Source organism: the organism of the source record quoted next, unplaced genomic scaffold (genome assembly GCF_019419815.1).
Source record: "Pyrus x bretschneideri cultivar Hongxiangsu unplaced genomic scaffold, Pyrus_bretschneideri_v1 Contig46, whole genome shotgun sequence".
NCBI lineage: Eukaryota > Viridiplantae > Streptophyta > Magnoliopsida > Rosales > Rosaceae > Pyrus > Pyrus x bretschneideri.
The window spans coordinates 3,044,502-3,116,590 of NW_025999783.1; the positions used below are offsets into that span (position 1 = coordinate 3,044,502).

General features: G+C 36.0%; 1 pseudogene; it reads right to left on the reverse strand.

Annotated features, from left to right (window-relative positions):
• Positions 1–7,853: 7,853 nt before the first annotated feature.
• Positions 7,854–46,614, reverse strand: LOC125469842 (annotated as a pseudogene).
• Positions 46,615–72,089: the final 25,475 nt, after the last annotated feature.

Consider the following 72,089-nt stretch of genomic DNA (forward strand, 5'->3'; position numbering starts at 1 on the left):
TCGCCATTCGGATTCGAAAAGCTTAGAAGAAATGCGTCTCCTTAAGCAGTGGAAGTGTGGTAAACTCCGGGCGCGAGATTTGAGTTGTGAAATGTTAAATCCGTGGACAAATGTGGTGAAAATGCCCTTGGTTCAATCGTAGGCCTAGAAATTTGAAGTCGGGACGGTTGAACTAATTTTAGACTGATTTAGGCTGCTTAGAAAGCCACGGGAGCAGGCTGGGCCACGGGAGTGGGCTGCTCAGCTTGTGGTTCACGTGGGTGCAAGGCTAGGGCTTGGCTTGGCAACGCGTTGGGCTCACGTCAAGCTTGAGTGGCTTGGGCCGTCATACCTTAGGCTTGGGCCTGTGTGGGCTTTAAATGGCACGGCTTGGGCCATGGTTGTGATGTCGTTGACCTTGCCAATATTGGCTGCCGTGGTGATTGCCATAGTGGTACCTTGTGGGGGTCGTGCCAGTCCATTCATCGTTGTGTTGAGCCATGTAGATCGCCCCGATCCTAATCCTTGAACGTTGGAATTTCCGTTCGTCGAGGTTTCCAAATCCCTTACAAGTGTACTTTTGTTTTACATTTTATCGAAGAATTTTAGAAATAAAAATTCCAAGAATAAGAATGTACGAAAAATCTACAAATGAACAAGAAAACGAAAAACCTTGGATGCAAGAGTCTTCTACGAGTGTGTGACTTAACTCTCAATGAAAGCACCAAAATTTTTTTTTTGGGGGGAGGGGGTGGCTTACGTCCAATGTCAAAGTTAGAATTTTGAGGGAAAAGTGTTTAGAGAATTTTGCAAAAGAGTTGGAATTGGGTTTTGGAGAAAATGAGGTGGTATTTATAAGGGTTTGGTCGGCCCCCTTTAGAGAAGTGGGAACTAGCCACCTTTAGGGTTTAGGGTTTAGGTGTTAATCACCATCAATTAGCTAATTAATAAATTAATTGGTGTTAATCACCATCAATTAGCTAATTAATAAATTAATTGAGTAATAAATCAATTAATTAGCTAATTATTATAATTTGAAAGAAATAATTTGGGAGTTACCTTGTAGAGAAGATTTGATGAGGGTTGATAAAATAGGTTTTGAATTAATACCTATTTTGATCACTTTTGACCTTGATGGTAATCTTGTCTTTTTTACCCAAGAATCCACGTGTCGTCTCCATATGTTTCTTAATTTTCCGCTATAACCAACCAGAAATATGGATCGTTCAAATACGCAGTGAAATGAGGATTTGTTGTTTTGATGTTTGTGCCTCTAAAGATTGGACTAAAATGTTTATTAGTAAAACCTAATTTTATATGCACAGGCTCTAGGACTCACCTTATTGGTACGCTATGTAATTCAAATTTGTGTACAAATTATCATTTTAATATTTTATTTAATTTTTGTTTAGATATGTATCAAGCTATTGATACGTTTATATTGACACACCCCGATCGAGATCAGGGCATGCTGGCCGTCACGTGGGAGTGACGTAACAATGTGCACAATGCGGAAGCTAATAAAATAATAATATAAATAGTACGAATAAATAAAAACTAGCCTTACATAAAGTAATAACAAACAAGTGCAAGCGTAAATGCGACACTAAGTTCAGAGCATGAAAGCCTAATGCAGTCCAGGAGAAAACGACGCAACAAAAGTACACCTGAAGGTGGTCCTACACTGGTGGTGGTCTGTCAGATATGCCGGGGAAATCCTCAGGGAAGCCACCAAACGTGTTAGCCAACTAGATTCTGGAGGGGCGCAAAACAAAAGCGTGAGTGGGCAAAAACAAAGCTTTTCGAAAACCATTTAATAAATAAGTTCTAACCCCTCGCCGTAAAACCTGTATACTTCCCAAAAAAATAGAATATATATATATATAAATCATGCTCAAGAATATGCTATGCCAAAACCTCAAAATAAAATGCAAGTGCTCAGGTAATATCGCATCAATATTATATAATCTGTCAGCTGGAATCACCTAACGTGACCTGTACGGCTGAATCTAGAGCTCAAATCTCCATCTCACTAACTAGACTTGCACACGAGTCAGAACCACCTAAAGTGGTCTGTACGACAGGCCTGGGTGTAACATATATATACGCTCAAGTGCTACGATCACGTGAAGGCTGTGCGAATAATCGCCGGTCACCTACGAGTCGGAACCACCTAGAGTGGTCTGTACGACAGGACTGTGCACCTAACTTGGATCCAAGCTGAGCGTGTGGTGCGGGAGGTGAACATCACATGAAGGACTGTGCCCAACTCTGGGCGGGAGCACTAACACCGAGGGTGAAGGTTATGAGCTCTCTATGCATCTCAAATCACTACTGAAAGTAAACATAAATCACAACTCACCTGGCACTTACCTATGCATCCGCAGCACCAAACATACATATATATAAACAATTAACAATGCATAAACATCGGCAAAACTATAGGCATGGCATATAACGAATAAACGTTCTAAATCAATTTCTGGGAAAAGTATAAGTACATAGGTATATACGGAAAACCAAAAGCCCACTCACTGGTAAGTGGAAGGGTCGTAACCCCCCTGCCTCGAGTGACCACGCTCGTCCTCGGGATAGGATTCACATATACGCGAAACAACTATAAAAACGTTAATTTTAAAGCACATAACCAAACTTAAGAAATAACTTCTCATACAATGCTCAAATGGGGTGTATGAATACACCAACGTGATCTACTCAACCTCAGGAACATCCTCATATTTTTAATATAATTTTTCACCATCGCACGTGCCCCCACGCGCAGGCACGTGCCTGGCATGCTGACGGCGTCAGTTAACGCCGTCAGGAATATTCCATTAACATTAACGGGTTCCGTTAACGGCGTTAGGAATATTCCGTCCAAACTGACAGAATATTCCGTCGTCTTCTCCGGCGAGGGTCCGGCACCGTCGCCGGTGCCGGAAAATCGGGAAAATTTCAAATCGTGATATCTTCTTCGTTTTTCAACCAAATTTCACAAAATTGGTACCAAATTGAAGCTTACAACGAGAGGAACAAGATCATACCACTTTTAAGTGCTAAAATCCACAAAATCTCGCCGGGAAAATACCCCCAACTCCGGCCAACCTTGAAACTCGTGATCCCGACGTCCAAAACCTTCAAACGAACCACCCCGAGCCTCCTAAGGACCTCACCAAGCTTCCTACAAGCTTGAAATTCCCAAAAACATAAGAATTTACGTGTGCATAAACAGTACCAAAAATCGGGTATCCCGAGTTCGACGTGAAAACGAAGGTATTCTTACCTGGAATGGGTATGGTTAGACTCAAATGGACCTCACGAGCGTGGATATGTACTTTGTTTCTTCGATCTATGAAGATTTGGGTGGTTTTGGAGTGTGTCCGTACACATGGGTATGAAAATGGGAAGGGAAATGGCACGGGATGGGTGCAGGGCTAGGGGAAAAATTGAAGGGAAGGTGTGGGGGAAAATGTGTGGTGCAAAACCAGCCACACCAGCTCAAACAATCACACAACGAAAAAAAATAACACTAGGGGCAAAATCGTCTTTTCATGCGTACGTTTTAAAATTTTCAGAATGGACTGTCATAACCTACCCACCTTATTAGAATTTTGTCCCGAAATTCAAAACAACCATACAACAAACCCTTAGTGATCAAAGAACAACCGAGGATACAAATCCCTCATCCGATCTTCTGTTTCCCACGTAGCTTCCTCCACAGAATGATTTCTCCACAAAACTTTCACTAAGTTCACTGTCTTGTTCCTCAGAACCTTTTCCTTCCAATCTAGTATCGTCACTGGTTCCTCATCATAAGTCAAATCTGGATTAATTTCCAAGGGTTGAGGAGGTATCACATGAGACGGATCAGCAACATAATGTCGAAGCATGGACACGTGAAAAACGTTATGTACTCTAGCTAACTCTGGAGGCAACTCTAGCCTGTAAGCTACCTCACCAACTCGCTCAGTAACCATGTAAGGTCCAAGGTACCTGGGACTCAACTTACCTTTCTTTCCAAACCGTACAGCACCTCTCCATGGTGAAAGCTACAGAAATACCCAATCGCCAACCTTATACACTCTGCCAGTAGCATGCCGATCTGCTAAACTCTTCTGCCTGTCCTGGGCTGCCTTCAGGTTAGACTTAATTACCTGAATATTTTGAGTAGTCTCCTCAACAATCTCCGGACCCACTAAGACTCTTTCCCCGACCTCTGACCAACACAACGGTGTGCGACAAGATCTGCCATACAATGCCTCAAATGGTGCCATGCCGATACTCGAATGAAAGCTGTTGTTGTAGGAAAATTCCATTAAATCCAACCGCTTGTGCCAAGTATCACCAAACTGTAGCACCAAAGCTCGCAACATATCCTCCAAAGTCTGAATGGTTCTCTCTGACTGTCCGTCCGTCTGAGGATGATACGCCGTACTATAAAGTAGTCTCGTACCCAAAGTTTCCTGAAACGCCACCCAAAACTTAGATGTAAATCGTGGATCACGATCTGAGACAATACTCACAGGGACACCATGGTATTTCACAATCTTCGAAATAAACAACTCTGTTAATCGGCCCAAAGAATACTTCTCCCTCACTGGAATAAAATGTGCTGACTTAGTAAGCCAATCAACAATCAACCAAATGCCGTCAAAACCATTATGTGTACGCGGAAGCTTGTACACAAAATCCATAGTAATATTTTCCCATTTCCACTCTGGAACGGGAAGCGGCTGCAACAACCCAAACGGCTTCTTCCTTTCCGCCTTAACTTGCTGACAAACAACACACCTACTCACATACTCAGCTATTTCCCTCTTCATACCCGGCCAATAATAAAACGGTCGAATGGTATGATACATTTTAGTAGCTCCTGGATGCATGGCATAAGCCGAGATATGTGCTTCATCAAGAATTGTTTTCTTTAAATCCAAACTATTAAGCACGAACATCCTACCTTTCTGCATCAACATGCCATCCGAATCACGAACTCTGAGGTCTCTCCTCCTTCCCCGATCTCGAGCTTGGATCAATTCTTGAGTTCCCCTATCAGCTACCTGAGCTTCAAGCACCCGATCAACTAAAATTGGCCTAACTTGAAAATTAGCAAGTAAAGCCACATCTCGATCTTCTGCCTCCAACCTCACTTCCGTAGAACGTAAGTCTGCTAGAAGAGGAATATGACTAGCGTACAACGCATTGATACGGCCCTGAGACTTCCTGCTAAGTGCGTCAGCCACTACATTTGCACGGCCAGGGTGATAATCAATCGTGCAGTCATAATCACTGAGCAACTCCATACACCTCCGCTGACGAAGATTAAGATCTTTTTGCGTAAAGAGATACTGAAGACTCTTATGATCTGTAAAGATCTTACATTTCTCTCCATAAAGGTAGTGTCTCCATAACTTCAACGCAAAAATGATAGCTGCTAACTCCAAATCATGGGTAGGGTAATTCAACTCATGAGGTTTCAACTGTCGCGAAGCGTAAGCAATCACCCTACCATGCTGCATCAACACACATCCCAGACTATTCAAGGAAGCATCATTATAAACCTCGAAATCACCACTATCGTCCGGGAGTGCCAAAACAGGTGCGTGAGTGAGACAATACTTCAACTGCTGAAAACTCTGCTCACACTTATCATCCCACTCAAATTTAACGTCTTTCCTCGTTAACCTCTTCAGTGGTAAAGCAATCACAGAAAAATCCTTAACAAACCGTTGATAATACCCTGCTAAACCGAGGAAACTCCTCACCTCAGTGACGGTTCGCGGTTGCTCCCATTTCTCCACAGCTGCGACCTTCTGAGGATCCACCAAAATACCCTGAGCTGAAATGATGTGCCCCAAAAACGCGACTTGGTCTAACCAAAACTGGCACTTGCTAAACTTAACATATAATTGGTGTTCCCTTAACCTTTTCAACACCAAGGTAAGATGTCGATCATGCTCCGCTTTCGTTTTAGAATACACCAGAATGTCGTCGATGAAAACGATAACAAACCTATCCAAATATGGCTGGAACACTCGGTTCATCAAATCCATAAAAGCAGCTGGTGCATTCGTCAACCCAAACGGCATAACCAGAAACTGGTAATGACCATAACGAGTCCTGAACGCCGTCTTAGGAACGTCATCCCTACTAATCTTCAGCTGATAATATCCATACCTCAAGTCAATCTTGGAGAATACACAAGCACCTCGAAGCTGATCAAACAAATCATCAATACGCGGCAACGGATAACGGTTTTTAATCGTCACCTGATTCAATTGCCTGTAGTCAATACATAGCCTCAAAGTTCCGTCTTTCTTCCTCACAAACAAAACTGGAGCTCCCCAAGGTGAAGTACTAGGCTGAATAAATCCCTTATCCACTAATTCCTGCAACTGAACTTTCAATTCCCTTAACTCAGCGGGAGCCATACGATAAGGAGTCAAGGAAATAGGATTAGTACCTGGAAGCAACTCAATAGTGAACTCCATGTCTCAGTCTGGTGGTAAACCAGGTAAATCCTCAGGGAAAACATCGAGAAAATGTCTGACTACCCTCACATTCTCTACTGTACTAAGAGCAACCTCATCCAACACCACATGAGCTAAGTACCCTTGGCAATCTTTAGACAACAACCATTTCGCTCGCAAGGCCGAAATAACGCCACGTCTCACCCCACTCTGCTCGCCCACAAAAGTAACCATAGGTAGTCCAGGATGATGGAACGTAACTATTTTCCCGTAACAATCAATATTGGCACGATTGAAATGCAACCAATCTGTGCCCAGAATCACATCAAAGTCAACAATATCTAACGGGATAAGATCAGCTGGCATAACAACAACCTCCACTAACATTGGACATCCTGGGTACACACGATCTACAATACATTTCTCCCCTCTAAGCATAGCAAACTCTAAATCATACCCTAGAGGTGTGGGGCGAGGTTGCGTCACTTGAGCAAATGTATGAGAAATCACAGAATGTGTAGCACCACAATCAATTAATACTCTAGCAAAATAACCAAGGATATTTAACGTACCCATGATCAAATCTGGGTTGTTCTGAGCATCCTGCAGAGAAATATTATGAATACGCCCCTGGGTCTACTGTCGTCCACCTCGACCTCTACTCGTCTGGCCACCACAACTCTGAGTGCCACGCCCCTGACTGGGCTGACCAGACTGCCTCGAAGACCCCGCACTACTCGTAGCAATCTCCCCCTGCTGAATCTGTCCTCCTTGAAACCACTGAGGCCCACCTGCTGGAACGGGAGGATACGACGTATAGCCGCCAGAATACGGAGGATAACCGCTCTGGGAATATGGGTCCTGGGGATACTGATATTGTCCCGAGGCTTAAGGAACAGCATCGCCCGATAGTAGTAGACACCACCTCGACCTGTCTGCCCATAACTACCCGGACCCTGAATCTGCTGAATCGGTACAGGTGGTGGCAAGAAAGTCTGCTGCGGCTTCTGCTGCTGACTCTGGGGACAATTTGCAGCCTGATGTCTGATCTGCTCACAAGTAAAGCAACCACTGCTACCACGCCTACACTCACCAAAATGCTGATTATTGCACCTGCGGCAAACTAGGGCCCTACCTCTACCAGCATCACCCTGTCTCTGGCCTCTAGCACCACCAGCAAACCTACCTCCACGTCCCTGACCAGTGGAGCTAAAACCCCCGCTAGAAGAGCTAGAACTAGTGCCACCCCTCTTGAAGTTCTGTGTCCTACGAGGTCCGAGCGACGCCTGACCTTTACCCTTATCATCTTTCCTCTGATTACCATCTTTCTCTTCTTTCTCACTCTCACTCGGCATATTTTCTGAATCCTTAATTCTCAGCAGAATCTCATAAAACTCCTGCTAGGTATCACAGTGGGTAGTGGTCGCCATCGAACGCCACTTCTTCTCGGTGCCTAAATGGAAACGACGAAGCATCTCCGCTGGATTACCAGCAACATCTGGATGATAGCGAGACAAATCAGTGAACCTCCAGTAGTACTCATTCGCTGTCAACTTCCCCTGTCTCAACTCAGTGAATTCTTGCTTCTTTCGATCAATATACTCAGGAGGTACAAACCTTCTCCTGAACAACTCTCGGAAAACATCCCAATTAGTCTTCTCAGCTGGAGTCAAACGACGAAGTTCCTGCTCCCACCAGGACGCAAACTCCTTACCCAAAAATCACGAGGTCGTCTCAACCTACTTTTCGATAAGGAGATTCCCCTGACTGTGCAAAACACGAAAAGTCTTCTCAATATGCTCTAACCATCGCTCCGCACCCTCATGGCCCTCTTTGCCTTCAAACTTATCCAACTTCAAATTATACATAGTCTCCAGAGGGGTCCTCTGGGGAGGGCGGATCGCCGACTGAATAGTTGTAGCAATAGCTTCCCCCAGCTGAGCAATATCAGGGATACTAGGCTTAGCAGAGCGACGTGGTTCCCGACGAGGCAGCATAATTCTGACAGAAGACACCAAAACCATTAGAATACTCACAAAAGCACAGGACTGCCAAACCTAGGCTCTGATACCAAACTGACACACCCCGATCGAGATCAGGGCATGTTGGCCGTCACGTGGGAGTGACGTAACCATGTGCACAGTGCGGAAGCTAATAAAATAATAATATAAATAGTACGAATAAATAAAAACTAGCCTTACATAAAGTAATAACAAACAAGTGCAAGCGTAAGTGCGACACTAAGTTCAGAGCATGAAAGCCTAATGCAGTCCAGGAGAAAACGACGCAACAAAAGTACACCTGAAGGTGGTCCTACACTGGTGGTGGTCTGTCAGATATGCCGGGGAAATCCTCAGGGAAGCCACCAAACGTGTTAGCCAACTAGATTCTGGAGGGGCGCAAAACAAAAGCGTGAGTGGGCAAAAACAAAGCTTTTCGAAAACCATTTAATAAATAAGTTCTAACCCCTCGCCGTAAAACCTGTATACTTCCCAAAAAAATAGAATATATATATATATATATATATATATATATAAATCATGCTCAAGAATATGCTATGCCAAAACCTCAAAATAAAATGCAAGTGCTCAGGTAATATCGCATCAATATCATATAATCTGTCAGCTGGAATCACCTAACGTGACCTGTACGGCTGAATCTAGAGCTCAAATCTCCATCTCACTAACTAGACTTGCACACGAGTCAGAACCACCTAAAGTGGTCTGTACGACAGGCCTGGGTGTAACATATATACGCTCAAGTGCTACGATCACGTGAAGGCTGTGCGAATAATCGCCGGTCACCTACGAGTCGGAACCACCTAGAGTGGTCTGTACGACAGGACTGTGCACCTAACTTGGATCCAAGCTGAGCGTGTGGTGCGGGAGGTGAACATCACATGAAGGACTGTGCCCAACTCTGGGCGGGAGCACTAACACCGAGGGTGAAGGTTATGAGCTCTCTATGCATCTCAAATCACTACTGAAAGTAAACATAAATCACAACTCACCTGGCACTTACCTATGCATCCGCAGCACCAAACATACATATATATAAACAATTAACAATGCATAAACATCGGCAAAACTATAGGCATGGCATATAACGAATAAACGTTCTAAATCAATTTCTGGGAAAAGTATAAGTATATAGGTATATACGGAAAACTAAAAGCCCACTCACTGGTAAGTGGAAGGGTCGTAACCCCCCTGCCTCGAGTGACCACGCTCGTCTTCGGGATAGGATTCACCTATATGCGAAACAACTATAAAAACATTAATTTTAAAGCACATAACCAAACTTAAGAAATAACTTCTCATACAATGCTCAAATGGGGTGTATCAATACACCAACGTGATCTACTCAACCTCAGGAACATCCCCATATTTCTAAAATAATTTTTCACCGTCGCACGCGCCCCTACGCGCCAGCACGTGCTTGGCACGCTGACGGCGTCAGTTAACGCCGTCAGGAATATTCCGTTAACTTTAACGGGTTCCGTCAACGGCGTTAGGAATATTCTGTCCAAACTGACGAAATATTCCGTCGTCTTCTCCGGCGAGGCTCCGGTGCCGGAAAATCGGGACAAATTCAAATCGTGATATCTTCTTCGTTTTTCAATCAAATTTCACAAAATTGGTACCAAATTGAAGCTTACAACGAGAGGAACAAGATCATACCACTTTTAAGTGCTAAAATCCACGAAATCTCGCCGGGAAAATACCCCCAACTCCGGCCAACCTCGAAACTCGTGATCCCGACGTCCAAAACCTTCAAACGAACCACCCCGAGCCTCCCAAGGACCTCACCAAGCTTCCTACAAGCTTGAAATTCCCAAAAACATAAGAATTTACGTGTGCATGAACAGTACCAAAAATCGGGTATCCCGAGTTCGACGGGAAAACGAAGGTATTCTTACCTGAAATGGGTATGGTTAGACTCCAATGGACCTCACGAGCATGGATATGCATTTTGTTTCTTCGATCTGTGAAGATTTGGGTGATTTTGGAGTGTGTCCGTACACATGGGTATGAAAATGGGAAGGGAAATGGCACGGGATGGGTGCAGGGCTAGGGGAAAAAGTGAAGGGAAAGTGTGGGGGAAAATGTGTGGTGCAAAACCAGCCACACCAACTCAAACAATCACACAACGAAAAAAAAAATAACACTAGGGGCAAAATCGTCTTTTCACACGTACGTTTTAAAATTTTCGGAGCGGACTGTCACATATATTATCATGATTTTAGTATGCATTAAACATAACAGCAAGTTATGTGTAATCCTAAAACCTATCAATACGTTTCAAGCCAATATAGATGTATTTCAATTCGGAATAGGTACATTTCGAATTAGTAAGCATACATTTTAATTTCAATTCAAGAAGAAATTGTGTTGGTACATCTCAATGTTTAATTTCAAAGAACAATGGTACATTTCAATTCGATCATACTTGAATTTTTGGAGACGAAAAAAAAAATGAGAAATAACCATTAATGACAATAGTAGCAGTAATTAAGAAAAAGTTACATACATTTTTGTATAAAGTTAGAAATAATTCAGATATTTTAATATTCTTAAATATTAATATATTTATTATTATATTTCCATCAAATTAATCTTGACCCTCCCTAGATATAATTGAATCGTTAAATTAAGAAAAGGGATGAGATTCCATGAAAATTAGCAAAAAAATTAATCAATATTATTGAGTGTATTTTTGACATAGAAATTAATTAAAATAAATTTAAAATATACTTAAATAAAAAATATACTTTATGAACAAATTAATTAAAAATATATTTTTTTAGTACAACAATATGTTTTACACTAAAGAGATGGAGGATTTCGGCTAGACCACAGAATGTGTAACCTAGTTTGGTATTGAATTCTCAATTCATAATATTCGAACCTAAAACCTCTTATTTAAAAATGAAGAAAAATATCACCAGACCATGATATTGAATGGTAATTAAAAATATACTTAGATTATAGAAATCTTATTTTGATTTTCTCTTCTATATAATGATTACTAATCATTATAAATAATCTGACAACATAATAACGTTTAAAAATATTTAGCATCGCTCATTTTTTTTATTATCTTCAGCTTAGAGTCGCACTCTTCTAGACAAAAATATTGACAATGCGCAATAATAGTCTCCCAGAATATTCAAATAATTAACTGACCACCTACTTCTCCAGGTTCCATACACACTTCCCGCTTTCAGCTTCCTCCGCAACATTGCGTGAGAATTGAGCATGCACCCGATACTTTTAGAATTTTTATATTCAACCACTTATATTATGATATTTAATATACTAGATTGTATTTTCGACATATTAAAAAATCTCTTCACATCTAGATTTTACTAATTAGAACAAAATCTATATATTTTAGGCATGAAGAGTCATTTGAATGACATCAACTAGGCTTATGACAAAAAAATTATATTAATATCTGATGAAGTCACACCACAATCATAGATTTTAAATATTATAAATCCAGCTACATCTATACGGAATTCAAAGGGTAATTAGTAATATTTTCACTCATGAGTGTGCTGCATGACGAGGGGTAACACACACACACCCATTATACAAGGAGGTAAGGAAGCAAATATCTTACCAACATTAGTTATGTTGTAAGGGCGGCCAGAAAAATAAGCAATAATTTATACCCTAATGCGCCATTGGTGTAATGGTGTCACTAATAGAAGCACTTTTATGTGGGGAAAACCCAATATTGATAGGAATAAATTGGTTATGGACTCGCTATTTATAAGATTTGAACTTAATGTTGGAGTTTGAGACCCTATTGTCCCACATTGGTCAACAGTATTTTTTCACTAGCCTTTATATAGGCTTATTCTTTTTTCTTAGTAATTAGAACTTGGACCATTTGGAAATGGATTGAAGGCTTGGGCCTTATGGTTGTGTGGATTAGGCTTGATGATTATACTATAATATTAATATTAATTAATATTAATTAATCAAGACAAGGAATTAAAATTAAGTTGATCAATTAGTTTTAATTTCGAATTAAGTTTTTAATTAAATTAAGTAAAAACGTTTTGATTAATAGACACAACTCTTTGGAAAGAGTTGTATCTTTTTGGAAAGAGCTGTATAGCTTCAGATACATCCAAAAGGTGTTTGAAGAGGTATGAAAGAGCCTATATAACTGGAGTCCTCATTTCCATCAATGATTATCTTTTCTTCTTCCTCCTTATCTTCCGTACAAACTTTCCACAGAGTAAACTCACAAAGCAATTCGCTAGAGTTCTATAATCCAGTGCGGGTTGTAGAATTAGGTAGTTGTATCCTGGTCGAGCAGACGTTGTAGAACCACAAGCACACGAGTGGGACGGAAATACTGTTCGAAAGACATATCGTTTGCGCTAGCCTCTACCTTCAATTCATTCAAGTTAGTATCATATTAATTTTTGTAATTATTGTGCTATTGTATTCTGTATTGCAAGTATTTGTGAATAATAAAGTATAAGTATTTTAGTTTTGTACATCTGTTATTTTATTGTTTCTAAATTGTTCTCCAACACTTAAACATCTTACTTATATATCAGTGAAGAGGAATATCATAAAACTGCAATACTAAGTAGCTGCTGTCTTTTTAATTCTCTCTTCCTATAAACTCTCTCCCAAAGAGTTTCAAGAACAACTATCCGATATCTAGTCTTAGGCCTTATTTCTATTTAGTCAATTAACATCTATAATCTATCGTAACAGAGATTATACTCATAAAACGGATGTAGGAACGAATTTCTCATTTTCCCGACAATTGGCATATTCCACTTTTCCTAAATCTTGATTTTTCCACCTTTTGATATTTATATAAGAGCACTCTGTTTTTTATAGAAGCGATTTACTTTTTAGGGGAGGATATCGAATCTAGGACCTTAATGGGGAGTTTGTTTGCCTTGTTAACTCTCATTGGACTAGACTAGAATAAAGGTCTAACCTTGTTTGTTACCTACTGGGATTTACTTTAATGGCACTAACATTTACTCGTCTCGACTAACCATGGGATTAGCCAGTCTTAGCGAATCCCCTAAAAACCATAGGATTGCTAGTCCTATTTCCAAAACTGCGTACAATGTCTGCATTGCAAGTCTACAAGCATGCTTCTGGGCAACTCTGTTTGCCCCACCCATGCCTGGATCTGAAACCCAACCCCACCCACAACCTAAATCTCAAAAACCAGCCACCAAAATTCAAGGAAAAAAAAAAAAAAAAAAGAAAAAAAAAAGCAAGACAATAACAATAACAATCTTAATAGAAAAATTATTCCTTATTCTCGAAACTTCCTAGACAATTTTTTCTTTTTCCCAGAAAATTCCGGAGAAAAATGGATAGAGAAGGGGAGAGAGTAGCTTTGGGAACAAAAAGAGATGGAGAGATGGAGAGGGAGGAGAGATTAGCTTTGGGGATGATTTTGCAGAAAAAATGGTTTTGAAGTGTTTTGTAGAAAAAATGGATTTGAACTTTGATGCGTTTTGTGGGAAAGAAAGATGGGAGGAAGGGAAATAATGGCGATAGAACCAAAGAGGAAGAAAGTACCCTCTAGAGAGAGGTAGAAGAGTGTTCAGAATTTTAAGAAAAAAAATAAAAAAAGGATGAATTCATAATAAAATATCATTAGATATATATTAAATATTATAATATTATAATAATTTATTAATTATTCTGTTTTTTTAATCGGACACTGCACCAAACGATTTACTAAGTTAGTATGCTTTAGTCTAATCTAAGTTAGTCTAACTTAATCCTTGAAGCTAGTCCAGTATGCGATAATCCGATGCAACAAACGCACAATGTAGAGATAATTAATTACTCTTAAACATTTTAACAATAATTTTTTTACATAAAAAGACATTTTTTGTGTTAGTAGTACACTTAAGGTCGTGTATATCTTTTTGCCGACATTAAACGACTATTATCGATCAATTTTATTTTATTTTTGAAAAAGAGGGACAACTAGTGGCAAGTCATGGTTATCCACCTCTTTCGGGAGCTAGAAAGACTCACAGAGGCATTTCAACCTCCTCCTGACCAAGTATCGAACGATTTTAGAATCAACATTAACAAAGTAACATAAATATATATGGATGGAATTAATGAAGGGTATAAGATAATATTAACGAGGCCCGTAACCTTTTCCTTTTTTTCATCACTGCTAGAGTAAATCCATGGTGAAAATGATATAGGAAGAACTAGGGTGTTTTAATAGAAGGATCAGATCAGAAATAACCTTTCTAATTTTTGTCTAAAATTTTGGAACCGGATTAGGTCGGATCACAAATTTCAAATTCGGAATGGGATGTTCAGAAACATCGGAACATAATTTGGAAATTTATATATTTTATGAGTTTTTGAATATTCCCTAGCTTTTTCATACATGCAGTTTATTATTCTTTCTTAATATTGAGTATGCATATGTATAAATTCAATTAATTTTGTGCTATACTAGTATGTTTATCCTTTTTAGTATTTAAATATATATTTAATATAAGACAATGAATAAAAATTTAGACACCAACTAAATCTCAATGATAAAAGAAAACTACAAGCAACTACATCAATCAACTTCAGCTTGAGAATGGATATAATGCACCATTGATTATTTAATATAGAGTTCTTTCTCAAACCTATTTTACTTGGTACTTGATGGTACACTCGCTCTGTAGGACTTGAATTCAATCATGTTAAGATCATACTCGCGGATGAGCATGTCAACATGCCAATCGGTTCTTCCTCTTTTGTCATGCATTTTAGCTCCCGATTCATAAGAAGTTTCATACGTCTTACCAGTAAATAAGAAAAATTGATTACAAAATATATCAGAATAAGTTTAGAATAATTTGAGTAAACAACTATGAAAAAATCAGAAATTTTTGAAGTTTTTATATTAGAATAAGTTCATAACACTTCAAAAAAATTCGGATATGAAATTCAAAATTCTCGAAATCTATAACATTATGTTTGGATTAAGACATTTGCAAATTGTTAGAAATTGCCAAAAATGATGAAATTAAAATTTCCATAAATTAGAATCTTGTTAATTACAAATTTCATTGTTTGGAAATTATGTAAGTGAAATTCGAAAAAGAAAGAGCAGTCATTGATGTTTACGCTAAAAAATAATATTGGCCCTTGGTTTGGCCTGGTAAGATTTTTAAAGTAAAAATATGGAGATTTGGGTCTTTACATTACTCTAACTGAACAGTCAAGCCCCATATTACTGTTTGACTTGTCCAAGATGCCAAGTTCAAGTTTTCTCTCTCGATGGCTGGGAACTTTGCGAAGTGCTTTGATGTTTTTAGAGGAAAGGTAACTTGGATTTAGGAAAAACCACCATCTTGGTTTTGGAAATATGCCCTAAAACCAATCATATGATGATACTTTATGGACATTTCACATGTTAAACTAATCTAGTTTAATTTAAAGAGCAAAGATTATTGTTTAAATCCGTCTCATATAAATGTTACATGCTTAAATGATAAGTCCAAGAATATGTAATTGGGAGAATGTGATCTAAAGAAGTTAGATTCATGAGACCATTCTTTTTCGTATACATATCCTAAACATTCTTGATCATAGGCCAATTGGGCATTGACAATCTGTTAAGATCAGTACGTGTTATGTCTTCTCTAAGAGAGAGTGACTGGTCTCGAGTCATTGGTGCGACTGACACCAAGACAAGCATGTAGGTGCTCAATAGAGAATGAGTCCACTAAATGCGATCAACAAGGAGTTCTCATACTCATGTGACATGAAAACTCATGGTTGGGATAATGCAAAGTAGTCCTTTGATCTGAAGCATCATAGTTGTCTTATGGTTAGGTCATTGATCTTTGACTATGTCAAAGTCACTCCGTCAAAGGGTGTCCACGACATAGTTGGGGTTAAGCCACTTAGCCATGGAGGCAAGTGAATGCACAACAAATGATCTCTTAAACCGTTTGAGGGAGAATACTCTATGATTAAGAATCTCTGGCCAGAGTATGAATGAGATTTAGGATTTCGTTCCAAATCACATTCAAGGTAATCATATAAGTAAGAGAATCACATTGGATAGTAGACATGAATAAACTATCAAATCAAACAATGTGGTCAAAAGTATTGTATTGGAGAAAGATCGTATTGCATTGTACTCCCAAACTGAATAGGTTCTCCACCTTTTCTGATTAGCTTGGGTAGCCATGACATATTGCTAGGTGTCGCTCATGGTTTTTGGAAGCCCTAAAGGTGTATAATCACTAAAGGGAGAATTGAAAAGTAAGTTTCAATTCACATTCGATTTGAAGAGTTCTAATTGCCCACTGCCTTGCTAAAAGGAACCTAATGGATCGTACACCGTGTAAGGTAGAGATTGAAGAAACAAGAGAGATGAGTAAGGATAATTAAATGGTTTAATTATTTATGGCTAGAATTAATTAATATGTTAATTAATCAAATGAATAAGTTCGTTTTAGACCTCGGGTTAGTTTTGGGCCTCAAGGCCCAATGGGTTTCGAATATCAAGTCCAATAACTCAAGTTGTATGACAACTTGAAAACACAAAAGGCATGAAAGCCCAATGAACCCACATGGCCGGGCATAGAGAGTGTGAGGGAGAATTGGTTTTAACTTCAATTATGCCACTCAATGTAAGTGGCTATAAAAGTAAATTATAACCCATTTTCTCATAAGGGTTTTCTAGAGAGAAAAGAGAAAAACACAAAAAGCTCTCTCTTCTCTTAGGAGGCCAGTCACCCTAGGAAGAATGGACTAGCATCCATCTCTTCCTAGGTCACTCATCTCTTCCTCAATGCTCTACTTGGTGTGGAAACTTAGAGATTCCCTTTCTTGGGAACTTGGAGAATTCATTCCTTCATCCATAGCCAAGAAGTCATGGAGCCAAGAAGCAAAGTTCCTCCATCCACATCCATGGAGCCAAGGAGCAAGGAGACTAAGGAAACAAGGTCCTCATATGGGTGAATATCCTTTACTAAGCAAAGAGGTGCTTCAAAAATATAAAAGTTTCTCAACTATTTTCTTTAAGATTTGAATTGAGTATTGGTTCACCACAACTACTAGGCCTTGAATTTCATGGGTAAAGTTTTGTTTTTGAGTGCATACAAGCATGATTTTGCCTTTAATTGTTAATTGCATGAATATATGTTGCTCAAATGAACTTGTTTTCACAAATTATTCCTTCACTTGGTTATACTAATCAACAATCACTGCCCATATATTATGGATTACTTTTTTATTGGTGTATTACTTTTCGGAGAGTAATCTTAGGTCGGCTTCAAATGAAGACATAAGCAGTACTAAAGAAGAAATGCAAAGTCTATAAATACAAGTAAATGACTCAAAGCAAAACACACCTAAATCATTCAACAAGACAGACTAAGCTTTTTAGCCAAAATCTTACCACTTTACTTATTTCATTCCTTTTGTCTTACCAAAAGATCAATTGAAACCAAGACCTTATAACTTTAGGAAACTCTCTTTTAGACTCAAAGACCAATTAGAATTTGCTTTGCTGCCACTTTTGCGTAGTATCGATTTACCAGCCTTAAGACAATTAGTCTCTTTGGTGGTAACCGTTTACAAGAAAGCATCTTTAATATTAACCAGTTTATATTTACCTCATCTTAGTAGTTTTTGGTCCAATATCGACAAACAATTAAAGTTCTTAACATGTGGGGTATTTAAAAGAACCAAACTTGAGCTAAACATTGGCACAATCCTTTATAAAGAAATTTTATTCCTTATGGTGCAAGTATTCAGCATATATATAATCTATTCTAAATAAATACATATTATGTTGGCAGATTTCAACAGTGGCATGCCTGATAATCAACAAATAAAGGAATTTACTAAGCCTGTTAGTAAGCCAAAGTGTAGACTATATCAACTGGAAAACAAAACCACTCTGCGAGCCAACTGTGTTTGTTTTCACATGAATATATTTTGGCATGCCCGATGGGATCTATTTCTTGTTGTTTTATGCCAAGACACAAAGAAGAAAGATTGAGAGATTCTGAGGAAATGTTTAGGGTTACTCTTTCATATCTAAACTCGCCAAAGAAGGTGGTAGGGAAGGATAAAGGGTCCAAACTCATTGAGACACCAATGAGTTCTCGAGATACTAAATCATCTACATAATCCAACAAGGGTGATATGGCTGAAGAAGTGCAATCAACAATGGATAATGTGTTGAAATCATAGGAGATGATTACTCTTGACAATATAACTAATATCAGAAATATGTGCTTGTCCACCAACAACCATCGAACCAAGGTAAACCAAGGGCTCTCATTCATATCAAACCAGTTAAGTAGTTTCATAGGCTCATCTGAGAGACTATCCTTTATCTGGGAAAAGGAGAAACTATTATGTCTTTCATCTTACCTACATAGTCAACTATTAAAGGAAAGATGGATGAGGGGCAACAAAGATTTTTGTTACTCCTAATACGATGTGAAGAATATCTCTTTAGAGGAAAAGGTGATGAAGACCAACAGTTATTTGGTGTTGGAAAGAGAATATTTCCTAATAGTGTTGACGGCCAAGCTACTTCTAGTAGCTAGTGGGAAAAGAAAGAAATGCATTAGAAGGAAGCAAGAGCCTGAAATGTTTTCTGAAGGTTTTTGCATCCAAAGTGAGACCTACCTTCAATAGAAGAGTTGGTTGGGTAGAGCTAGTCCCCAAAAGTCATTCATGACTAGGAGAGAAGGCTTTGATCCTAATTCATGAAGGCATGATGATCATGAACAGAGTTATGAGGAAAAAACATTCCACCTCGTAATTCTCTATAGACCCCAATCTGATACTACCACCAGATGATGGTAAGAAAAAGGGATTGAGGAATGAGGTAGTAAGGCCAGTAAGGCTACTGAAATTAACTCTAAGGCCTGATGAACAACTAAATACAAGACACGTACATCAGAAACCTTATCCAGCCTATATTGATAAATAGAATCCCTTTTCGATGAAATTCAAATGGCCAATTTTCCTTACTTTAAGTGGAAAGGATTCATCTGTGTCATCTTTGGAGAACATCTAGAAGTATTCCAACCAGCGTGTGGCTTTTGAAGATAAAACAGTTTTGGCATGATTATTTTTACATAATAGAACTTGAAGTCAGTACTAACGTTCTCCTTAAAGTAAAGAAGTTTGAGTATGAGTCAATTGAAGATTTCATGATGGGGTTCAACAAGACCGAAATAAAGTGCAAATTCCCCTTGGATAATAGGCAGGCAGTGGTCATCGCACAAAGAGAATTGAAGATCTTTCTAAGAAAGAAATTTACGATGTAAGATTTTGTGATCTAAAAGAAATTACGGTTGTAGCCACTAAATATGAGAAGGTGCTATGTGAAGAGCAACAACATCAACACTCTTCCAAGGTTTCTTACTTCCAAATCAACAAACCAGTCCATCATTTGAAGTTTGAATACATGGAGCAAGCTGAATGAATAGAGGACATATTTGAAAACCTTGAGATCTTTGCAGCAGAGATGGTTCCACCAACTAATCTTGTGATAGTTAAAGGATTAGTGAAACCAATAAGGGATCAAAATGCAGCCATGGAAGCATGCATGTATGTTTCAAATAGAAAGTTCCAAATCTATACCTTTGATTTGACAAAGGCATCTGAGATCTATGATGAGATGTTAAAAGTTAGGATTATCGAATAGGATCTTACTAAGAAGGCACTAAAGACTGAGGAAATGAAAGGCAAAAAGTGGTGCAAACCTCTTATTCTTGGAAAACTATCCTCCCTCAAGTGAAACAACGGTTTCAAATACATTGTTAGGGCCAATTATGGGACTATGATTTTCCAAGGCCATAGTAAGATAGATTAAAATATGAATACCTCAAAAGTCTAGGCATAAACTCAACAACTCTTATCAGAATTAGATGCACAAATAGACCAGTGATGCCATCATCATCTTGTGTCTCGAAAAGGTAGGCAAAGTCCAAACAACGAAATTGACCATTCTTGTTCCACAAGACACATAAACCTGATCTAATTGGGGATTAAATAAGTTTCCAATTTTCTTGAATAGTCCTCCAATTTAATGATTGCAATGTGCTGCAAGTAATCACACTCCTAAGAGGATGCAATATCTACTCCTAGATATTCTTTGAGATTCTCCAGTTTAATACAAACTTTATATCTTAAAAGGACTCTCTCTCAACTAGTATAAATGCACCCTTCTAGGGTTCATTTGGTAATGCAATCACAGCATACTCTATTCTTTTGCTTACTACTTGAGTCTCATATATTGCATACTAACTTGACTGTCGAAGAGCTTTGGTTGGTACCCCACTGATGGCTAGGTAATTTTACGATCATTTGCTCCTTTGCAAGTAGTCGAGTTTGTGCATCTCCTCCACACATGGTGGTGTGCGAATTTGGTTCCAACAAAAAAATAAAACAAGAACTAGAATATAGGCTTATAAAAGAAAAAAAATTAAAAAATTTTGGCTAAGTTACTAGTCTTGGGTACTATTCACCCTTTTCACTAAAAGAAATCTGCAAAACTAAAATTTTTCGGATTTGTACCAAAACAAAAGTTAGTTTCTGATATAAATACAACTTCAGATCTGAAATATTTTTTCAAATGAATTCATTTTTGGTAAAATTTAAAAATAAAAATAAAAAAAATAAAAAAAAAAGTTTGTCGGAGATAAAAACCCTAATTTGGTTTCCCCAACTAAAAACAAATGACGGTTATTTCAGGTCTGAAAGTTATTAAAGTCTGAAGTTGAAAATGAATTTCTTTTTCTCTTTTTTGTTTTTGTTTGAATAAAGGACTACTCATTGAACTATTGAGTACTTTTGAAGTTGTATTATGATGTAAAAAATGCTGGAATAGAGTTTCTGTGTTTGCTTATTTGCCCATGTGAATTATTAGCTTTCTTGTTTATATTTTTCTTCACATTTTAACGATTATAGATTAGCTATTATAGTTAGAGTATGAATCACGTCCAAATACAGGGTGTAAACTTAATCTCAAAATGGGGCATGACAAGTTATATGGTATTCAGTAGTAAGTCTCAGATTGGGCAGGTGATGATAAGGAATAGACATAAAGGTGCTACAACATTTATATGATCAAGTTCACTGAACATTGACCAACCCTTAAAGTGTATGAATAGAAGATTACCTACTTATGAATGAACTAGTTCTTTGATTTGATTTGAACCATCACTACTTATCTCATATTAATTGATATAATCTTTAACTTCACCACGAAGCTCTCAAACTCAGGGGAGACATATAGTGTGAGGTATGGAATTATGTACATTACTATGAGGATACATGAATGCAGGATAAGTGATCGGTCACTCTTTAGGTAATCTTGAAGGCAGATATTCCCCCATGATGATTTGTCTTAAAAAGTATTTGGCCAAAACAATATACAAGAGATACACCAGGATGATCATGTTTATGTATAGATTTCGATAGGAAGTTTCACATGATTGAACTATGGAAGACAAGGGAACTGAATTACACTGTAACTATAACTAAAGTTCAAATTATGTGTTAATGAATTCAAACATATTCTAACTAATCTAGGCAACTGATATTCATTACCAGATGTCACTATTCAATTTGTGGATACCATGATAATGAATTAAAATGTAGTTGAAATTATGTAAAAAAATATTAATTTGATTAATCATTCATCTACTGGCAGTTTTAGGTGAAACCTACAGGGTTACACATAAGAAAATGATTTTAGGAGATAAAATTTGTGAAGAGTTAATGTGATATAATTTCTATTTTATTTATTTTATTTGATTGTTCATGGTCGGAATTCTAAACCTAGCTTTAAATTTATAGCCTGTGTTCTTATTTTATTATCCACGAAAACAATTTTCTATTAACCATGCACTTTAATATGATTATATATTCTTACGTTATCCATTACACTTCTGCACACGTGAGTTAAAGTAATATGCAATCTAACAAATGGGCGTTTTTACCAAGTTACCATAGTGCATCATCTGTAGGCCCTTGTCAATTCTCTATTGGTTATCATTAAGTATCGAATCCTCCTTTATCACATGATGTGGTTTAGTTCAACAATGTGACGTAACAATTTTTTTTCATCAAGCATTGCTCATTAAGGGCATATTGCTTACTTGGAATGTGTAAAGTTGTCAACGGAAGAAGTCGTAGGGGACCAACTCATAATAGTAAGAAGAAAATAGAAGACACAAGATCTTGAATCTTATATACTCTTCTAACAACGTGTAGCTATTAAGTAGTTCACCAACTTACTAACAAACACATGTCTAAAATAATGCTGACATGTATATGGCAAATACCAAATACCCATAATTAATTTGATTCTTGAGTTTTCAGGTATGACACTACAAATTATAATTCAGGATTCACATACTTTTTTATTTTGTATGTGTTAGTTAACACAGGAGAAATCATAATCATATTAATTTCAATGACTATTGATATACAAGATTCAGTGCATCATTTTTAGGTTTTATCCATCTCCATCATACATAGAAACAAAATATAAACTATAAACTACAAACTATATATTGTGAATAGCTAGTCAATCTCGTCGTGCATGATACATTATGCTATGTAGTTTTGTTTTCTTTTGTTTAAAATATTATGAATTGAATGCATAGTTTTAGTAACGTTATTTTCGCTTGTAACGGATAGAAACTAAGAAGAGAGAGAGGACAAAAAACAAAAAACCAAACAAAATAACAATACTCACTTCTGATTTGTAGAAGTCAATGCATCCGATGTCTTGAATAAATGAGAGAAATCTCTCATTGTTAATTTGGTAATGTTCACTAAGAAGTGAGAGGTCTTATATTCGAATATTATGGATGGCGAATTTGATACCATATTAGGCTGTCTATTATGTGGTTTAACTGAACTTTTCTAACCTTTCATGTAAAAATATTGATGTAATAAAAAAAAATTGGCCATATTTGACAGACATAATAACGATGTGTAATAGGATATTTTGACCGCGTGGCTCTCTATCTCTCTTATATAATACTACTATATGATCAACGGCAAACTATGCTATGATTGAAGGAAAGGAATTATTTCCACACACGCTACCACGTGAAGAAAAAAAGGTTAGATACTCTGTAAAAAGACTCCCCAAAAAATGAATTAGTTGGTAAGGTAGACGTGGTACTTAAATAATTGAACTACTTGGGTACTAATTAAATTTGAATTTCAGTAGTTTTTTTTTTTTATGATTCAAACGGTTTAGTATTCTTTGGATCTTCATTCACAAATCATACTTCTAAAAATTTGTCTGAATTGAAAATAATTTAGTCATTTGATTGTTCTCGCGAACATTTTATTGTATTTTCAACAACGTTTTGTCCGTCATTTTTTTTCTTTATGACAATTAGATTTTGAAACACATTCCAATTTGGACGAATTTTCGTAAGAATGATTTATTAATGAAGATCTAAAAAATGAACAATTTGAACCATGAGAAAAATATTGTAAAAGTTGGCCCAAACATGTGATTAACATCTTATTAAGTAACTAATTGAGAAAAAGTACAGATTTCAAAGAGAACACTCTGTATTAATTCATTCCATTTTCGCGGGTATGAATTCTTATGAGGAGAGAAAAAAACCATGCTTTAGTATCTGAACATTAGGTTTTGTATCTGTGCGCGTGCGTACTGGGGAAAGAGACCTCTAAGGACCAAGAAGTTTTTATTATTTTTTCCCTTCCAAGGGTCAACTATACATGCATACAAGAAATATCTACTTTTGTAAATTTGGATATTATATTAGGAGTTGAAATGCATAAGAGTCTAGGTTTATGGTCTGCCCCTCTAGCTAATCCATATTCTAATATAGTGATACTAGCTCGACTCCTTCATAAGTAAGCTTAGAAGAATTGAAAGACAATAACGATGTTTCATTTAAAGGTCTACAGCACGCCTGATGTGTATGCATATATATATATATATGCATTATTTGGGAGTCAAATTACGAATCAAATTTGACAACCAAGCTGCGTGACGATACTCTCATTGGCATGATAGGATAGCATGTATTGACAACGTTTATGTTCTGTTAAACTACTATTTCTATATATTGACCTTTTGTTTAACCTTATCTCTTGTGAAATTAATTATTGAGAGCTATATTTATTATATAAAAAGTAACTCTTCTCATCGATCATCACCAACTCATCCAGTTTTTTTTTTTTTTTTTTGACCTAAAAACGCAGGGATGCTCCATCAGAAAGAGAAAAAAAAACGTGCGCATGCGGCATGCAAATGCCATCTATTTTGTATTTAGCAAGATCTCCGATCCTTACTTTTTATTTTGAGTACTTTGTTTCACAAAATTATGATGGAAATTTGACACAAGAACTTCGTGACTGATTCACTGGACTTCATATTTTATGATCCTGTTATGATTATCTTTACAAAAATTCAATTGAAACTATGATCATTTTGTAAATTAACAGTAGTAAATAGATAGATAGTTTGCAATAGTTTTACCAACTTTGATCATTTGGTTTTATACAATTTGATGACTCCAACAAACTCCAAAATGTTACTTTTCGCTAAATTTGGAGTGATACGTAGGATTTTTTTCCCCTTTTGCTCCGACAGAGTTTATAAACTCACTCCATAAATTTAAAACTTTTGCCAACTCTCGAGATTTTGAGACTTTCCCACTCCACGAACATTTTATCCAATCATTAAAAAATGTCCTTGTTAACTTGTTCTTAAAAAAATATCTTTGTCAACTTGTTTTTTATTATTGAATGTTAGAAAATAATAAAATATTATAGATTTGTAGAGTCTATTGTAGTGGTAAATTAACAAAATTCAGTCTTCAAATTGCCACGTAGGTTTACAAATTTGTATTTGAAGAGTCACATTTGCGACTTCATTGGAGATGCTATCACGTTTATCTATATTTTGCAAATATAATCTCTACATAGTTAATTACATATGAATTGTTCTAATTATAATTAGAAAGACGAACTATTTTTGTGTAGAAACTCTTCCACAATTTTGTTGAGCCAAATATCTCCATTTTTTTAATCGAAAGATAAACATTATTCACTGATGGAGATATTTGAAAACCGTAAGGCCTAGTGTCTGCACACGCGACGTTGGCTATGTTAAACACAGTTCGCCAGCCGCTAGTAATAATATGTATAGCCGGTTAACGTGGGGAGGTCGGTGCTAATCAAAGGTGTGTTTCTATAAACCAGGCACATCGCTAAATAATTAGGGCACTTAATTTGTGATTAGCCATAGACAATGACAGACATATTTCATGTGACCCTTTGATTAGCAAGGGGGTATATACCATAAATTTAATGACAAATTAGTCATAGCCAATGATAGACATTCTCATGTGACCCTTCTGTTAGCAAAGGTCTCTCTCTCAACTTCTTGTATTAAAATACCAGAACAGGTTTGACAAACTAATATAACATGCCAACATGTGAGATATACCGAAACAATTACTAGACTAGATCTTATGCGATGAGAGGACGATTTGTTATGACACTTCTTGGAAATATACATCACGGATTACAACTATGCAACACGGTAATTATATAGTGGCATTCCCTTGTGTTAGAGCAGGGTCCTTTTCGGTCCTCAAAATAGTACAGGTCAGGAGAGATCATGAAAGGGCCCAATAAAAGCTAAATCCCAAAGAAGAATAAGATGTTTGATGAGTACATATTATATCATATATTTTACTCTAATTTTAGTTATAATTTATTAGTTATTTTAGTAGAATTTTGATACTTTGTTATATATTTTCAATGTAGGACATTCGACTTCCTCTGGAGTAAAAAGTGATCAAACGGATGAATTATGGAGTGATTCCAATTGGAAGATGTCCGTGAGTCTTTCAAGATGATTGTATCAAAATTCTAGATTTTTCTACCAAGTCGTTTGACCATGGCGATCAAATTAAGGCCCAGCGCGCAGGTTTCCCAGATTGACATTTCTGGACGTTTTGGGTATTTTGAAGGTCAAGATGGCTTATTTTGAGGAAGATTCCTTCTGAGGATTTGTAGGGGACGTCTTCAGCTTTCAAAAAAGGCATTTTGGGACCAAATCGGAGTTGATTTGGTCGGTCACAAGTGTGATTTTCTGAGAACTCCGAATTCTAGTTCAAATAGGAAACCTTTTATTTTCTGTTTTATCATTTAATTATGTTTCCTAGTTTTATTCTAAGACCTTTTCAAGGTAGGGTTTTATTTTCTAGTAGTATAAATAAGGCTTGTTAGTCATTAGGGTTTTCTACGCAACATTGCGGGGAGAACGTACGTGGAGAATTTAGCTAGGCTTTGACACTTTGTATTTTGAAGGTGTTTTCTATCCTTTTTCTATCTTAATAATATTTTGTTTTATGGTTGTTAGTAACTAGTTTCGTTTGCTAGGGCGATCCCTTGAGTCTTAGCATGAATATGTACTTTTTATTTAATTATGTATGAATTTATGCGTGCAAGTTTTGGATTGTTAACCACTGTGCTTTAAACTATCTATTTGTTTTAGTGATTTGCGACCATTAGGATATTTAGAAAAGTAATTTGATGCAATTTTGGCAGAGGGCTGTCCCTAAAATTGACTAAGGCTTCTTGTGGTTAACATGTGTAACTACTTAGGATGGACGACACGTCGTAGGAGTTCCATGGTTTTTCAAAAGGTTTTCACAAAACTTAATGAGTCTTGTATGTTCACATTCAATCTGGACGTCACGGACGGATTGCATGTTAGATATACGTTCTATGTTGGGGGTTCCAAGTAGGGCATACCTTAGGAAAACCTAACCTTCAAAATATGCATGTGTAATTCATAAGGAATTAGAAGAACTACGTAGGATTGTTAAGGGACGGCGGAACCCTAGGCTTGTATAATTTGGTTTTCAAAACGTTTTCTTTTGTTTTCTTTACTTTGTCGATTTATTTAATTGTTTAATTTAAAATTCGTTTATAATATTATAGGTCATAAAATCAACCTCTTCCAAACTTTGTTTTCAAATAATTAATTAAGAATTAGTTTAAATACAAATTATTCATTCAATCCCTGTGGAAAACGACCTTGCTTGAGCCCTTTATACTACAACTACCTTGTTCTCTTGCAAGTATTTTTAAGTGTTTTATCCCTACTTTTGCAGGTGGTAGAAATCCCTATCAAGAAATTGGCACCGTTGACGGGGATTGTTTTAAATAATTTGTGTTTATCATATTCTTAAATGATTATTTGTGTATATAAATTTTAATTTTAATATTTTATTAATTTTTTCTTTTATTGCTTAAATTTGGGTTTTGACTTGTGAACAGCGATATAATGGCTTTTCTCATACATGAAGCTGCCGAACCCATAAGGGAGTCATTAGCTGCAAGGGATTGGTTTGGATTCTCACAAAAAAACACCTTGTTACAATCTGTTGATTGTGGGAGCAATTCAACGATGGGTTGGGAACCACCACTACCAGGAGGACCACCTTTTTGGGTTTCTTTCGCAAAACAAAGTTTCTATGGATTTAAACCTAAATTTGTGCCCTTTGTTGTTCAAGTATGCATGAAATTTTGCAATGCCCTGATAGGAAATATTTTCCAGACTATGTGAAGGAGCATATTAATATGAGGAACGAGTCACTTTGGCGTTGGAAGATCCCACTTTTGATTACTACGCTCCAGATTTTAAAAAGCATCCTAGTTTTAGATGGGCAGGTACTCAACAATCTTTTGAGCAGCCTGATGTGCCACAAGATTCAAAGGAATGGTGTGTAATTTAAACACCCCAATATGCAACGAGTTATGAGTACATTCAGGAAAATGCTAGAATTGAAAAGCAGTCTGCTAGTTACTCGTGCCCAATGGAGGAAAAAGTCCATGTTGATCCTGAAGTTCCCACGGAACCATTTACTGCCCAAGTTTATATGCCACACATACCACATCAAGAGGCTGCAATGCAACCCACAAAGCTGCAGGAAAGCTTTGAAACTACCAGCACACACGGAAAGCAAATCATAATTGCAGAAATAGAGTGCAGGTCCATCAAGCAAGCTAAGGCATATGAGAAGAATTTTGATGATCACGTCACTTGTTCTTGTAGAGTCAACCAATCTTTAACAACATTATTGGGCAATAGCAGGTAAGGATTGACTTGAATTGGGCATTTGAATTCATTGGTTGAATTGTGCATTTGAATCCCAAGGAAGAATAAGATGTTCAAGGCCCGGATGAATTAAAAGAGGGCAATGTCTAAGCACTATTGCCAGCCTCTCATCAACCTAGTCCGACTAAGCAACATAAAGTACTTTCTAACCACCAAGGACACGTGGGAAAACTGACAACTTTATGGCACAAGGCTTTGGGAGCAGACCTACTCAAGCATCAATCGAGCCACATGTCGATCACTAATCAAAAACAGAAATCTAGGATGGGATGTAAAGGTGGCCAAGCTGCTGCTCGGAGTCACATTGTTGACTAGTCAAGGCCAAGCAGGTTGCTCGGCATATAGCGACCTAGAAAGACGTGCAATTCCAACTAAGCAGACATCACTTCACCGCAAAATATTGATTAATAGTTAAAAAGTTATATGCACACTAGTTGATGTAAGTGGCATATTAAATGCTAGAAAAGTAAGACTAAGTGATCCCAAGACTTTCTGGTTTCAAAGAGAGCCTACACAAAAGGGTAGGAACCTCTTATAACAGAGAGGTTTATATGGCCGCAAGTGCTTAATCTTAGCCGTTGGTGATTGGATGCCTGGGTGACCAGATGGTGACATGTGGCAGCTCATTTGCTTCGATTATGAGGTTGAAGAGACGTGAAGAGACGTCACAGTGCACGAGGCTACACTTGTCTGCTAAGGGAACTCTTGTATAAAGAGGTTTATATAGCCGCGAGCGCTTAATCTCAACCGTTGGTGATTGGATGCCTGGGTCCAGATTATGACATGTGGCAGCTCATTTACTTCGATTATAAGGTTGAAGAGACCTGTAGAGACATCACAGTGCACGAGGCTATCTGCTACGCCTTCAATACATGGATGCCTCGGTTGTTTCAGGTACCCATTAACAATCCAATGGATTGATTTGCCACCTTGAGTTACGCGTTGGGAATAATAAGAACAACGCAGTGACTCGAAAGTTAATAGGTCATTTGATAACTATTTTGGTATTTTGAAAAGGGAATTGTTATTAGCACTCCAAAATTCTCATTTTGCACTCCAATCTTTCTATAATTAGAAAGAAAAATAGCTTTATGAGATGTGTAAAATAAGATTTTGGAAGTGCTAATAACAGTTTCAATTAAAAATTTAAAACTGATATTTTGTTTAGTAACAATTTTTATTTTTCAGTTTTTTCTAAAAAAGAAAAAAAAATTTAAAATTGAAAAACGAAATGGTACTCAAACCGAACTAATTAATCACAAAATGGGTCTTTAGATCGATTGGTAAAAGATAAACAGTGTGGATATTACTAGTCTTTTGCTTTGTCCCTTGGACGCATGATACTTTAATTTTGCTGGTCTGCAGGTACATGAGTTGGTACAAGTTGTAGTAGCCAAGTGGTTAACTAGTTGTTTTTACAACAACACAAAAATAAAAATAAAAAGGTACCAAAACTAACAAGTTGCCCTAAAGATAACAGAACAAAAATTATCAACCTGCCGACATTTCCTAATTATGTAATTAGTCTTCTTTGTACTAAACTGAAACCTTACACGTACTGCCTGCCTCAAAGCAATGACATGATCACGGAAAATCAAAGCTAACTTACATTATGCAATTTCATTTCCTTTACATTATTAGAGATTAAATAACAAAATAAAGTTATGACTAATGTTACCGTCATGTGATAGATATTCATTTTTCACTTATAACTAAGATGTATTAGATTTGACTCACATAAATGACCGACTACTAAACTGTTATTACTAATTTTATGTGACTTAGTCTAAACCCAATCTCGATATCGTTGGTAAAAGAAGACACAACAAAGTTTGATATATATCTGTTGACCCTAAAAACTGCCAAGCCTAAGCGGCGCGTAGGTCTAGTAATTAATAAGCTAACTACGTCCTTCGGTTGTGTACGGGGCTTGCCAACTCGTCGGCTGAGCTTGGCCGGGGAGTTAAATTTGTTGATGTTGCGTTGAGCGCACTGCTGACTTCTTGATCTTGCAACTGCAGCCAAGGAAGGAACACGTCTCAGCCTTCGGGTTCTAGAGCCTGAAGATAAGGCTACTAGTCATGCGAAGTTCATGGATCATCGGCGCCGGGTTCGGTCATGGTGATTATATTCGTAAGAGTATAAGCACGCCAAACTGGCACCAAACTATATGGACACAAGTACTCAAAAGAGATGTATGTCTTGATGGTAAATGTGGTTTGGCCGTCAGAATGCTGAACTCTAAAACTTACTTGTGAATATCCAATCATAAACAACTCGACGTTCAATGTGCCGAGCCCAATAACTTGTAACACCTTACTTCGCTGAGAAGGCTAATGAGATGACCTCTACCAACAAAGACTCGAAAATCCTTGTCGGCCGAGTCTTAGATAGGTAATTAGTCGACCTTGACGCAGTGCTATTTATCCAAACTGAAGGTGCTCCACGGTCAGCTGATTCTACGACAACAGTGCTGTTTATCCAAACTGAAGATGTTCGCCAGTTGCCTTCACAGTGCTGTTTATCCAAACTAAAGATGTGTTGATGGAAAAAGAAAATAAAAATATCAAGGTTGTTGAGAGGTTTCGCATAGAGCGAGAGTTTGCGCAAGGCAGTTTAAGTGTTGAATTGGAGGCCTTTGAATGACACACTTCCTCCTCTGTTTATAGCAGTGAACCTACTCCTGGCCGAACCAGAGACGTACTCATACTAGAACTTCTTATCCCATTCTAATTATGACTTGCCTAGTCCTAGTTCCAATGGGTTTCTGAACTAAACTCTATAATGAACCAGATTCATTCCCTGACTCTCAGCGCCTTCAGCTTTAAGACCCCTTGTGGTATCAGGATTCAACCTTCGCCTTTATCCAAAACAATCCTTCTCGCAAAAGAACTCGGCCAAAATCGACTAGGCAACTCTTGATGCCTAATCGGCACATGATACCCCCGGAAAATCGTTGGACCAAGAGTCTCGCCCCAAATTGTTACCCTCGGCCCAAATTGTCATTTTGAGTCCAAACAATATCTTGTGGTAACAAAAGGTCTACAAATTAATGTGGGTCATTAGGATATTTGACCAAGAAACAAACCCTAGTATCATCACCTTTCCTAGTACTTGAAGGAAATATAATGATGAACTTGCTGAATGATCAGGATCTAAAGGTGATGACAATGACGACAGATTTACTTGGGAAGTCCACTTTTTTGGTTGCCAAGATGGAAAACATGACAAACGATTGTACCCGTTCTGTTATTTGTGCTTTTCCCAGAAGCATATAAAATCAAGATCAATCTTCGAGTTTTCAAACTTTGGTTCTTTTGAATGCTTCTTGCACTGTACAACACACATTTATTTAGCAGTTTCATACATAGCATGTATCTCTCGCTTCATGATAAGAGAGTGCTCTCGTATTAAACATTTTGTGACCACAAATTGGTTACTTATGTTCCAACTTTAGTTTTTTTTTATTTTTTTTATTTTTTTTTATTTTATCCACAATGTAAAGATGCTACGTAGTCAATATATGGTCACGAAACCAATCATTACGATGATACTATTTACCCCGGCGTGTGATCAGTGGAGCGGAATGCACTTGAGGAGGTGGTATATATAAATATATGAGAGTTCGTATTAAAGGCTATAGATACATTATATAAAGATGAGAGGACAAGCAAATGAGAATCAAACATGCATGCGAAGACTCAGCAAATGGTATGTTGTCTAATTCCAACCCTATGCCAACTTGGATCATCGTCACATATACTTACACCCACCCACGTCTAATGACGAACTTTTGAGGACAAATTGCAAGTCCTTTTGGCCCACAAGTGCTTTTTTGGCAGTCAAGTTCTTTTTATCGATCATTCCTCATTATTCAGGTTCTTGAATAAATGGTTTGTTTGAAAATAATGAGGTGTGACAAGCGGAAAAAAGAAAAGGCAATATTCTCCGTTGATCTTTCAGTGCGCAGTAAAAAGGCGTCTTTTAGGGCAACTGTCTGGGTAGGATACTTGGAATTAGGTCGTGTATTTGTAAATACAACGTGTGGAAAGTACATTCCACTCACCAAATTGGCTTTGGCGTTTAGGCTTTTGCTGCCTGTCCATTTTCTTAGACTCAATTAGCTACGCATATTTAGGAAGTTAGGGATTTTGTTCTACGTTGTTCTAGAGTATAGGATATTTCGGACTTTTTAACGGTTAGATCTTGGTTTTTGAATTTTTAACCAAACATGATTAACAAACTACTTCAGAGCACCATATAAAATGGCTCTACAAGATTTTGCACTTTCTTCCCGCTTTAATTTTTTTATTCTTTTTATTTTTCAAATGAGCATATTGGAGAGAGAAAATTGAACTTTAAACTTCAGATGCAAGAGTAAGTAGTATTAACTTTAAAAGGTCAAATAATTAGTTTTTGTTCTTTCAAACTACGGTTTCAAGTTTGTTTCTTACTTTCTGTGGCAGATGAACGACAACTAGCCAACTAGGATGATTGGATTCACCATAGATGTCTCCATCATCTAAGTGAAGGGGTGCTTTAATTTGCGACGACATAATTTGCAATTTAAAAAAAAAAACAATATTATTTATACTAAAGCGGAGCTGTAGACTAAATCTCACAATTAATTAGTAATAATGTGATTTAAATACGTATTTGACGAAAAACGAACTTAAAACCTCGAAATAGTTTGCAATTTGATACCCATCAAAATGAGAAGAAAAAAAAAATCATGATTAAATGGGCTCATGTCCTTTATAAGGTAACATAAGTCTTCAATTTGAAGACATCCAATTTGGATTGGAGGCAGAGACGGACGCAAAGGTGGCGGTGGGCAATGGGAAAGGTAGTGACAGGGAAAATTATCAAGAAGTCGGCGAAAGAAATCATCTGACATTGGTGTGCGTGAGTGTATTTTTTTTTTTTGGTTTTTTTTTTTTTTGATTTTTGTAGAACAATATATCAGGGAAAATTATCAAGAAGTCGGCGAAAGAAACCATCTGACATTGGTGTGCGTGGGTTTTTTTTTTTTTTTTTTTTTTTTTTTGTTTGTAGAACGATATATTTTACACTAAGATCATCCTCAATCCGTAGGTTAAAACCTAAAGTTTTTAACCCAAAAATGTTTTTCTGCTCCAACCCTTATAAATTAAATTTTTAGCCCAATATTATTAAAAAAATAAATTTAGGATATTTTTTTTTCTCTTAAAGTAACTAAAAAAAAATTATGTAGACTATTTTAATTTAATTTTATGAACATTTTAACCCAAAAAAAAATTAGATTCCAATAAATATTGAATAAACACTAAACCAATACCATGAAACTCGTGAAACACTACAAAAGAATATGAAACACATAAAATAGTGTTTTTAATTACTTTAGTAGTTGGATTTGAATTTGGACCGCTAGATTTTTTTTTTACTGTTGGATTTGATCAAATTAAATCTTAACCATTGGATTTAATCAATTTATAAATATAAAACTAAAAAATATATACATATATGGTAAGCCTGTGACAACCCGTCCCTAATTTTACAATTTTATTAATTTTAAATGAGTGAGTTGACGAAAATACCCCTAAAGGCGAGGTGTTGACTTTCGTTGACCAGCATATTGTGAGACGTATGAAAAATTCTTTTAGAGTATTCTCATAGTGCTCGTCGCTACGAATGTGTGGGCGCAAGCAGAATAGAAATCAGAGCTACGAGTAAAAAAATTTCGGAACTACGAATGTGAAGGGCATTTTAGTAATTTCACATCGCAAGGATATTTGTCTGTTTTGTTCTTTGGTGACATTATTTTGTGAACTGGTGGGCCCACAACCCATTCTCTCCCCATTCACCCGTGTTCCCTATCTCCCGGACCTCACTCTCTTATTTTTATTCAAATCTCCCTCACCTCACTTCACCACTCTTTGGCTGCCACCTCATCTTTTTCCCTTGAACCCTTTCAGTTCTCTCCCTTTCACCTCTCATCTCTCTCTTCTCTTTGTAAAAACGATGAAGCCGAGCAGCATAACCACCACCTCGCCACCTCTCCGGCGAACTACACCTGAACCACCACATACATCTCACTGCCTGGACAAACTCCACGAAATCCAGAAGCGAGGGAAAGACCCCCCAGGCTTTCTCGTCCCTCTATCCTTTGCAAACCGTGACCATGTTCACCATTCTCATGACTGGAAAACCACACAATCACCACCATTCTGCTACAATGGACCACCATTTCTCTCTTGCCGTTTTACTCAGGACACCTTGGCTTGAGGGGTTTTTCCCATTTAGTGAGAACCACCACTGCTCAACGTTTTCTCCGACGATCTCCGGCACGGATCTCACCGATCTTAGTGATGGTGAGCTTAAAAACACATTAAACGAACTCCTCTCATTTTTTAGAATCACTTCTAGGCATGATATATGACTTGTAGGCTTGTTTGTAACAGGAAACACCTCGAGGAGAATCCCCAGATTTTTGAAAAAAAAAATAGAACCGTGATCACTTTCAGGCCATTTTTCCGACCAACACAGACCCTAACTCGGCCCTACTATGATATGGTTTTCTTCCTTACATTTCTAAATTCAAAATGGCTCTTGAATCATTGATTTTGGTGGAGAATCAAGCTCGATAGGAGCAATGGAAGCCAAGACCAAAAACTTGCAAAATGCAGGCCTTTGAGAGGAATGCGAGTACGATGGAACTCACAGGCGCGTGGGCACGCGTGAGCTCACGTTAGTCGTCGGTGCATGCTGTGCATGGCTGCCAGTGCAGCCACTTGTGGCGGGAACCCGAGGTCTTTTCTTAGGTTTCTCGATGTGCCGAATCCGAATCTACCCCCCCCCCCCGTTTTACGAAATTTGACTGTTTTAAAATAATTATTTTATTAGCCGTACTTTAAATTTGACTGTTTTAAAATAGTTATTTTATTAGCCGTACTTTGAACAAAAACACGTAATTATGTTAGTACGCTATATTTACATAAATGGTCTCGTTTCTAGATGAAACGCATCGCAAGAATCTTCGATGCCCGTGAGGCGGGTTCGACTCAACGATATGATTTGTAAGTGGGTCCTTTCTTTGATATATATATATATATATATATGTTTAGTTTTCATATATACATCTAATAATGAATTTTCTATATGAAAGTCGTAGTTAAATTAATATTTATAGGAAATGACGTAACGAAGAGAATTAGGAAATCATTATGAATCTTACGGGATGCCTTAGCCAAATTTACGGCTATGAATAAATTATGTTGACTAGAATTAGGAAATCATTATGTTGACTAGAATTAGGGAATCATTATGGCATGACTACATTTATGTTATTTGCTCATCGTTTGCTACATCGATGTTAGTACTCGCCCGGGTCAGGGTCAGTTTTTCACGTATATGTGCACATCGCACCATACCCTCACTTTGGATCCATTGTAGGTGCTAGTCATTTCCTCAATTGCTATAGGCAATTAGGACTTGTATATGTTGCGCATAGCGCCAGTCTTCACATGATTGTAGTACTAGAGTGTATATCATTGTTACACCCAGTCATGTTCATGTCAGAATACCTTTGCATGAACCTGCGTGTCAGCATGTGTCGATGAGCACTCGATATGAGATGTTTGCTTATGTGAGATTATGTTGATTACAAAAGTCATGTGTTTACTTACGAAATATTGTGCCGTATTGTATTCTTGAGATATTCCAGGCTACGGTAAGTACTTTCTTACTATACGTAGTATGTATATTTTGGAAATTATACTTGTTTTATGGCGAGGGGTTATTATGTTTTCAAAACGGTTTTTACAAATCTTTATTTTTAGGCCCACTCACCCTTGTTTTTTGCCCCTCTAGGTTGTAGAGACATTGTCTGTGCCGACGAGGATTTCTAGCAAACGCTGATATCGGAGATTACTTTCGATAGTATAATTCTCAACCTACCCTATTGTACTTTATTTATGCTCTGATATCACGTGTGAAATGAGTTTCATTCCCGCTCACCAACGCATTCTTGTATTTAGGCATTTCTAGGTTTAAATTTACTACACTTTATGGCTTCATCACCCTCTAAGTGTCGACCGGCACAACTCAATTCGGAGTTAAGGTGGACATGCTGGATTGGGGTGTGTCAAAGCCAACCCCACTAACCGAGGGGGAATTTTGGGATAAAAATGCCCCGTAAATGAGTTTTCAGTTTTAACTCATATTTGCCTCAAGGGTTGGAGCAAGTTGGGGTAAGTTTAGAACCTAAAATTTGAGTTTTACTTGGAGTAGGTCTAAGAGGAAGGGGAGTTCGGCTAAGTCACATAATGGGAAACCTAATTTGGTATCGAATTTGTCATTCACGAGATTCGAACTTAAAACCTCTCACTTACAACTGAAGAGAAATTTTTGTACCAAATACTTGATGAAGTAACCAGTCATTCAGACATATACAAATGCATGGCCGACAAATTTAGAGAGGACCATGACTTATACTATCTTTGAACAATCTAGCAAGACGATCTACAATTATATTTTAACAAGTATTTAAGAGTGAAGGATCATGCACTTTTGATACCTCACGATTCATGTCATTTCTATATAATAACCATATCCTATTCTTAAACCCTACGTTGGTGTAAGAATTTGGAGGTAAAATGCAATGCATGCTCCATCCAATAAACTTATTGTACACTAACACTAATTATATTCAAAAATAAAAATACGGAGTCTGATTACAATTTTACATACAACTCAGTGATGAGGGTTTTTTTGCAAAGCACTTCCAAATACTTTTCTAACACTTGAAGATTTACCCCATTACAAAACACTTAAAGTGCTTTATAAAAGAAACTCTTAGAAATTCCAGGTGCTTTTCTAAATTAGAATATTTTATTTTTTATATCAAACGTCGTAAGAAACATTTTTGCCTATCTAAAACTATTTCTAGTTATTGTAAAAGCATTTATAAATATTACACATCCACTGTATATATCAATTGTTCCAAGTCACTAATCCTAAATAAAACACCAACACCTCAATGTAATTACTTTTCAATTTTATTTTTTTGAAAATCAAAGCATTTATGTGAACTTAATGAAGAGAAGGAATCAACCAAATCGACTCAACTTCAATCCAACTAATGAAAACCCGAATTAACAAAAGCAAAACAAGCTAAAGAATGGAGCACTCCATTAGGTAAAGAGAAATGATAAGCACACACATTTTTTAGACGTTCACACTCTTGCTTAATCTTGTTTGTTGTTTACGTTTAATTTTATTTAATCTAACGGTTGATAATAAAGATGGGGTGTGAAAAGCTAAACAATGGTGTGTGAAATTTACCTTCCTTTAGAACGTTTCCACCCATTTTGGTGGATTTTGATCTAGGACTGGACTTATGTCAGTTACTATTCACTTAAATAGTAAAATGCCATGGCAGTTACTATTACCAATGATTTATTTTATTTTTATTGTGTACTTTAATAATTATTAAGCGGATAAGATTATAGAGAGTCAACATGATTTAGTATTTACAAAAAAAAAAAAAGAAAAAAAAAGAAAAGAAATCAAAATAGCCGTTGGATTTATCTTAATTTTTTTACTTTTTAAAAACTTATTATCTATATCTGTATTATCTCTATTAATTAATGAAATCTTCTTTGTCAACCAAAACAGGGTAAAAAAACTACTTAGTCTTCTATCACACAAAAAAAAAAATGATGAACAATAATGTGATTTCACAGGTTTAAATTTTACTGTTTTTTATTGAAGTCTCACGTGTAATGTTAAAATACCTCCAATATTAAATAATACAAAAAACAAAAACAAAAGACTCCCATTCCCCTCACATTCTCTCTCTCTCTCTCTCACACATATTTTCTAAAAAACTTTTGTGTTCATACATACAAAGTATGTAGGCAAATACAAGTATTATTATTAAGAAAACCCTCATTGTCAACTTTTTTTTCCTATTTTGCCCTCATTTTTTATACACAATACTTACATAAGAAGAGAAAAATAGTAATTTTGTATCTTTTGCCCCTTTTTTCCTATTTTACCCTCATTTTTGATATACAATACTTACATAAGGAGGGCAAAATAGTAATTATCATATCCCTATTTTTTCTATTTTATCCTCACTTTTGAAACACAATATTTACATAAGGAGGACAAAACAATAATTATGTAATATTAAGATAAAATATGCACTTATTAAGAGAAATTGTCCCACCATCATTTTTGCATACTCTTTTTAAAATTTTAAAAACTAATCACACTTCTTAATAAAAAAAAAATAAAATGAAATTGTTCACATACACAACATGTTTGCTCGTTGGCTAGTTACAAATAATAATAAAAAACGTAGGATTAAAATAAGAATTTGAAATGAAAGACTAATTATGCCACGTGGCAAGTTACCGTTGAAGTATTTGTTGGAAGCCTAGCCGACTGTTGTGGTGGAACCCTTGCGCTAGATTTAGTCGTTCCACTCTCCAAATTAAACACATGTGGCACATGCCCCTACAGTTAAAAATAAAAAATAAAAAAAAACCTTTAAAGCCTCGTTGACCCTAGCGCCGAGGATCTGAGCTTGGATTAGCCATGGCTGGTGGAGCTTGGTAGGCCGAAGTTGGTGGAATTGTGTTTTAGGATGGATTCAATTTAGCATGAGAGGAAATAAACATGTCCACCATGTCCACCAAATAACCAACAAAATAAACATCACAGCACACATGGAATGCAAAAATATTAATCTGAGCTCAGGCCCGGCCCAATTTACCCATTTTTATTTGCCTATATAAGGGCATTTCTCCCTCTCTTATTTCTTTAGGTTCTCAGCTTCTCATGCATATTGTAACACTTGTGGGAGTAAAAGTTCATGCCAAAATATTTATTTTCAAAGAGAATTGTTATTAGATCTCCACAAAAAGTGACCGTCCGCTTCTTGTCGCAAAAACATTATGGAGAGAAATGATAATCACCAGTAAAATGAACTAATATTTATAAACCAGAACGATCAATGAATTCTAGTCCTAAAGCTAAGGCAAGATTATCACCACGACTAAGCATGAATTCTCCACTTAAGCAAAGTGTGAGACATCTAAGGCTAAATTAAATATTAAACTCCCATTCAAGCATTGTTCTTAAAATCCCTACTTAACTATGTCTAAGCCCCGTCTAGGTGCTAGTCAATTAGCTAAAATCCCGATTAATTCCTAAGCGTTTGAAAATTAAGAAATAGCACATAGACCTGCCCATATGCCTGCCTAGCCCGCTTAGGTTATAACTCTCACTTAAGCAGAAAATATAGAACTTCAATTTTACATTTTATTTTTTCAATAGATTGGATGAACACTTACTAAATTGCTCGTTCTCTCATGTTTCCAATATGTTGTAATACTTTATAACGATATGTCGTTCTATTTTGAAATTTATGTATCACAATACAATTATACATATTTTTTAAATATAAATAAACATTTGTTTATACATTATATCGTGTTCTTGCCAAACAGAAAAGCAAAAAAATAGTTCTAATTCTAGTTCAAAGATTTTCACATAATTTCATTATCCTTAACAGAATTTGGCTATGCAATTAGGACAACAAATGAACCAACAAACAGAAGGTAACAGAAAAAACATACGGGGAAAATGTGATGGATGAGATGACAGATTATTGTACATGACTAGACAAGAGAGCAACTTTTTCTTTTCAGACGTAAGAAGTCCATTCAGAAGAAACTAACACAACGCAGTTAGGGATAACAGTGTGGCAATTTGGATAAATACTAGTCGCGTTCACTAATACAAGTGCATTAATAGTTAGACAATTATAGATCTACCTAAAATACTTAGATATATAACAGTAAAAAATCAAATCAAGAAGTTACATATGGCCACCAATAAGACCACCGCTTGTCCGATGAATGCTACAAAAAACGATTGCTGAGTCCTGATAATCTCAAGCACCTAAACTGGCTGAACAATGCCAAAAGAACAATGGTTAGAGCTCCATATGTAAGTATACAAAGGAAACATAACATTCTTCAACATAGCATAAAACAGAAGCAGAATTCAGGTCCACAAGGTTTTTTAAATTTGTTCCAGGAAAGTTACTCCAAAGGAAGAGTTAGTACCCTTAGCAGAAGTCTCATCATGTGGATTCATAGGCGGAAAGAGTAGAACGTCCTGTCCAACCACAAACAAAACACTGCTGTGAACAGTGTTTTTTGGAATCACAAGCTTCACAAAAAAATTGTGGATGGAAATGTCCTCCAAACAAAAAGGTTGAAAAGCAAATCAAAATAATGCACCAAATAATCCAGAGGTATTTTCATCATTTAAACAGTGTTTTTTTAATAATTAATTCTTTTGGTATAGTTTTTTTTTTTTGGTACAATTTTTTTAATTATTACTATTTTTTTTATAATTAGTATCTCACAATAGACTAACAATAATGTGATTTAATAAGTTGTTTATTAAATATTATTTTCTCTATTTTTAAACACGATCAAAACATTTTAAGAGCTACATAGTACTGATTATAAAAAAGGTCTTTCACACGCGCATAATAATGTGATTCAATTAGTTGTCAAATGAAATTTTATTTTCTGAAGAAACTATATTATATACACTAAGGAGGGGTGAGCTTAGCCTCACAATAGGCTTGCAATATTGTTATTCAATAAGTTGTTTATTAAATATTATTTTCTCTATTTTTAAACACGATCAAAACATTTTAAGAGCTACATAGTACTGATTATAAAAAAGGTCTTTCACACGCGCATAATAATGTGATTCAATTAGTTGTCAAATGAAATTTTATTTTCTGAAGAAACTATATTATATACACTAAGGAGGGGTGAGCTTAGCCTCACAATAGGCTTGCAATATTGTTATTCAATAAGTTTTTTATTAAATATTATTTTCTCTATTTTTAAAACGTTCAAAACATCTTAAGAGACATGTAGTGTCAGTTATTAAAAAAATTAAAAAATAAAAAAAAGGTCTTTTACACGCGCATAATAATGTAATTTAATTAGTTGTCAAATGATCGTTTATTTATTTATTTATTTATTTTCGAACAAGCGATGTTTTCTACACTAAGGGGCTGGGGTGGGCTTAGTCTCACAATATGCTATCAATAATGTAATTAAATCAGTTGTTTATTAAATATTATTTTCTCTATTCTTAATGTAAATTCAATAAAATGTGAATGGAAATTGAAAGACCTATTTTATTATGTGGATTTAGCTGTTTTGATTGGTTTATAAGGGGTTTCTTCTAGCATGTTCAAATATTATTCATTTACTTCAAATGTTTGACTTTATTTTGTCATAAAAAAAATTGTGAAGCAATTAACACATATAAATACATTTAAAATGTGTAAGTCGAGTGTAGCACGCCGTGGTTCAAAAAATGTCTTCATAATGTGATTTGATTAGTTGGCAAATGATTGTTTTTTTTTCTTTTTTCGAACAAACGATATTATCTACACTAAGGAGGAGAGGGTGGGGCTTAGCCTCATATTGGGTTAGCAATAATGTGATTCAATCCGTTGTTTATTAAATATTATTTTCTCTATTTTAAACACGTTCAAAACATCTTAAGAGCCGCATACCACCGGTGATAACAACGTTTTTCACATGCGCACAATTATGTGATCCAATTATAAAAAAGGTTTTTTGACACACCTCGACCCGAAATGTCCACTAGGACTCCAAATTGAGTTGTGTTGGCCGACACCTGGAACGTGACAAAGCCATAAAGTATGGTGATGTGGAAAATGTGAATAAATTTAAACCTAAAAGTGCCTAAAGACAATAGTGTGTTGTGAGCGAGAATGAACCCATTTCACCCTCAAAGGTAGTCACCTATACTGAGATTCGCCACAAATCATCGTCGATACAAACCTTCAGCAGCTAAAACCTGGAGGGGCACAAAATAAGGGTGAGTGGGCCTAAAAATAAAGTTTTTAATAAAAACCTTTTGAAAACATTATAACCCCTCTCCGTAAAACCTGTATAATTTCCCAGAAAATAATAATACATATGTATATAGAAATCATGCTCGAGAGTAGTCAAAACCAAGTATATGCCATGTCAAGTATCTCAGCAATGAGATAAGTAAGCCAGGTGAAATAAATCAATGTAAACTAATATGCCAGCCGGAATTATCTAACGTGACCTGTACAACTCTAAACCTGCACATGAGTCGGAGCCATCTAATGTGGTCTGTACGACAGGCTGGGTGTAAATAAATACGCTCAAGTGCTACGATCACGTGAAGGCTGTGCGAAATATCGCAAGTCACCTATGAGTCGGAACCACCTAATATGGTCTGTACAACAAGCTGACACCTGCCTTGGATCCAAGGTGAGCGTACGGTGCGCGAGGTGAACGATTACATGAAGGCTGGTCCTGACCTCGGGCAGAGCACTAACACCGGGGTGCAGGATAATGAATACCAAATGCATCCAGGCATAACCATGTACATCACAACCACTAACGTCATAATGTACTCACATGTAGCTTACTTGGGCTCTGCAACATCATGCAACATTATATATGACTACACCAATGCATATACTCAAATATAACGCAAGTATGACATGGCATTTTAATCACATTTCATTTAAAACAATTTACGGGAAAAACGTAAAGTATATATACGTACATATATAGAAAACCAAAATCCCACTCACCTGGAGTCTACGTTACAACTCCCTAGCACAACATTAAGCCGTCACGAACGATTGGCACCTAGAACAATTATCAAATCATGCCTTAGAATTCTTATCAATAGAACATATAACTTACATGTCCTAATTGGGAAGATCCGTACATCAGATTCGCAATCCATAAGTTTCTAATATCCTCAAATATTACGTATTATAACGTATCAAAGTTTGGTGACGATCCAACAGTCGAATCATCGATTATTATAATAATTAAGTAATGCACCTTAATCAAACTAGATTCACAATACTCAAACCCACATCATATGGATATCAAATATGAGATCAGGATATCAATTTAGTGTAAAATAGCATCAGCGGCCCATTGGCCACGCGCCGCCACATGGGCCATAACCGGTGCCAGTCGGGCGCCCCGTCTCGCCTGAAAATTCAACTATTTCTAAAAATTCTAAAACTTCACAAAAATGAATATCTCAGTGAGTGGAGCAACTTTCATACTTGTGACTAAGGCCAATTTGGCTGGGAAATACCTTAAATTCCCTTCGATCCGTCGGAAACCCTATAAAGGATGCTTCTAGATTCGACATCTCCGGTGCTCCGCCACCTCTACAACTAATTGGGCATTGTTCTAGACCTCATGGGAAGTCTATTGATGGTGGTGGTTGACTGAGGTACCTTCGGATTTGGTGGATCACCATCCCGAAGCCATCGCACCCACCGGTGCAAAACTCCTCAATTCCAAACCCAATCCTCTCAAATTTGATATAGAAATGGTAGAGGAATGGTCAATATGAGAATTGGGAGTGGTAGATTGGCCCAATCCATCGAAAAAATGATGAATTTCACCGGACGGGTCACAACTGGGTTCGCGGATCGCACGGGTCAAGGGTGATTCTGTGCTTCTCATTTCTCTCCCTTCCCCTTCTTTCTTCTGTTTCCTATTGGTTCCCCTCACATCACTCCTCTTCTGATTTGTCTCACCTTTCCCTCCTTTCTCTCATTTATACTCCATCTGCACCGACCATCCTTTGTTCCTTTTAATCTGGGCCACACACATGGCATCCCATATTTTGCTCCAAAAATCTAGAATATTCTAGATATTAATCAATTTACTAAAATGCCCCCAACTTTAAAGATTAATATCTCCTTCGTTATAATTCCAAATCACGATCCGTTTGCGTCCACGCGTTCATGGCAACTAGTACTACGAGGATACGTCAAGAAATTGAACCTTACGTGACACAACAATCAATAAAAATCAACACTTTTCCTCGAAGGGTATTTTCGTAAATTCACATTTAAAATTTATAAAAATCGTAATAATTAGGGATGAGTCATTACATTTTTTGCACGCGTATAATAATGTGATTCAATTAGTTGTCAAATGATCATTTTTTGTTTTGTTTTGAACAAATGATGTTTTCTACATTAAGGGAGAAGATGGTGGGCTTAACATCGCAACGGGCTAGCAATAATATAATTCAATCAATTGTTTATTAAATATTATTTTATCTATTCTTAATCTAATTCAATAGAATGTAAATGGAAATTGAAAGACCGATTTTATTATATGGATTCAATTGCTTTAATTGGTTTACGAGGGGTGTCTTCTAGCATGTACGAATATTATTCATTTACTTCAAACATTTGACTTTCTTTTTGTCATAAAAAAAAATTATTGAAGCAATTAACGCATATAAATATATTTAAAATGTGTAAGTCGAGCGTAGCACGCCCTAGTTCAAAAAATGTTGTCTGCACACGTGTGAGTGCGTGCAAGAAGGCTAGTTTACACTTAATGTACACAAGATTGGAGAGAGAGAGAGAGAGAGAGAGAGAGAGAGAGAGAGAGAGAGAGAGAGAGAGAGAGAGAGATACCCACACACTCGCATGCATGAGGGCTAGTTTAGACGTAACGTACACAAGATTGGAGAGAGAGAGAGACACCCACACACACACAAACCTTAATATTTTGGGAATCAGTTAACCACATACAGAGCGATCAACGCCCAAACCCGAACCACCAGTTGGAGGTAACCCGTACTCAAGAGCTCTACAGAATGATTCGTCCAAAGCCATTGCTTCATCATCACCTGGTTGTCGGTCCTGAAACTCAAAAACATGTATCATCGTAAAAAATTTAAACAATTTTCTATAAGATACCATAACTAAACAATTAAGTGATTCCTTGAGTTGATCAGCAAATCGTTGGCGTTGTACCACAGGATCTTCAACTCTGTGTATGCATTGGCAAGCTGTAGAGCAAAGGAAAATCATTAACAATCTTAATGACAAAGAAAAAGGTAACCAATAAAGAAATCATTCAAATCTTCAAGTTGGTAGGCATACTTCATGCTTGTTGATGAACAAGTCATAACGTTCAGTAAAGCCAGGCTTCGATCGATGCCACTTAGCTAAAGGACTCATTATCTCAGGATGGTTAATGATGAATGCGAGATTTACACATGTCTGTTCCAAAATGTGCCCCACAAGCTGCATAAATAGAAAATGAACTAAAAGGTATAAACTGATGCACAAGTCATTCTCCATAACCATAACATATTGAGATTCCAATCAAGTGACTAGATTTTTTCTTCAATGGAAAGAAAATATAAAGACATCTACAAGACATTTGCTAATTCACCGACAATAACTGACAAATTCAAACAAACTCCAGAGCGGGACAAATGCAATGACGCAAAAAGAAGAGCCATGGGAATTCTTTGATGAACAAAAATTGTCATATCATAAATGATAACTAAAAATTGTCATCAACACTAGATATACGAGAAAAACATAACATTGATTGATTGCAATGTCACTCCGCCAGCACACAAAACCAGAGGTAGTATCCTGATTCATGTGCTTGATTTTAAAGAATATATGGACAACAAACGAGTTGTTGTTTCAGGAGGGGAACATTTGATACCATCCTTGCGATATTGGTTAGCTTCTGCACTGGAGAGTTCTATGTTGAGGCCTGCAATCTTATTTAATTCCTCAACCATGTCGACCATTCTGCAGCAGAAACAACTAAAACCACCAATGTTGATCATTTAAGCCATATACCACTCAACATTTCCTCAGTCAGCGTTATCAAGTCATTGTAGTCTCATAAGCCATGTAGAATTCATAGGTAGTGAATTCAGGATTATGAGTCAAATCAATACCCTCATTTCTAAATTGTTTTCCAATCTCATAAACACGATCCAGGCCACCAACAACAAACTGCTTGAGGTAGAGTTCAGGAGCAATGCGCATGAAAAGCTTCATGTCAAGTTCGTTGTGATAAGTCATCTGAGATCTATGATGAGCTGTTTAGAGCTTAGGATTATCAAGTAGGATCTTACTAAGAAGGCACCAAAGACTGAGGAAATTAAAGGCAAAAAGTGGTGCAAACCTCATTATTTTTGGATAACCATCCGACCTCAAGCAAACAACCCTTTCAAATATATAGTCGGGGGCAATTGAGGGACCATAATTTTTCAGGGCTGAAGTAAGATAAATTGGAATACGAATACCTCTAAAGTCTGGTCATAAACTCAACAACTTCTATTCTATTAGAATGATCTGCACAAACAAACCAGTGATGCCACCATCATCTCATGTTCTGAAAAGGTAGGCGAAGTCCGCCAACTTCCCTGAGTTTGACTATTCTTATTCCGCAAGACACTGAAATCTGATATGATTGAGGATCAAATTAATAGGTTTCCTATATCCTTAGAGATTCTTATAATTTAATGATTAGCATGCGCCGAAAGTAATCACACTCCTAAGAGGATGCAATATCTACTTCAAGATATCCTCTAGGATTCTCCGGTTTAAAATGAATTCTATATCCTAAAAGAACTTTCTCTACTAGTATAAATATACTCTTCTAGGGTTCACTTCTGGTATCGCAATCATCACATACTCTATTCTTTTGTCTATTGCTTGAGTCTCATATATTGTTTACTAACTTGACTGTTGAAGAGCTTTGGCCAGTACCTCACCAATGCCTAGGTAATCTTATGCTTGTTTGCACTTTTACAAGTAGTCGAGTTTGTGCATCTCCTCCACACACGGTGGTGCAGAATTTGATTCTAGCAAAAAATAAAACAAAAATTTGAATATAGACTTATAAAAGAAAAGCATTTAAAAATTTTGACTAAGTTACTAGTCATGGTTACCATTCACCTTCTTCACTAAAAGAAATCTGCAGAACTAAATTTTTTTTGGATTTCTACCAAAACAAAATTTGGTTCCTGATATAAATACAACTTCAGACCTGAAATAATTTTTCATAGAAATTCATTTTTGATAAAATTCGGAAATATTTTAGTTTTGCAAGTCATAGATGAAAACCCTAACATCGTTTCCCCAACTAAAAACTAATGAAGGTTATTTCAAGTCTGAAGTTGAAAATGAATATATTTTTCTCTATTTTGTTTTTGTTTGAATAAAGGACTACCCAATTGAACTGTTGAGTAGTTTCAAAGTTGTATTTATGATGTAAAAAAATGCTTGAATAAAGCTTCTGTTTTTACTTATTTATCCATGTGAAATATTAGTTTTCTTATTTATACTTTTCTTCACATTTTAATTATTATAGGTTAGCTATTATAGTTAGATTATGAATCACGTCCTAATTCAGGGTTTGGACTTAATCTCGAATTGGGTGTGACAAGTTTATGTCGTATTTAGTAGTAAGTCTCGGACTAGACATGCGGTGACAAGGAATAGACATAAAGGTGTTGTAACATTTATGAGATCAAGTTCACTAAACATTGACCAACCCTTAGAAGTGCATGAATGGAAGATTACCTACTTATCAATGAACTAGTTCTTTGACTTGAGACATCACTGGCTATCTCATGTTAGTGGATATAATCTTTAGCTTCACCTCAAAGCTCTTAAACTCAGGGGAGCCTTATAGTGTGAGGTATGAGATAATGTACATTGATACGAGGATACATGAATGTAGAACAAGGGTTCGATCACTTTTTAAGTAATCATGAAGGTAGATATTCCAAGAGTCCCATGATGATCTACCTTAAAAAGTCTTTGGTAAAGCAATATACAAGAGATACACCAGGATGATCATGTTTATATATAGATTTTGACAATGAGTTTCACATGATCGGACTATGGAAGACAAAGAAACTGAATTGTAGGGTAACCATAACTAAGGTTCAAATTATGTGTTAATGAATTCAAACATATTCTGACTAATTTGGGCAACTGATAGTCATTACCAAATGTCACTATTCAATTTGTGGATACCATGAGAATAAATTAAAATGTAGTTGTAATTATGCAAAAGACGAAATTTGATTAATCAAATTATCTACTGTCAGTTTTAGGTGAAACCTACAAAGTTACACTTAATAAAATGATTTTAACAAATCAAACTGGTGGAGTTAATTTAATATAATTTCTATTTTATTTATTTTATTTGATTGTTCAAGGACGTTTATCTATTTTTTTTTTTTTGAACAAACAATATTATCTACACTAAGGGGGAGGAGGTGAGTTTAGCCTCACAATGGACTAGCAAAATGCGGTTCAAATTCGTCTTTGGTGAGTATCGAGCCTAAGACCTCTTACTTACAAGTGAAGAAGAATGCCACTAGATCATAGTATTAGGTAGTAGAACGTTTATCTATTATTAGAATAACAAATCCCACTCTAAAAGAAAATATCAGGTTAATTAACTAAATATGAGCAATTTAGGCAAGCCCAGTGACATAGGGGTGCGGTAAGCCCAATGAAGAGTCTCTTAGGCCATCTCGAACCGAAAGAGGGCCAAAGGGCCATGTTTAGCTCTATAGCCCTGCAAGAAATTACCTTTTTTTAATGAACAGTGTCATACCATATTTTATACCATCTCCAATCGAGGGGCCAAAAAGTCATAGGCCAAAACATAGCCCTTTGACAAAAAACCCATTTCCAACCGAATGAGGCTATTTTTTAGCCCCCCTCAATAATTTATTATTTTAATTGAATTAATATGGTTAATTGAATTAAACTACCATATTATAATAAGGTTTTTGGACATATTTGGAGTCTCACTTGTCGCTAAATGAATAAGCCTCTGGATTTCTTATCTTTATATAATCTCAATAATTTTTCGGATAGGATTTCGATTAACACATGTCGCTAAAGTGAGTAACTCTCAAGATTTCTTATCTTTATGTAATCTTAATAATTTTTCGGATAGGATTTCGAGTGACATGTGTTGCTAAAGTGAGTAACTCTCTAGATTTCTTATCTTTATGTAATCTTAATAATATTTCGGATAGGATTTTGAGTGCCATGTGTCGAGATGTAATTGGTTGTGCAAATTTTAGATAGGATTCTTATCTACATGGAAGTTCTTATCTTCAGCTTCCAATGTTAATAAATTGGCTAGATATTGAGGTAGAATTCACACACCATCATCTTTGCCCTCTCCAATATCTCTTTCAATTCAAGTTTGCAATGAATTTCAACTTTGGATCTTCTTCACAATCCAACTAGGGTTCCTCATCCAATTCCAAATTGGAAGATAAATGGACAGGGATAAGACAAGAAAATGAGGAGTTCGATGAAGAAGATGAAGTATGGTACAACACAACCTATATGACAACAATGGCTAAGGTCATGGCCTGTAAGGAAACTAAAGAATAATCTCAATAAGGTGGCCTTGTTGTTGGTCGCTCTTACAAACCACGAAAAAGAGAGATCGTGCATGAGACTCTGATGAACAACTACTTCAACTCCAACTCGATGTACTCAGAAGAGGATTTTAGATGTCATTTCCGAATGAGGCGTTATGTTTTTAAGCGTTTGCTTCATGATGTCCAACTTTTGTCAAAAGATGGATAAAGCATGCCACACTGGTTTCTAACCTCACCAAAAGGTTATTATTGCACTCCGAATACTGGTCTATGCCTCCCTAGCTGATGCGATGGATGATACATATGGTATGTCTGAGTCTACATGCCTTGATAATCTTGCTGAATTCTGTCGCACAGTTGTTCAGATTTACAAAAAGGAGTACCTCCGTGAACCAAATCAAGCAGATCTTGCTCGGCTCTGTGGCAAAGCTGAAGAAGGTGGACTTTCTGGGCATGATAGGGTCATTAGATTGCATGCATTGGTAGTGGAAGAGCTATCCCACTGGATGACAAAGAGGATTTAGCAGAAGATCGTGAAAGCCAACTATTGCGTTAAAGGCTGTTGCCTTGTTTAACACATGGATTTGGCATGCTTTCTTTGGAGTCCCAGGATCCCAAAATAATATTACAGTACTCGAGTGTTCACCTCTCTTTAATAACTTGATGGAGGGTAATCACCTCAACTTGACTACTACATCAACGAGCGTAGGTACAATATGGGGTATTTCCTAGCAGATGGCATATACCTAAAGTGGATGACACTTGTCCAAGCAATTGCAAACCCTGTGGATAAAGTCGAAATATGGTTTATCTTACACCAAGAGGCATACTGGAAAAATGTTGAGAAAGCTTTCTGTATTCTACAAGCACGCTAGAAAATCATTAAGGAACCGGCAAGAGAGTGGAGTCAAAATAAATTGAACTCCATCATGATGTCGTGCATCATATTACACAACATGATTATGGAGGATGAGCAAGATGACTATATTGATAGAGAGTCTGATGACGACCAAGATGATCCAAATAGGTCAAGGAGGGCTCATGCGAGAATATATGATGGGCCTAATTTGTCCCTAGATCCAAGAACTGGTAACATCTCTCTAAATGAGTACATGAGGTGTCATACGATGATACGTTCACGTATCACAAACAAGTACCTACAATAAGATCTTGTTGCACATCTTTGGGCCAAAAGAACAATGGAGTAGGCATAATGGACCAAATGTTATTTAAGTTTCAATAACTCCCTTAAGTACTACTAGGGTGGAGATTGGGTTATTATTTGTTAAATGTTGTTTAAGTTTCATGTTGTTAACTGTTGTTTAAGTTCAATTTAAAGACTACAACAACTTAAATATTAAAGAGTACAACAACTTGAATTTAAAGACTCAACAACTTAAATTTAAACACTACAACAACTTGAATATTAAAGAGTATAACAACTTAAATTTAAAGACTCAACAACATAAATTTAAAGAGTACAACAACTTAAATATTAAAGAGTACAACAACTTAAATTTAAAGACTCAACAACTTAAATTTAAAAACTACAACTTAAATTTAAAGACTATAATCAACATTTTCATCCGCCATTGTACGAGTATACTCGGATGTAAACAACTCCCGTCGGGTCATAATTTTCCTCTTTTTCCTATCAAAATATGCCTTACTCATTGGAGTATAATCCCTAGTGTTCCTTTCCATGTTCCTATCATCCATCTCTTCTTGTATATGTTTTGCCTGTTCTTCGTGTCTACGCTTCCTTTCTTCCACTGTAATGGCATTTTGCTCTACCATTAATCGCAATGAGGAGGCCATTTCCTCTCGAAAGGTTAACTCCTCCTTTGCCTTTCCATTTTCCTTCAATTTTCTAGCCTTGTTTCGTCCCATAACCCTAGGTTTGGAAGATTGACCCGGAGATGGATTTTCTACCCTTGTTTCTTCAATGATAGGAAATACTTGTTCATCCCCAACTGTATTTGACCCAAATCCTTCTTGAGGTAGATCTTGAAATAACACCCATCCTTTACAAATTTCCCAACAACCGTGATGAGTAAAGGGCTTTTTCATGTCATCTATATACAATCGCTCCGCTTGGTGTTCCTAGAAAATATAATTACAAAAATTCAAAGAGATTAATTTATGAAATTAAATGTAATCTAACTAAAAAAATTAAAGGAAATTAATTTATGAAAACACCTTCTTCGTCGTATAGATTGGCGCCACCTTCATGTCTACTTTTGTCATTTAGCATGGCTTGATGCCATTTATTTTAAAGATTTTTTTTTCCATTGTGAAGAATAACTCTTGTGGTTTCGGGGATTTGGTAGAGTGGTGTCTTCGTAGAACTCATAGTACTTTTTGGACGTACAAGTCCAAATGCCTTCACTTGTTTGATAACTACCCTTGACACTATCTTCCGAGACCCATCTATAAGTCCTATAAAGAGCTTCATCTTCTTTTCAGCTCCAAGCCCTTCCTTTGATTGAAGATGTGGCCATTTGAAAATGATTGAAAAATGAAGGAAAAGATTATTGGAAGAGGTAAAGAATATGATGTGAAGAATAGAAATAAAATTTGGTAAGATAGTATGGAATGGTGAAAAGGATGTGAGAAATGGTGTAGGAATGACTTAGGTATTTATAGGAAAAAAAAATTAGAATTTTTTGTTTTTAAATTTCATCTAAAAATAAATAAAAATTCAAATTCCAACGGTAATCTAACGTCAGCTAGTTATTGCTAGCTAGTGTCATGTTAACGCCAGGTAGCTATTGCAAGTGGGCTGGGCTGGGAAAATCGAGCTGGCTAGCTGGCTGATTATGGCCAGGCCGCTGGCCTGGGTTTGATTTTTGGTCGGATGGGGCCCACAAGCCCTTTGGCTTAGCCTTCAATTAGAGACTGTTTTCGTGTCAAAACGGGTTATATTTTGGCTTATAACCCTTTGACCGAGTCGGTTGGAGATGGCCTTAAGGCTCGTTGCACACATTTGATCGTAGTATTAATTTGTAGCTTGTATCGAATTGTTCATATAACCCTGAAAGATCTTCTAACCTAATGTGCTTGACAATAGAAAATAGAGAGAGGGATTATCTTTTCTAATTTAGAGAGATTAAGAAACAAATATGTAATAACCCGTATTAAAAAATATATATATACATATATATATACATGTACATATATATATATATATATGTATGTGTGTATGTATACATACGATTATTATTTCTATGTTGTGAAATTTTTGTAATATTTTTATGAAAACCCATTCTTATATACTTTTACTTCTTTATTTTGATTTAAGATCATGTTTACCTAATTACTAATAAAATGGGCGGTAGTGTCAAAGCTTGGAAACATGTCTGTGTGCCTACTAGTATACTTGTAAGTAATTTTTGTTAAGGAATTAGTAGTAAAGTTTTATGAGAGAAACATGGAGCTTTTACCAAACTCCATTTGTATCTCGATTGCTCTGTAGACTTACCCATGTGTTTTGATCCAAGGAACGCAACTTAAGAAGCATTTTGATGTGGTCTTAGATGCTTGTATCAACCTTGCATGATATTGCTTAACTTAACACATGTTGTGCCATTTGAACACTTATTATTGTTAATGATTAGAACAACACTTGTTTTTCCATTGGAACACATATATCATTCTTAATGATTAGGACAACACTTGTTATCTTGTGATTGAAACATATTTTATGGCTAATGTTAGCACAACACTTGGTGTCTTTCTATTGGCATACTTGGGAGCTTTCTCCTCAAACTAAAAGGGAAGAAAGGTGTCATGTAATTCTTATAAAGGAAGGAGCAAGAACCAACGGAAGAGACATGGAGAAAAGAGAGAAGAAGAAGAAGAAAAAGAAAAAGAACAACTCCAACAGGAAAGTCATTCTCCCTTTCATATTACCTTCTTATCCTTCTTTTACATACTATTAAGGGTTTATGCCATCTTTCATTGTATTTGTAAGTCTCTCATATATAGTGAAATACAATGAAAGCAAACCCTAGTAGATGTAGTCAATTTGACGAACCACTTAAATTGTGTGTTTATGAATTTACATTTTGAGATTATTGCCATGATAAGCACTCCCACAAAACCATTGCTAATCTTCCTCTAAAGTTTCTTTGAGGATCCCAAAAAAGAAACCTTAAGCAAAATCCAAAAAATGTCTTTGAGCTTACCCGATAATATCTCCACCAAGCTCACCATCATTTTCATCTAGTGATCAAAAGATACCCAGAACTAGAAATTCGTCCCGCCTATTTAACAGATCAAAACACCATTATCCATAGCTCAAAATGAAATATTTCTTTTATGAAAGTTGTTCATTTTCCTAACACCTATAACATAACATAATTTCAGGAAAATTTCAATGGTCCAATCGTCCCAAATGTTTGAAATACCAAGCTAGCCTCAAATCCCGCGTAAAACTAGATAGTCATTTTATGAGTACCAAAACCCTATTTTCCGTAGTTCATACCAAAACACTTCCTTAACAAACGTTGTTCCTATTCCTGTCTATCATAACATATCCAAATCCTAGAAAGATCCAATGGTCCAATCATTCTAGACATCTAAATACTATCACAGCCTTGAAAATTCGTAGAAAACCCTACAGTTATGTTTGGAGCTTCAATAATCCAACTTCCTTTGCTCAAACATAAACACTTCCTTCATAAAAGTTGTTCCTTACCACCTCTTATATAACATATCTACAATTCACAACAATCCAATACACACACACACACACACACACACACACACACACACACTAATTTGTACGTCAGTTTGAGTGGCTGATGTACGGTGGAGCTAGCCCCTTCTGGCAATCCCTTTGTATGGCCAATATCTCTATTTTTTGTTGCTCACTTAATGAAAAATTTTCAGCAATTCGACTCCTATTACATATGTAGAATTTCAGCTACATTAACGAAGTAAAGGGGGTTGATAAAAGAAGGGAAGAGAAGGGTGTCAGAGTAGAAGAAAGAGAAATAAAAGAGAGAACTTTTAAAAGAGACATGAATAAAAAAAAGGGGAAGTGGTAAAGGAAGAAAGAAAACAAGAGGGAGGAAATGAAATTGAAAACAATAAAAAGGAGGAAATGGTAACATATTGTTTATTGTTAAAGATTATTACTTTGTTGTTGATAATATGATTATATTACTCTTGTTACTCATCAGTTTAATTTATATTGAAACTTGCAGGCTTGTTAGAGAAAATGTGGTTATTAATATCTATGTGCACATGACATTGCAAAGCACGAAAAAGAGTTGGGTTGTGTAAAGTGTTTGAGTTGTGAGGATATTTAAGGGCAGGAGAATGCCTTCGATATAAATAATGAACCTTGTCTATGTCAGGCGTCGAGGGAAGAGCTTGAGTATACAACTAGTTGATTGTAAAATAATAAAATCTTGTATATGCCAGGCGTCCGCGGAAGGGCTTGAATATACAATTGGGCGTCAGGGAAAATGCCTATTTAACAAAGAGAAACTGAGAAATTAATTATGAAAATTGGGATGAACGGGAGTGAACTCATATTCTAAGGTATTCGGAGCCAAGTGGTATAATTCATTACTACAAAAGTACCCAGTAGTATCATTTATAAAAGCGACAAGAAAAGCCCATTTATGTTGGATATTAGCAAAAAATTCGACAGAAATTCATGTAATGTCGGTTAAAAGAACAGACAACATTGCTTACATCACAAAAGCCTTTTGCTGTCGGATGTGACTCTTAATCTGCCAAGAAAAAGGAAAGCCCATTAAACAAATAAAGCAAAATGTTGTCAAATACAACCGACACTAACAATCCCGTCGACTACAACTAACAGAAAATGACACACCCCGACTGGAATCGAGGCATGCTGGCCGTCACGTGAAGGTGACGTAGCCATGTGCACAATGTGGAAGAGATCGTATTATGTAAATGTGGGTGAACAAAAACCAAACTAGCTAACTTACACTAGACAAATATACAAGTGCGAGTGAAGGTATTTAAAGTGTAGATACACATATTTAGAGCATAGGTAACCTACGTGCAGTCTAGCAGACTAAGTATTAATTATACAAGACATGAAACAAAGTTCCTACGTTAATTGAAGTTTGTTAGAACCGCCGAAGAGTCCTCGTAAGCTACCAACATAAACGCCTAACTAGAACCTGGAGGGGCGCAAAACAGAAAATGTGAGTGGGCAAAAATAAAGCTTTTTAAAACCATTCCCTTTCCAAAAATAATAACCCCTCACCGTAAAACCTGTATAATTTCCCAAAAAATGGTAATACATACGTACATAGATATCATGCTCAAGAGTAGTGAAAACCAAGTATATGCCATGTCAAGTATCTCAACAATGAAATAAGTAAGCCAGGAGAAATAAATCAATGTAAACTGATATGTCAGCCGAAGTCACCAAATGTGACCTTTACGGCTGAGCCTATAGCTCATTTATCAACTCCTGCACACGAGTCGAAACCACCTAATGTGGTATGTACGATAGGCTGGGTGTAAATGGAAACGCTCAAGTGCTACGATCACGTGAAGGCTGTGCGAAGTATCGCAAGTCACCTACGAGTCGGAACCACCTAATGTTGTCTATACGACAGGCTAGCACCTGCCTTGGATCCAACGTGTGTGTGTGGTGCGGGAGGTGAACGATCATGTGAAGGCCAGGCCCTGGCCTCGGGCGGAGCACTAACACCGAGGTGCAGAATAATAAGTACTAAATGCATCTAAGCAAAACCATACACACTGCAACTACTATCATCAATATGCACTCACCTGAAGCTTACTTGGGCATCTGCAAGGTCATGTAATAATATTCATATCTATACTAATGCATATACTAAAATGTAATGTAAATGACATGTCATTTAAAAATGTATATCCATTTAAAACCATTTCTGGGAAAGTGGAAAACATATATGCGTATATATAGAAAACCAAAAGCCCACTCATTGATATGTAGCAAGATCATAACCCCCGAGTCTCACCTGGCTACGCTCGTCCTCCGGAAACGTCCACCTATATACGAAACAACTAATTTAACGTTAATTTTAAGCATATAACCAAAACTGTGTAATAACTTCTCATACGTTGCTCCATTAGGGTGTTTGAATATACCATCGTGGCCAACTCAAAACCACGAGCATCCCCATATTTTTAGAAAAAATTTTTGGTGTCCTATGCGCCGGCCACACGCAGGCGCATGCCTGCCACGTTAAACAGAAACCCTAACGGCGTTAGGGAATATTCTGTTAAATAGAAGCATATTCCATTAGATTTACTTGATGCTGTTAGTATATTCCGTCAAAGTTGATGGAATATTCTCTGTCTTCTCCGGTGGTCTTCGCCGGAGCTGTCGCTGACCGTCGTCTGCAACGCCGGATTCTGGAAAATCTTAAAACCTTAATATCTCCCTCAATTCTCAACCAAAATTCACAAATCTTATATAGATTTGAAGCTCTTGAAGTCTAGAACACAACCATACTTATTTGAAGTCCTAAAATCGACGAAAAACGGCCAGAAAAATTCTTGGAGAAACCGCCTAACTCTGCAATTCCACGATTGTGCTTATTCCGACGTCCAAACTTCTTCAAAACTAGTCTAAAATGCTAGGGAAGTTGAGTGAGTACCTTAATCAGCCTAAAACCATGTGGATTACCCACGATCACGTCGAAGCTATCTTAGCTTTTTGCCGGAGTTTCTGAATTCCGGGGTTTTCGTGATCAACTCACTTAACAAATGGTACCACAAGATTCTAGTGCTCAAGAGAAGTATGGTTATAGAAACCTCGAGTTTGATTTGTAAAGTCTAATGGTGTTTGAAGGTCGGAGGGCTCGGATCGTACGGACGAGAGAAAGAGTTCGAGAAGAAAGCAAAGGGTGAGGGTTGCATGTGTGTGTGTGTGGTCACAGGTTGGCCGATTTAAAATGGTCTGAAGCCCTAATTGGGCTATAGAATTTAGGGCTTACACAAAAGAGTCCAAATAGGAATAGAACCAACCCAATCTCACATATTCATCCGTAACATTTTCGTTATGAACCCGATTCGGCCCTAACTCACGTCAACACACTAGTGACGACGCGTCCAATTTAATTACGTCAGCGAGAAAAATAATTTAAAACTATATGCATACATCCATGTCACTAAGCCTCAAGGGCATTATCGTCACTTTACACTCTTGGGAAGGAAATATATACAATAATTTAGGACGGGTCGTCACAGAAAATACATTAATAATAAAAAAAATATAAAAACGACAATTTAATGAACGTAAACAAAACTAATAATTGAATAAATAATACTAAAAAATAAATATATATTCATATATATATATATATAAGTTCGTTAATTATGTTTATAACCTTTTACTAATTATACAATTTGTACGAAAAAAGAAAAAATATACCTACATTCGACTTCCTTTTCATCTTCCTTAATTAAATGCCAATCCTTTGTTACAGGAAAAATATACAATTTGGGATTCCACAGCTCCAAGTTCTCCAATGAGGCGTAGCTCCTTGTGAATAATAAAAAAAACATTTGTGATGCATATTTACAAAAACAGAACCTACATAAAAGCTCTAAACAAAGACCAATTTTCAATTTATGCATAATATTTGATAAGGTATCTCAAGTCAAGATTCAAAATACAAACTCGATTTAATAACATAATCAAAATTTAAAACACAAGTTGAATGTAATACAGATAATTTAAAATGTACTGGTTTCAGAATGTTGCTCCTTGAATTGTTCATCCATCGTGATTGAAGCGAGAAGGAGAAGGGGAGAAGAGAAGGAGAAGGAAAGAAGGAGGAGAGGAGAAGGAAAGAGGGAAGGAATGGGGAAGGGAGAAGGCAGCGGCACAAGGAAGAAGGGGAGGGGTTATATTATGTAGAATTGGTATTACTTTCGGTTAAAGCCGACAACAATAAGTTTCTGTAAAAAAACATAAAAAATTTATCCGACACACTTTCCTATTGCCATTGGATATAACCGACAGCTCTAAGAATGGCAGGAAATATCCCGCCCAAAATTCTCTCCCAAAATTTCAAATTCCCTCCAAAATTTTCAAATTCCCTCCAAAAATTTTAATTTCCCTCCCAAAATTTTGTTACAATTTAAAAAAAATAAAATAATAATTGTTTGGTTTAATAAATAAATAATATATATTGAAATAGAATACGTTTAAAAAATAATAATTGTTCGTTTTGATAGATAATACGTATTTAAATAGATAATAACCCATGTAAAATATGCGATAAAGAAACAAGAAGATAATTGTACAATGAAAATGTCATCACACAAACTAAATATTGTCTAATCAATATTTCAAAAACATAAATAAAAATTTACCTCAAATTACTTTTCTCCCTTCAAAATTTAACAGAGATATGCATTCTACGAAACTAGTTTCAACGATCTAACCGTCAAATTGTTTGCACATACTACAAGATTGCATTTGTAAAAAAAAAATTGCAAAAAAAAAAAAAAAAAAAAAAAAAAAAAAAAAAAAAAAAGTTTTCAATGGTTATAAACGACAAATCGACAAATCACAATTTTACGGTTATTTTAGCTTCGAGTTTGATGATTTTTTATAGCTACACTCCTTGACCCTATAAGAATGCAATGAACAAATTCGATCTTCAATTTAAAATATTTACATTAGTGGATACCTCAAAATCTTGTTTTATACTTAATGGAAGTATAACATTAACTCTAAGTGTTTGTTTAATCTACCGTTTCGACGCGATACGCATTCTACGAAACTTTTTTCAACGATCCAACCATCAAACTTATTTGTACACACTCCGAGATCGGATACATAAAAAATCGCAAAATAAAATATTCAGAGATTAGGTAACGGAACAAAAAAAATTTGACGGTTATAAACGAAAATTCACAATTCAACGATTATTTTAGCTCCGATTGTGATAATTTTTTACAGCTACACTCCTCGTCCCTATAAGAAATTAAGGAATTCAATCTTCAATTTAAAATATTTACACTAGTGGATACCCCAAAATCTTATTTTATACTTATTGGAAGTATACATTAACTCTAAGTGTTTGTTTAATCTACCGTTTTGACGCGATACGCATTCTACGGAACTTTTTGCAATGATCCAACCGTCAAACTTGTTTGTACACACTCCGAGATCGCATACGTAAAAAATCGCAAAAAAAAAAAAAAAAAAAAAAAAAAACACATTTAGAGATTAGGTAACGGAAAAAAAATTTCAATGGTTATAAACAAAAAATCACAATTTAATGGTTATTTTAGCTCCAATTTGATAATTTTTTATAGCTATACTCCTCGACTACCTGTAAGAGCACAATTAATGAATTCGATCTTCAATTTAAAATATTGCACTAATGGATACCACAAAATCTTATGTTGTGCTTATTGGCCTCGGGAATAAACAATTACTTCTGACCATTTAAACACGCCCTTGGAAAAAAATATAACTATAGTAGAAACAATTTAAAAAAAATCAAATATTATCAAAATTATGCTTATCTAATTGTGATTATTCATTAAATTCAAGTTTTGTACATCTTCATACCAATTATAGTGACAAAATATATTAGTTTAACATAAATAAATATTTATGTTATATTAAATATTAACTAGTTTTGTACATCTTCAAGTTTTGTACATCTGCTGTTGCCTTTGAATGTGATTAGCAAAACATAAATATTTATAAAATATTTAAAAATCATATAATACAATCCGAGAAATGTAGTATAAAAAATTTGAAACCATTTGTGTCAGATATAACAGATAATGGCACACCTTTTAAACATGTTGTTGAAAATATTTTGTCCAACAGTAATAGTATAAAACTGTCATCACTATCTGACACATTAAGCCAATTTTGTAGTAGGATAAGTATGGTATGGGACCTACATGCTTGGATGCCTTAGGTATATGTTAACATGATTAGAAGGGAGTGAATACATTTCACCTATCTCATTTGCATATATTTTATGTATTTGCTTGAATTATTACATTTTAATTATTGTTTTGTAGATGCTTATATCATTTTGAGAACTAATCCATGAACTAGTGATCTTGTAAATTTTTATTCCGCTGTATATTCAATAAATTTAATATAGTAAACTCAAGCATTTATTATGTAAAATCTTGTTATACGATGTATTGTGTAATTGTTACAAATCATTATTATTAATGTTTTTTTTTTTCACCATGTCTTGGTTATAGAATTCATTTCTATAGTTAAGATATGGCTCACTCCTTACCTCGTGTATAGTTCTTATTTGCGGGTCAGGGCGTGACTAAATACCATAATAGTTGAAGTACCTAAAGGAAAGCTTTCTAGCAAACTACTTCTTCCTGCTTCAGCAATCGAAGATTCACAGTTAGGGATATTGATAGAGGGCTAACATTTGGGAAGCTCAACAATGTCAAATGTATTCACATATGAAATCTAAAGGCCGGAATTCTAAACCTAGATTTAAACTTAGAGCTGGTGTTCTTATTTTATTATCCACGAACACAAATCCGTCAATTAACTCTAATCACTTGGATTAATTTAATTTGATTACATGGAATCCAACTTTCTATTAACCATGCACTTTGATATGATTATATATTCTTACATCATCCATTACGCTTCCGCACACGTAAGTTAAGGTAATCTGCAATCTGACAAATGGGTGTTATTACCAAGTTACCGTAGTGCATTATGTGTAGGTCATATATGTCAATTCTTAATTGGTTATAATAATTGATGTAATAAGTATTGAATTTTTCTTACCACATGATGTGTTTTAGTTCAACAATGTGATCCAACAATTTTTTCCATCAAGCATTGCTCATTAAAGGCATGTTGTTTACTTGGAATGCAGAAAGTCGTGAACTGGAGAAGTCGTGACCAACTCATAATAGTAAGAAGAAAATAGAAGAGCACAAGATCTTGAATCTTAATTAGAGAAGGAGAAAGTTTTTGTATTTCTCTGTAAAATGTTCTATTGCAGTGAACAAATGATTAGTTACAACATGAGAGGAGTCAAGAGACTTAACACACTCTTCCAACAATGTGTAGCTATTAAGTAATTCACCAACTTACTAACATACTTTCAATAAACACATGTCTAAAATAATGCTGACATGGCATCTAAGAATATATGGCAAATACCAAATACCCATCATCAGTTTAATTCTTGAGTTTTCAGGTATGAAACTACAAATTATAATTCAAGATTCACATACTTTTTTATTCTGTATGTACTAGTAAACATATGAGAAATCATATGTCATAATAATTTCAATGACTATTGATATACAAGATTCAGTGCATCGTTTTTAGGTATTATCTGTCGCCATCATACAGACACAAACTATAAACTATAAACTATAAACTAATGTGAATAGCTAGTCACTCTCATTGTGCATGATACATTATGCTGTGTTGTTTTGTTTTCATTTGTTTAAGCTATTATGAATTGAATGCATAGTTTTAGTAATGTTCTTTTGGCTTGTAACTGGAGAAATTAAGAAGAGAGAGGACAAAAAAAAAAAAAAAAATAATAATAATACTCACTTGTGATTTTTAGTAGTCAGAAAGGGTCCTCTCCGGATCCCTTTCTCCTAATCTATCAAGTCTGTGGATCTAGACTATTGAAAATTGATCCAACGGCAACAGGGGCTCACCTTAAAAATTATAAGAATTTTAGCTATTAAATTAAATTTCAATAACTCGAATCTCTAAACTTGATGGATTATGAGGAATGAATCCAAAGAGGATCCTTTGCATAGAAGTCAATGCGTGCGGTGTTTGACGGACATACAAGTAATAACTATCCCTTTTATATAATACTATATGATCAACGACAAACTATGGTATGATTGAAGGAAAGGAATTATTTCCACACACGCTACCACGAGAGAGAGAAAAAAAAAGATACTCTGTAAAAAGACTCCACAAAAACTGAATTATTTGGTAAGGTAGACGTGGTACTTGAATAATTGAATTACTTGGGTACTAATTAAGTTTGAAATTCAGTAGTTTTAAAACCTAGTGGCAGATAAGTGTTCAAACGTTAGCCAGTTAGTAATTTAATGTGATATCAATCAAGTGTTTGGGCCCACTTCACAATATTTTTTATGATTCAAACAGTTTATTTTTCTTTGGATCTTGATTCACAAATCATACTTAAAAATCGAAAATCCTTTAATCATTTGATTGTTGTTGCAAATATTTCATTGTATTTTCAACAATGTTGTATCTGTCTATTTTTTGTTTATCACAATTAGATCTTGAAACACTTTCCAATTTGAACGAATTTTCGTAAGAATGATCTATAAATAAAGATCTGAAAAATGAACAATTTGAACCAAAAAAAAAAAATTGTAAAGTTGACTCAAACATGTGATTAGCATCGTATTAAGTAACTAATTTAGAAAAAGTACAAATTTCAAAAAGAACACTCTGAACATCAGGTCTTGTATCTGTGCGCGTGCATACTGGGGAAAGAGGCCTCTGAAGGACCAAGAAGTTTTTATTATTATTTCCCTTCAAGGGTCAACTATATATGCATACAAGGATATACACCTACTTTTTTAAATTTGGATATTATATTAGGAGTTGAAATGCATAAGAGTCTAGGTTTATAGTTTGCCCCTCTAATCCATATTCTAATATAGTATACTAGCTCGACTCCTTCATAAGTGAAAAGGCAGACATTTTTGTAAGCTTAGAAGAATTGAAAAACAATAATGTATGTTTCATCTAAAGGTCTACAGCACGGACCAATATTGTCTGCCCTCCCATTTTCCATCCTCTTCCATTCCTTTCTATTTTTCTAGCCATTGATTTCATGTTAAGTTAATTTAATGCTTTAGATTTTGCCACCTCACACATTTTTCACTCTCCTTTCTTCCTCTTCGCGTTTGCTGCTGCATTCATAGACCAAGAAACATTTTCAGTTGCACAACAACAACATCCTCCACCAAGAATGCCATTGAATTACAATTGAGGGCTTATTTTCGTTCAATGCATGAATGCACCATACACATGGTCCACAACATAATGGAGCATTCTCAGATTCACAGTCACCATTTTTCAGAGAAACCTAGAAATTCAAACACCAAATTTTTACAAAAAAAATGGTTTCTTTTTTTATCAATTAAAAAAAAAAAAACTCAGATGGGATTATATGCAAATTTTCAAAAACAGAGAAGAACCCAGAATGCAGAGTGTTGGAAAAAAAAAAAAGAATTTATGAATTTAATCATCTAAAAGTCACGATTTGGGGATGAAAAGATTAGAGAGAATTAAAAAAAATTGAAATAAACACTCAGGAACTGTGGCGATTGTGAATCAAGAGGCGTAGGCGGTGAAGAAATCAATGGGAGACTGAGAAGAAATCCATGAGACAGAAGGAGATGAGGGCAGAACGGGTGGTGAGAGAGCCGAGGAGATCCATAATGGGAAGGCGAAAGGGGAGAGGGAGAAGAGAGAGAAAGAACAAATCAAACCAAAACAAAACAATAACTATGGGCTGAGAGTAAATATGTTTTTTGGTCTGTGAATGCAACAGCAGAAGCGAAGAGGAAGAAATGAGAGTGAAAATGTGTGAGGTGGTAAAATCTGGAGCATTAAATTAACTCAACATGAAATCAATGGCTAGAAAAATAAGAAAAGATGGAAAGAGATGGAAAATAGAAGGGTAGACAATCTTGGTCCCTACAGCATGCCTGATGTCTTAATTATATAAGTGTGTGCATTATTTGGGAGTCAAATTACGAATCAAATTGACAACCAAGCTGCGTGACGATTCTCTGATTGACATGATAGGATACCGTGTCTCATGTCTTGACAACGTATATGTTCTGTTAACTACTTATTGACCTTTTGTTTAGGCTTATCTGTTTGAAATTCATTAATGAGAGCAATATATATTGTATAAAAAGAAACTCTTCTGATCGATCATGACTAACTCATCCAGTTTGTTTTCACCTAAGAACGTAGGTGTGCTCTGTCAGAAAGAAATAATACGTAAGCATGCGGCATGCAAATGTCATATGTTTTGTATTTAGCAAGATCTCCGATCCTTTCTTTTTATTTTGAGAGATAATTGGCTTCACAAAATTACGGAGGAAATTTGACACAAAAACACTGTGGCAGATTTATGGGACTTCTTGTTTATGATCTTTACTTTTTATTTTGAGAGATATTGGCTTCACAAAGTTCTGAGTTTTTATAGGTAAAATAAGAAGAGAAATAGGTTCGACTCACATAAATAACCCACTACTGAATTATTATTGATTTTATGATCCCATCACAAAGTTGGATATATATCATGTGGTAGTACATTGTCAAATAAACAAAGAATCATCCATAAAAAAAAGGGCATAATTCGTCAAGAAAAAATGGGGTCTACAAATTAATGTGGGTCAGTAGGATTTGATCAAAAAACAAACCCTAGTATCACCACGTTCCCCAGTACTTGGAGGAAATATAATGATGAACTTGCTGAATGATCAGGATCTAAAGGTGATGATAATGACAGATTTACCAAGGATTAAGGATCGAGTTGTGAAAGTTAACCGTGAAAATGGAGAAGTCCAGTTTTTTGGTTGCCAAGTTGGAAAAACATGACAAACGATTGTACCCATTGTGTTCTTTTTTCATTTATTTATTTTTTCTTGAAATGAAAAGTAAATGCAGCTGAAATGGAATTAATTTGTGCTTTTTCCAGAGGCAAAACAATTTAAAAAATTAAAATCAATCTTCGAATTTTCCAACTTCTGTTCTTATGAATTTTTCTTCCACTCTATAACACATACACAGTTCTAAAACTTCTCACTTATCACCACCTAGGTGTTGGGTGGCTGGCCACCATTCCGTTTAATCCCTAGATGTTTAAAAATTAAAAAGAGGTGCCTAGACTTGCTTAGTTGTTTGGCTAACCCACCTTGGTGCCTACCAAGGACGAAGCTAAAGAGGGACAAGGAGAGGCGGCCGTCCCTCCCCTTGCTGAAAAACAAGCCCAGGAGCAGTGGTTCCTCCCCTCTGGTCTCGTCAGAAGTTCTGGTTTCACTACAGTTCTGGTTTCCTTCTTGTTGCGCAGCTGTGCTGTGTGTGAGGGTTTTAAATTTTTTTTTTGGAAAGGCCAGGACAAAATGACGGCGTCTAGGTCCTGGTTAATTTTTTTTCTAAAATTCCCATTAGTGGGACAACACCGTTTCATTGGCTATTTAAATTCTTTTTGAAAATTCCCACTTTCGAAACCAATCAGATAGCAGCAGCAAGAAGCTGTGCCCCCAAAATTGGAATCCAATTTTTGCCCTTTCAAAAAGTCAAAAGATCTCTCCAAACCACAAACTGTAAATCGATATATGCCTATAAGGGTTCCAACTCGTTACATGAAAAGAGATTTTATTAAAAAACACATAAGTGGAGTTTACTTTTGAGAGAATTATTTCAAATTTGGAACTTCATTCATACTAACATATGTAATGACTACTAGTTTGTCATCCTAAATAGTTCAAACTTGAATAACACAATATATTTTGAAACTTTCAAGATTTTGAGATATATTCTTAGTCCAATTTCAATTTTGAGATAATGTATGTTGTTTCACGCTATATTCCGAGCACATTGAAGAACTTCTCCACACATATATAGTTAGGGTGGTTATGTTTGTATCAGGAACCGTATGGATTACATGGTCCGGCAGCCGGACATGAAATTTCTGCCTTAACAGTGGATGGAAAATTTGCAAATTAATCAGTAAATTTCAGACACCTATTTTCTTAGTGAAAAAGGATTGGGCTAGAATATTACTTTAGGTTATCCCCTTCCAAAAATATTGACATCTTGCCCACGATTCCTTTGGATGGATATCTGATTTTTTTTTTTTTTTTTTTGGTCTTTTTGTGTATGCTACAAGACAACAGGGCTGCTACGTTACCTTCTTGTTTTTGCTTTTATTGATAATAAGTTAATTATGCGACTTTTTCATAACATAAAATTTTGTAGTCAACAAATATAACTTATTGTATTGATAAATTATGAATGAAATTAATATTGTCTACTATCTAAAAGGGTTTGGTTGTCTACATGTTTTTTGAGACCGTTTATCCGTTTAAATTTCGCCCCTCCCCTCCACGATTTTTGGCTTCGCCACTGGTGCCTACCTAGCCCGCCTAAACTCGCTTAGGTCGCTACATTCACTTAGACAGAATATTAATAACTTTCATTTTGCATTTGTTTTTAATAAAATATCAAATGTAAGAGCCTTATTAAATACTTGAATACTTGGATAAACACTCACTATATACTTATTCTCCATTTTTCAATATTTTCTAATACTTTGTATATATAATTTTATTTTGCAACTTATGTATCTCAATACAATTTTTTTTTAAGTATAAATAGACAGTATTTATACGATATATAATAAATTTACTTAAATCCGCCTAGTTCACCTACACCCCCTCCTAGGCTCTTTTTAGGCGCTAGGTCCCAACCCACCGCCTGACTAGTGTCTAGCGTCTTTTAGAACCTTGCATACATATAAATTTAGCTTTTTCATATATAGCATGTATATCTCGCTCCATAATAACACTAGTACAAAAAACACTTTGCGCAACGCAGGTCCTTCGTCACGCAAAGTCCAAAAACGTCGCGCAAAACTTTGTCCAACGAACCTTCGTCGCGCACAAACCGTCACGGCAAGGCAGTGACAGAAGGCTTTGCGCGACGCATGTAACCCCTTCGTCGCGCAAAGACACTTTGCGCGACGCAGTTTGCACGACTCAACATACGTCGCGCAAGTGTCTTTGCGTGATGCATGTAAACCCTTCGTCGCGCAAAGCCACTTTGCGCGACGTATTTTGCGCAACTCAACCTACGTCGCGCAAGTATCCTTGCGCGACGCATGTAACCCCTTCGTCGCGCAAGACCTTTGTGCGACTTACTTTGCGTGATGTAGACTATGGTCGCGCAAAGTGTTTTTGCTCAACGCATGTTTCGAAGTTGCGCAAAGATACTTTGCGCAACTTAGGAACATGCTTTGCACGACGTATTGTATGTCGCGCAAAGTGGATTTTTGGTTTTGGTAAAAAATATTACTTTCTTAATTTTTAATAATATTGTAATTAAATTCTAAATAATAATTAATTAACCAAAGAAAAGTATTTAATTATACAATATATGAAAATGTACATACAAGATGTTCGACTAAAAAAGAAGAAACTACAAGTAATCTTCTAGGTGAAGTGGCTACTGGGTATCGGCAGGGTGAAGTGGCTCGGAGGTTGAAGGTGTAGCAAGATCAGGTATTGGTAGCGAGATTTGGAGGCCGGTCATCTGTATGGCTCGTATAAGATCTCTCACCTGCCCGGCATAAGTATGCAGCTGCTCGCCCTGGGCCCTTATCTGCTCCTTCATCTGCTCGCCCTGGGCCCTCATCTGCTCGCCCTGGACCTCAAGCTGCCCCTTTAGGGTTATCACTTCCTCCTTCAATTAATCGACCTCTGTGGTGTTCGATCTAGAAGAAGAGGCACCAGTCTTACGAAGTCGTGCTTTCCCCATGCACCGAACAACCTTGCCGTGACGACGACCGAAGTTCTGATCCAGGACATCAGTCAGGATCTAAAAACCTGCATCCTCAGGTACCGTGACGTCCTCAATTGGGGTCTCCGGGGGAAGCTGCGATGTTGCTTCTTGGAGAACAGTAGTGCTCTTTTCCACCATAAGAGCCTGTAATAATAAAGAAAAAACATATATATAAATAATATTTGAACGATTCATACATATAAGAATAATAACAATTACATATACTTACATGAAGTTGCCTAGCGGTCTCATCTCCAGGTCGAACGTAAACGTCCTCGAACATGTCAATCTCTGGGAACTTAGAACCCTCCTGAAGAAAGAAAAAAAACATTAAGAAAATTTTATTAATCAATAATAATAAATAAATTGTATAAAATTTCTAAATTAATATACTTTTACCTGATGTCGTGTCTGAAGCCTATATGAAAAGGGCTTCGAACCGGAATGGTGGAGAAGTGTCTTTGACTCCCGAGCTATCTTGCCAGCAACAGATTTCTTCTGTTAAACACACAATATACATGTTAATGTGACTATTTGAAATAAATTAATAAAAAAAACTTTAAAAAATAACTAAAACAATAATAAATTATTATTCAAATATTATGTACATACCACAAATTTTGGGTCCGTAAAATGTTTGCAGAGCCATTCCCAATCCTCTGGCCGGTCCTTTAACTCACTTGGGCAACCATGTAGGCAAGCAATCTCCGGAGTATCCCATAGGTTAAAATGCGTGTGAAGATAGTTCTTCCAATGTTTGTACCAGATTGCTAAGGTCTCGTCTAAGTAGGCCTTGACCTCGGGGGATATATCATCAAGATCAAAAATTACCTACGAATATGAAAAACAATAAAATAATAGTAAGAAATATAATAATATTAAGATAATATATTTTGGTTTTTAATATTTGTAAACAAAACTAAAAAAATGACATTGAATTTGTTTATTTAGATGAAGAAAAGAATGCAAGAATCGGAAAAATAATTTATGAACCCAATGACATTCATGAACAAGCAACTCAGACATGGCATAAAGTACAAGATTATAATAAACAAGAATCGATAAGATTAGCTTATGAATTTGAAAAAGAAACAGAAGAGTTAATTTCAAAAATTGATGAAATAGATCAAAATGAATTAAATAACCAGATAAAAGAGTTGGATGATTTAATTTCATTACCAACTTCGATACATACCTAAGTAATCCAGTGAGTCAAAATGAATATACAGAACATCAAGAAGAACAATATTTTTATGCAAAACCAAGTAGTTAAAGGTTAAAAATTAATATACTAACCGACAACTTGTCTCGCACCAAATCCTTCGTCCAATCTGGAATTTCTGCCCACTTCTCCCACTGCATAGGACAATTTTGTTTAATAACAACACCACAGCTACTAGCGACGATGCTATGTTGTTGTGATGTAGCCGCTCCACGATGTAGTGGGTCATACTCAATCTTGATCTTGGAGCCAGTCAAACGTACACTCTGTGCCAACTTCAGCATTCGACTAGGCCCCCTAGTTTTTTTTTTAGCTGGCCAAAAATACTTAAATGGTGAAAACCCAAAGCTTAAATTTGCACAAAAATTTCAACACAACTTCCCCTAATAGTATAGCATTGCCCAAAACCTTAAAACAGTAAAATAACAATAATTCACACCCAGAACACATTTTCACAATCTAGCAAATTTTTAGCATCGTAAAAATAATAATTTTAAAATGAAAAAAAATAAATACAACGTACTCATCAAGAATTAGAAAAAAAAACTACCTAGATGGGAGGCCTCACCCTCGACTTTGGATGCTTCGGAAGTGTGATCAGAAGGGTCCGGCTCACGGCGGCGTCGGTGAGGCCGCCTTGCACTGAGCGGGTGAACGGATACTGATGACGTCGATGAGACAGGCACTTGGGACACCATAGGAGTAGCCTCATTAAGGGGTGTATGCTCCCCATTCAATGGAGCACTCACGCCTGGAGCAGTAGATGCTGATAATGTGGGAGGCACATTGGTCACGCTCCGACGATGAGTGATCAAATGCGAAATCTATACACTTTTTGAATCATAAAATTATAACATTAGAAACTAATAAATTAGCATCCAAAGTAATAAGTAGGTTACCAACACTCTTAATTTCAAAACAAGTACGGGCAATGTATATTTAGATTGAGCAAGTAACAAATTATATCCAACAACCTTATGAACAACCCTGATCACAAAAAATTATTGTATGTGCTTGTGTATATGTGTGTGGATCAACAATTAGATACACAAAATAAATGTGTCTGTTGTATGGCTGATATTATTTATTTGCAATTTGCCAGTGTCTGGTGATTCACTTCTTGTCAACTACTGTCCAGAGATATCACTGGCAAGCACCAACTTTTACTTGTCCTAGAGTTGATACTTCATTTTATTTCAAGGAAAAAGGTGATACTTGTCAACTACAATCCAAAGATATCACTGGCAAGCACCAACTTTTACTTGTCCTAGAGTTGATACTTCATTTTATTTCAAGGAAAAAGGTAATACAAAAAGAGGATGACGACAAAGAAGAAACAATATCTTTGCCAATATGAAGAATCAGAACGAAAAGCTAAAGCACATAAGTTTACCTTATTACAGATGACATTAATCTACAGAAAAAGGTCAAATTTAAGTCATTTTTCTGTATGAAGGATGAACTCAAATTCAAGTCTTACTTTTGGTGATCTAGTTATGTAGTTAAGAACTTTGATATCAAGCAAAGTAGGAAACCCATTAACCCATTTAAAAAGCAGAACTTAAATTACTGATATGGTTAAACTAATCAAACTATTATAAAAATTAAAACAGAAGAAGAAATGGAAATTCCAAATTGCAGTGGCAAACATTTTGCAATCCATCATCCAACCAACTAACAGGGGAAATTGACAAAAACCCAACATGCAATTTGAGCCTAAACCCTAAATAACAAAAACCCATCGAAAATCAAAAACCTTCACCTTGATTTTGGGACTTAATTCGCGTCGGCTTCGAGTTTGGCGTCGCTGCCTTGCGAACGAGAGGGAGAAAGATGAGTCTTAAAAACCAAATTCGGATTCAATAAAGGTTTATACGGGAGGGAAAGAGGGAAAGAAATAGGGAAAAAGGAAAGAGGGAAAAAGGTTTATACGGGAGGGAAAGAGGGAAAGAAAGGGGGGGGAAAAGGGAAGAGGGAAAGAGGTTGATACGGGAGTACGGGAAAGAGGGAAATAAAGAGGGAAATCAAGAGGGAAAGATGGAAACAGGGAAACAGGGTTTTTACGGGAATGAGGGATAGAGGAAAAGTGGTCTATTAATTATATGGGAAAGAGGGAAAGAGGGAAGAGGTCCAAACTTAGGAAAATTTAAAAAATGCGCCTATTTTTCACTATTTGACTGCCAAAATTATCATAACTTGCACGACGTAGGTATACAATTTGACGTCGCGCAAAGTGGTCATGTTAAGGCGTCACGCAAGGTAATTTTTTTTTCTTCCAATTATTATAAAAATTACTGAAAATATGACTTTACTCTTT